At 45.6% G+C, this 72089-nt stretch overlaps 3 protein-coding genes across 3 annotated transcripts; 1 reads left to right on the top strand and 2 right to left on the bottom strand.

Annotated features, from left to right (window-relative positions):
* Window positions 1–28074: 28074 nt before the first annotated feature.
* LOC127327356 (uncharacterized) lies at window positions 28075–30273 on the top strand. Its single transcript, XM_051354131.2, has 2 exons — window positions 28075–28475; window positions 29219–30273. The coding sequence occupies exons 1-2, from the start codon at window positions 28163–28165 to the stop codon at window positions 30013–30015; spliced, it is 1110 nt and encodes a 369-aa protein (XP_051210091.1). The 5' UTR covers window positions 28075–28162; the 3' UTR covers window positions 30016–30273.
* Window positions 30274–30790: 517 nt separating this feature from the next.
* LOC127327354 (phosphoglycerate kinase, chloroplastic) lies at window positions 30791–33861 on the bottom strand. Its single transcript, XM_051354130.1, has 7 exons — window positions 33433–33861; window positions 32838–32915; window positions 32486–32746; window positions 31995–32312; window positions 31704–31862; window positions 31406–31609; window positions 30791–31062 (listed from the first exon to the last, which is right to left on the bottom strand). The coding sequence occupies exons 1-7, from the start codon at window positions 33844–33846 to the stop codon at window positions 31048–31050; spliced, it is 1449 nt and encodes a 482-aa protein (XP_051210090.1). The 5' UTR covers window positions 33847–33861; the 3' UTR covers window positions 30791–31047.
* A 968-nt stretch (window positions 33862–34829) lies between these two features.
* Window positions 34830–36930, bottom strand: LOC127327353 (uncharacterized). Its single transcript, XM_051354129.2, has one exon. It carries the CDS (start codon window positions 36688–36690, stop codon window positions 34894–34896), a length of 1797 nt encoding a protein of 598 aa, XP_051210089.1. The 5' UTR covers window positions 36691–36930; the 3' UTR covers window positions 34830–34893.
* Window positions 36931–72089: the final 35159 nt, after the last annotated feature.

Here is a 72089-nt window from a genome sequence, read left to right on the forward strand (position 1 = left end):
TCTAGTGAAGAGTTGTTGGATCCAATCATGCCCTCTCAACCCGAAATCATGTTTCCAGTGCATCCCAATCCTAGCGCTGCCCAGTAACCTCGTAGACCAACTTCTCTATCCATCCAAATTGCAGCAACAATGAACAAGCTTAGTTTTGGCAATCCAGCTTTCCGTATTCAGCTACTATATATCCTCATTGTTAGAGAGGGAGGGGCGAGGGCTGCTGTTGGACAATATGTCCAGCTACTTAACTCTGCTAGTAGGAGTTGTATTTGAGGCTGGTCTTTGTTGCTTTACTACCTCATCGACCATATGACCAGCTACTTAACTCTGCTAGTACTTGCCAGTGTAATTATCTCTAACCAAAAGGCCAAAAGCCTAAGATATCCAGGAAAATAGCACATTAGGCTCAAAAGAGGCAGAAAGGTGTCACGTTACCCCTTCTTGCACTGAACACGTTGCGCTACCACCCTAGACAGCACTAGAAAGCACAAGTGTACCGATGAAGCGAAGAGGGGTATTGGATTACCTAGCAAAACACAGTTGGACTCCCTTCGCTTCGTGGATGGCGCCTCGCTGCTGGTTAATTTATTCTGCTCTGTGCTTTGTTTTTTTATAAGAGAATATATTAATGCCGTAAATATAAAGATTACACATAATTTCTGCAACAACATAATATCCTAATAGAATGCGCATAACTAAAAAAAAGTCTCGCTATAGTATTTTAGTCCTTGTAGAAGCAGCGCAAACACCACCAAGACAACATTAACAACCCAAATTCTCCAAAAACTGCGTCTCTGAGAAAAAAATCATCGTCCAACCATAGATCTTAGATTTTGACCATTGAAGAAAGTCTCCTCTCTCAAAACAATGTCTCAACAAGGCCATTTCCAGACATAACAAATTAAGACCGAACTATTGATTTTCACCCTGAAAGGTAAGATTTTGAACTTCTCATGTGATGTTGGCCCCAATTGTGTGCCACTGATACGAAGCTCGAACCACCAAGTAGGTTCCTGATCGTCACAAAGACTTGAATCGCCATTACTAGTTCTTAGATCTTGACTTCCATGCCATTCTCCGCCTCTAACTTCACCATGGAATGAAAAAGACATGTCCCATAATAGAAACAAATAGCAGAGCTTCGGGCCGCTTCCTCCTTAAATCCAGTATCTAATTCAGCAATCTCTAGGCATGAGGCATCTAAGGGAGTTCGCCGACGGAGCCTTCTGGAACTCGACACTCCGACAGATCAATGATGAAAAGAATCCAACAGATCTTGGTCTTGGTTCCAGAGGAACCCTAGGACTGTCACCTTTTATTAGGAAAAATGATGCCCCCCACGCCGTCGGCCATCGGTTCCCAACTGCAGGCCAGAGATCTCAGTGGACACCGCCTCCACCACCCCCATCACACATAGATGAGGGGCTTAGCCCCGCCGAGTCCCCCGAACCAGGCACCGTGCCGCCCTCGTGCCCATAGCGGTCGCCAAGGTCGCAGAAAAAACTGGGGCCTCACGTGCACCTAGCTGCCCAGGGCCGCCGATCTACATCAGCCGGAGATCCCACCGTGTGGGGATGAAAGGTCCGCGCCGCCTCCCATCGTGCGAGGAGATGAAGGCCCGCCATCACCGTCAGCCGCGCAGGCTTTGCTCGGTTATTTCCTCCGACAGCGGCGGGGGACGGGGGTGGAGGGGTGGGGGCGGCGGCTGGGATCTGAATTGCCCGAGCCACCCAACGGAAAATGTTGCTTGTTTTGTTACTCCGCTTTGATTGCTCTGTCACGTGTGTTAGGAGTCTATTTCTGGAGTATGAGTTATTTTGTTTTGTGATCAAGCAAGGGAAATCACGAGGCGCAGTTTACCTATGCTCTGTTTGGAGTACGAAAGAGTGCAAAATTAATCTCGGTCCAAGTAGACGTGGCAAGGTCGGCGAAAGCTGCAGCCGAAAATTTATGAGGTTTGATCTTTGGCAATGTCATGTTTGACGATTTTTCTACACACGCGCACACAAATGAGACCGCCACGTTTCTGACTAAACTATTAACACCAGAACATTGTTCTGTCGTAATTTCCACCGGGATAACTGGAATGCCGTGGTGATACTTTGTGTCATGGATGGCTATTATAATTTTTGCCACGATATCATAGTTGCTTTGCCTACACTTTACCTTGTTGCAAAATATCCAGGATCTAGATAGCTTATCGAGGAGGAGGATACTTTGTTTGAATCTTGCCAGACAATTCTGAAGTTCTGTTTAAATACCATTTAAAAAGGAAGAATTCAAGCATGATATGGTGTGGTATCTTGCCTGGAGTTTTCATATCTAGTAGCATATATCATTCAAGGTATGGATGGGATGAACTTTGGCTACTGGCAACAAACTAAGACAGATGTGTTATAGAAACTGCAGGTATGGTGGTGACATTAAGGCATGTGCAATAGGCATATCACTGTAACCAACCAGAACCAGTGTGCTGCAAATCTGCAATCGCCTTCTTCTTGGCGTGTTAAGTGCGACAGCAACTTCTGTTGCCAACGTATGTAATTGGTGTTAGAGCAGCCCTACTGTATTGATCGAGTGACGGTGTGGGCATATCAGACGAGCAGAAGTCCGTGTAGTCGCCATGTATATAGCAGAGAAACTTTCAGACTGAAATCACGTAACAAGGGCCTCTTTGATCGACCGTGTAGGTTCTCTAAACACGAACTCATGTTCCCGGTGCATCTCACTCTCAGAGCTGATCATCGTCTCCGTAGGCCAAGCTAGCTAGCACTACCTTTGTATCCACCCAGTAGCAACAATAAAAAGGATGGGCAAGGTAACATTTTAGCCGTGCAGTCTTGAGCGTTCAGCTTATATATACTCTGTTGAGACTGTTGGGGTGATTCGATCTTGTCTTAATGGCTTACAACCTCACCAACTGTCTGTGAAAATATTGAACTGTCGGTACAGTGTTCGTTTAAGAGCCAACAACCGTAACGACGTCTAGATATATTTTATACCCTTACAAAGAAAAATCATTTTAGATAACCAGATCAACAATGACAGGCTGGTGTTCAGATGGTCATAAAAATGAGTTATGGGATGTGTATTTTTTAAAAAAATTGATGAGCCTACGCTCCTAGGTTCATTTTAATTAAGAAACCGAAAATACAAATGCAGCCTCCTGAAAGGTCCCAGTACACAAAGAAAACAAATACGCATCCAGTGAGCTCGCTTTTGAAAATTTTAAAATGCCACTTTTCGATCTCCAAAAATTCAGCTAAAAAATTCTTTGCTAGATATATACATCGAGATTGCACGCCAGAAATTTTGTTCAAAATTATGTTGTATTTTGGGAAATATAAAAGACAAATTTCCCACAACAGTACTCATATATAATAGCTATATACTATCAGATTTTTTTTTCACAGCCCAAAACATTATGATTTCTCTACCAAAACTTTTCACGCATATACAGACCATATATAAGTATTCCCGAAATAAAATTTGGATGTTTTGAAACACAAAATACAAATTTTTTTTTTTTCACAAGGAAAGCACACTGGTTTTCTACACTGAATTCGCGTCCAATTGTATATGCTATTTTATGAGGAAAAAATGGTCACACATAACCCAAATGTGGTGGGGGTCTTTCCCAGGCCTTCGGTTATGTGCGACGGCCTCAGCACATCAACGGATGTCTGACAGCTAGCCGCAAAGCCTCTTTGCGGTGTGGCGGCATGGAAGGAGGGGCACAACGGAGGTGCATGCATGCTCCTAGACGGATGCATGCCCAATTCGGCTCAGTGTGGCGTGTAATGGTCAGTTCATGCGCGCTGCTGGACGGGGCTCTACCTAATTCCTTCTGTGGAGCGAGAGCGACAGTTTTCGCTTGTAGCCTCACAGAATATTCTGATGTTCCAAGGAAGCCCATCGACGCACAAGCTTCGCCATCCATCTTTTCTAGCGAAGACTTCTTGGATCGAGCCATGTACGCCCTCTTAACACGAAATCATGTTCCCAGTGCATCCCAAGCCTAACGATGCTAAGCAACTCCGTTGAGTAACTTCTCTACCCATCCAATGGGGTTGGGATCCCCTGGAGTTGGACCCAACTGCACCGCGTGAAGTTGGAGAAATCTCATTCATTGTATACTTCCTATGGCCCAGATTTAATTAGCTGTAACAATCTTTTTTTTTCGAAAAGGGGGAAAAATCGTCCCAGCTTCTGCATCCAAAGGATGCACACGGCTTTTTATTAGATTATTCGCAAACCTTACAAGAAGTAATACAAAAAATCAACCTCGAAGCCACCTCACTAGACCTACAGTGGGATGAAGGGGGTGACAATACACCAACTGACATCATGCAAAAACCAAATGCCTTCCCAAACCGCCCAATAGCAGGTGAGAAGCACATCCAGTCAAGCAGACTCTCCGCGCATGCCAACGCACACACCACAGAAGTTGCTACCGCCGTCTTCCTCGACTCCATCTTCAAGAGAGATTATCACATTAACCTTGCAAAACCTGCCGTCGATGCCACCATGACGCCAGACGGCTCCGCCATCCTACACGCATACATCATCCCGCATCTGTCGTCGATACCCTGCAGCACCATGCCACCGAGCCTTAGCGCCAACAATGTGGTAGATGAATACCACTCCACCGACATCCGTCAATATCCAGCAGCTGCTCCAAAAATGATGCCCCAAGAGGTAGAACGACGTAGGGCGCGCCGCCATCGTCCGATCCGGAAGATCCGGACCTAGGGTTTCCCCCGGAGCAACACGAGTGAGAAACCGCAGACTGCGACGACGATGCCTTCAAGAAGGTAGCGGCGCGACACGTCGCCATCGTCCGCCAACCGAGGTCGGAGCACGGTTTTCACCAGCAGCCGTAACAATCTATGATTTATTTTATCTAATTTGGAGGGAGTTATAGTTCCTGGACTCCTGGTGCGGCGGCGACTCCATGGTGGCTGCAAGCTCGCGGGGTGGGTCGAGCTCCTGGTGCCGCGCGGTGATTCCATGGCAGCTTCAAGCTCGCGATGTGGGGAGAGCTCCTTGTGCGGGCGTGCGGCGGGAACGTTGCAAGCTCGCGATTTGGGGCGACCGTGGCTGCTGTAAGCTCACGATTTCTGGCTAGCTCCTGGTGCAGCGGTGACTGGATGGAAGCCGAGGATGCCGGGTTTAAGGCGTCATTCCGGATACTGGAGCTGACGAGTGTCCACGAGTTGATGGAGAGAGACGAGGGGAATCATGGTGTTGTCCTGAAGCTTCACGGTCATATCCAAAACAAGAGGTAGATGACCATAAAAAAAAGAGGTAGGCGATGCACTCAGGGGGATATAGAGACGTGGTTAAATCTAATCCGTGGGAAGTATGCAACGGCTGGGATTTGGCCAACTCCACGCAGTGGAGTTGAGTCCAACTCCAGGGGATCCCGACCCCATCCAATGGCAGCATAGCAAAAAAGACAGACCCTTTTTTCGCAATTCAGATTTTAGTATTCATTTCCTATACTGATGCATATTGTGAGAGAGGAAGTGGCGGCCTGGCGGGGCTCTTTTTTGAGCTTTGTACCCAGCGCATATGTAATAAAAAACAAAAAGGAAAATGAAAAAGGAAAACAACAAAAAATAAATTTAAACTAGTGGTTTATTAAACTTAGCCCTATTTTGGGCAATTTTTACACAAAAGAAAGCCCTATATGGGCTTTAAACTAAAAAAAAATTAAACTCTAGCCAGGGTTTGCGAGCACGGTGGCCGTCGGCAGTACTACTCCCAGTAGTACTCGTCGTCGTCACCGTCGATGAGAACGATGCCCCCCGGAGGCGACGCGCTGTTCCGGCTCGAAACGCCGGAGGGCGCCGGGGACTCCGGCCAGGGCGACCATTGCGCCCTTTCCCAGGCGGAGTGCGGGTTCGGAGGGCTCGCCGGCCTGCGTAGCCGTGCCCTCCGCGCGGACTCCTTCCGGAGCTGCTCCTCCGCTGCGGCCTGCAGCTCCGCCTCTAGCCGGAGCACGGCCCGGCGCTCCTCCTCCGCCAGGAGCGCGGCCCGGCACTCCTCCTCCTCCTGGAGCACCGCCTGGCGCGTGGCATCCTCCTGCCGGCGTGCCATTGATACATCTCCAACGTATCTATAATTTCTGATGTTTCATGCTAGTTTTATGACAATACCTACATGTTTTGCTCACACTTTATAATGATTTTATGCATTTTCCGGCACTAACCTATTAACAAGATGCCGAAGCGCCAGTTCCTGTTTTCTGCTGTTTTTGGTTCCAGAAAAGCTGTTCGGGCAATATTCTCGGAATTTGACGAAACAAAAGCCAAACCTCCTATTTCACCGAGACGGACCCAGAACACCGAAGGAGAGACGGAGAGGAGGCCCACAGCCTCCAGACCATACTGGGGCGCGGCCTAGGAGGGGGTCGCGCCACCAAGTGGTGTGGGCCCCTCGGGACCCCTCCGACGCCGCCCTTTCGCCTATATATTCCTCGCGACGTGAAAACCCTACAACAATCGATCATATTCCAGAAAGACTCCAAGGGCGCCGCCGCCATCGCAAAACTCCGTTTCGGGGGACAGAATCTCTGTTCCGGTACGCCGCCGGGACGGGGAAGTGCCCCCGGAAGCCATCTCCATCGACGCCACCGCCTCCAGCATGCTCCGTGAGTAGTTCCCCCATGGACTACGGGTTCTAGCAGTAGCTAGTTGGTACTCTCTCTCCTATGTACTTCAATACAATGATCTCATGATGAAAGATCGAGATGTCGCCTAGAGGGGGGATGAATAGGCAATTAAAAACTCTTGCGGATTTGTCTTGTAAGAATGCAGAATTAAACTAACTTTTAGTTTACAAGCACAAACCCTAAATATGCTAAGCTCAACTAAGTGTAACAATATCAACTAGAGCTAAGCAAGATAGGCACAAGATATATGTAGCACAAGTGATAGCAACATATATGTACTTCAAGCACGATTTCTATCACAAGGAAAGATAGCTCGGGTATAGAAATAACCGAGGCACGCGGAGACGAGGATGTATTCCCGTGTTCCCTTCCTTTGCAAGAAGGTACGTCACGTTTGGATGAGTGGAGGTCCCACGAAGGATTCCCCGTGCCACGAAGGCTCACCCTATTCTCCGAACCACACCCACGAAGGATAATGGCCCTTTCCTTATGGTTAGCTTTTCCTCCGCTCCGGAGATGGCAAGCTCCACAACCACTTCACAAGCTCCACGAAGGAGAAGCCCGGGCCTCTTCACAATCTTCTTGAAGAGATCACCGGAGCACCAACCGCCAAGCCAACTAGGAGGTCTCCCTCCAAGAGTAACAAGCTCATGGTCTCTCACTCGAACTAATCGTGGTGGAGAGCTCAACACTATGCAATGATGCAAAGCAAGAACACTACAGGTGTTCAAATCCTTCACTCTCAAATTCCACCCAAACAACGAATGCTAGGATGAGATTGGAGAGGAAGAACAATGAGGAAAGTCAACAAAAGACTCCAAGATCTAGATCCCAAGAGTTCCCCTCACTTAGAGAAGAAATGGATTGGTGGAAGTGTAGATCTAGATCTCCTCTCTTAGATCCCTCAAGAATGAGCAAGAATCATGGAGGGGAACAAGAGAGAGAGCAAGTTCTTCAAATGCAACAATGGAGGAGAGAGAATAGGAAGAACTAACTCAGCCCAAGGTGGAAGAAGGGCTATTTATAGCCCAAGAGCAAATATAACCGTTGGGGAAAAGTTGGGCTGAGTCAACCGTCGAGGAGGCCGGTCAACCGGGCCTGGGGCTGGGCCGTCCGGTCCAGGGCCCGGTCAGACCGGGCCACAGACTGGACCAGCCGGTCCAAACCGGGCGGCAGACCGGACCCCGACCGGGGTCACTTTGCGTCTTCCAGGAGGTCATCCGGTTGGCGCCCGGCCGACCGGTCGGCACGCCGGACAGGCCGGTCGCAGCCGGGAGCTGGGCAGGACCCAGATCGGCGGCCTTACAGCAGCCGGCCCGGTTGGCATCAGTGCCATGGCCGGCGCGGACCGGGTGGGCCGGCGGGTGGGCCGGTCAGGCCGGTCGGCCGACCGGCCACTAACTCCCCTTTTTCTTTTCATTTCCTTTTTATTCGTTTCCCTTTTTCTTTAATAACTAATGCTCCCGAACTCCGATTGACATGAAACCAATTTTGTTGGAAAGATAACGACGAATAGAACCCCAACAAATATGGAGACTCCTCCCAGAATATTTTATATGATTTTTAGAGAGGGAGTCTCCCACCGTCAAGAGACGGTGAAGACGTCCAAACTCGAAAACGCAATAGAAGATGCATGCGGATTCCGTTTTCGATGAACTTGGGCTTGTTGTAAAGCTAGCAACAAGCTCAAGAACCTCACACAGAGAAACACCAAGAAGCAATAAGGATATGCAAAGTATGCAAAGGATTGAGCTCCCTAAGACGATGTGATCAAGTTACTCAACCGAAAGTCCCTCTTAATAGTGCGGCTATCTATCCTATAATCCGGTCTCCCAACATCCACCTTGAGACCGGTAAAAGGAAAACCTAGCAAGGCCATACCTTTGCCTTGCGCATCCCACTTGATCTTGATGATAACTCTTCAAGCTTCACTCAAGCCGGAATGCCTCACTTGACCAATGTTGCTTCGTGAAGACTCGCAAATGCTCCCCCAACACTATGATGGGAAAGCTCCATTGATGCACATCTTCACATGACCATTATCACCAAATGGACGGCAAGCTTCAAGCATGTGATCCACTTGAGATGCTCATCTTGAACTTGCCCAACTCGACCTTGTATCTTCTCATACTCACTTAAGATAGAGCATGGCTAATATTGAGTTCCACATAAGAACTCCATCTTCTTTTCTTCTTCTTGATCATATCACATATATGTCTTCAAATCGATGGTCTTGATGCCAATACACAAGATGTATCTTTATTTACATGGCATCCATACTTGAATCCAACACATGGAATACAAGTAGAACCTATGGAATATTCCTTCATATAAACTCAATGAAAACATTAGTCCATAGGGGTTGTCACTAATTACCAAAACCACACATAGGGGCAATGTACCCTTACACATGAGCTGCCTTACATGATTGAGATCCATCTGATGTAATTGGTGTTGTGTTTGTTGGGATCCGATGGATTGTTACATTATGATTAGTCTATCTATAAAGTTTGTGAAGTTATTGTTGCTGCAATCTTGTTGTGTTTAATGCTTGTCACTAGTGCACGAGTGGCATGATCTTAGATTTAAGCTCTATACTTATTGCTTACATTGTATCTACAAGTTGTTTGCACATGTCTATGTCCGGAATCCGAGACCCCAGAGTGACAGCAACTGGGATAACTGGAGGGGAAGACTTAGGTATGAGGATCACATGTTTTCACCAAGTGTTAATGCTTTGCTCCGGTGCTCTATTAAAAGGAGTACCTTAATTGCCAGTAGATTCCCTTGAGGCTCGGCTGCCACCGGCTGGTAGGACAAAAGATGTTATGCAAGTTTCTCATTGCGAGCACGTATGACTATATATGGAAAACATGCCTACATGATTAATAATCTTGATGTTCTGTCTTAATGCTATTTCAATCCTATCAATTGCCCAACTGTAATTTGTTCACCCAACACTTGTCACTTGTTATTGGAGAGTTACCACTAGTGTAGATAGCTGGAACCCCGGTCCATCTCTCATCATCATATACTCGTTCCTATATGCCATTAGAAGTAGTATCAACTATTTTCTGGTGCCATTGCCTCTGTGTTACTGCTACTGCTGCTATGTTACTGTTACTATTGCTCTCATATTACTGCTGCTTTCACATCACCCCTGTTACTAGTGCTTTTCCAGGTGCAGCTGAATTGACAACTCATTTGTTAAGGCTTATAAGTATTCTTTGTCTCCCCTTGTGTCGAATCAATAAATTTGGGTTTTACTTCCCTCGAAGACTGTTGCGATCCCCTATACTTGTGGGTTATCAGCCATCTCGAGGAAGGCCCACGCCTCCGCCTGGCGTCCTCATGGGCCTTCCTGGCCTTCTCCTCCAGTGCGGAGGTTCGAAGCGTCTCGGCGAGGTGCGGCCATTTGGCCAGCTCGTCGAGGTCGCGCTGCTCGCGGGACGCCGCGAGCGCCGCCTGTTGTGGGTATACTTTATGGGTATATCGACGGCATGGCTTAGATCCGGCAAGCCCGGGTGGCCCATAGTTGGTGGTGAGGCATGTGGCCCATCGGGCGGCCCAGTTGCTGTAGATCATGAAGGATGAAGTCCAGCCCAGGAGCGAGGAGCCGGATCCTAACCGACCTACGAAGGAGGCCGGATCCGTGGAGGCCCATGAAGTATCCGGATCCAGCCTGGCCTAGAAGGAAGGCGGATCCTTGACGTACACGGCAAGACATTGTACCGTAGTTAGGCAACTTGTATTCCGGCTAGGACTCTCCGTGTAAACCCTAGATCCGTGCGCCTTTATAAGCCGGATCCCGGGAGCCCTAGAGGCACAACCACAACTCATTGTAACAACGCGAAAGCGCCCAGATAATTCCAGACAAGCAGCAGTAGGCCCTGTCATCGTGCAGGTGTTCCGAAGCTGGGTAACTCGCGTACCATCGTCCCGTGTGCACTCCGCCCTATGGCCCCTACTTCTTCTCCCCCTCGTGAGGATCCCTCCTCCGAGGTACCGTCGAATAGGCAACGACAGTTGGCGCCCACCGTGGGGCCTGTGGCGTCTGGAGGCCGGAACCGGGAGGGTTCCGCCATGGGAAGCTACGACGACACCATCGCTGTGGGGCGCGTCCTCTACAACGGAAATCTGCCGATCGTCCCTCCGGATGAGTGTTGGATTCCGGCTAGAACAAACCCCGTCAAGCTCTCCATCGTCCCAATTGGCGGCATACACATCTTCATCGGGGAAACCGTCGATTCCGACGGAAACCCACTGGTAAGCAACGCAGACGCGACCGCCGCAGAGCTGGACGCTGTCGCGAAGATCAGATCTGAGATGCAGGAGCTTCCTAAGGAAGATTCCGCCTCGGATCTGGAATTTTCAAAGCCCACCCAATCCGCCCCTGTGCAGGAAACAACGGTGGAAGACCAATGCAGATCCGCCTGGGTCTCCCAGGTGTTAGAAAAGCAGAGGTGCCACTTCGTACACTTCTTGGCCCATACCGCCGGAACCGCCCCTCAAGAAGACGGAGCTGGTCCTGAGCAGGTAGAGGCACCGGAAAACGGCGCAGATCCGGATCAGGCTGAGCCTGCCGGAGGAAGCGAAGCTCCGGTTGAAGAGTCGATTTTGGGCAATCTGAGCCCAATTTCGGGAGATACCCCCTCCATGGAGTCTGATGACTTCGTTCGCAAGCTAGGGGAGTACGGTTTCGGTGATCAGCCTGAAGTCGACTCCGCCCAGCCTAAGCGAGGTTCTCGCAACGGTAGCAGCGCTGGGACAAGCGGATCTGAAGAACCAACCAGCCAATCCGACCCTCAACCATCCCACCAAGGATCTCCAATGTCTCGGGAGCGACCCCGCAGGGATTCTTCCTCGGAGGAACTCCTGTCAGCTGAGGAGATGGTGGCGCGAGCAGTTCTTAACAAACCTATAACCCCGGGCGACGCCGCAGATCTGGAGGCTCTAGAGGCCACCAGACAGGAAATGCTGGCCACAGCCAAGAAGCTCGCCGATACCGAAGCCGCATTAAGGGAAGAAAGGGAGCAAGCTGCAGGTTTGGCGGACCAATTTGACAGACAGGATCGCGAAATTACTGCCACACTCGAGCAGGTCAAGAGCATGGCGAGAGAGTGGGAAGTAAAGATGACCTATGCGCAGGCGGAGGCCGATCGAATTGTTAGAGAAGCAATTCCGCCTCGCAGGATCAACTTCGCCACGCCCGCAGAGCACCGGCCTCTGGAAACCCCAAAGGACAACATGCTAAAAGCTGCGGAGCTGTTGAAGAAGAAGGACGAAGAGGTTGATATCAACTACCTCCGCACACTTGTCGCTTCAGCAATGCAGCAGCAAAGCAAGGCGGATACTTTGCGCAGGTTGGAATCCAATCCGGATAACTGTGTATCTACCGCGCAGAAGGACGCCCGCGCCGATCGGCATCCCGATGACGAATCACACACCAGATCCTCGGAGCGCAGAAGAAGAACCAGGGAACACCCAAATCCGATCCCCGTTCCGTCAAAGATGCCTTCGTCAGATCCAAGGAAGGGAAAGGATGCAATGTATCCTGGACGAGACAAATATCGCAACCCCTCTCCTCCGCCCAACGGTTACCCGCGACCCCCTCGCCGCCGTAGTCCAGCCGGAAACACCAGGCCCCCAGGGCATGGTGGAATTCTTATCCGCGACAACGTGCTGCCAAGAAACAGAAACAGGGAGCGCTCGCCGGAACCTCGCCGGAACCAGAACAATGTTCATGAGCCCGAGCCCAGGAGGAGTCGGAATGAGGAGCGCGGCCCAGAACCTCGCCGGAGCCGCGACCCGAGAGCTCGCCGGAGCCGCGACCCGGAACCTCGCCCGAACGACCAGGGCAGCCAGCGCCATGGCGAAGGCAGCCACAGGAGCCGGAGCCAGCACCGAGAAGGCCGAGGAGAATCAGATGGCGGAAGCAAGAAATCGGACTGCCCACCTCGCAGGTCTCCCTCACCACCACCTAGCGGTGGCGGCGGAGGTGGAGGCGGAGGCAACGGTCGGAGATCTCGCTCTCGTTCACAATCTCCTCGCCACGGCCCGCGCGACGCCCGAGAACGCCTCAATGAGTACAGATCTGATTACATTGGCCCAAAATGCTTTGGCAGGATGATTCGAGAGGAACCAAAGCCAAGGATGAATCTCAAGCTACCCGGAAATCTGAAGAATTATGATGGCACGGAAAGGCCGGATACCTGGATTGAGGATTACTATAATGTTGTAACCTTCACGGAGGAACCCCTAACATCGCTTTGCCGCATGCTTCGATTGTACCTTGTAGGTCCAGCCCGGATCTGGCTCAGCGACCTCGAGAAGAATTCCATCTTTTGCTGGTTTGACCTGAAGAACGCTTTCGAGAAACACTTCAGGGGCACCTACAAGAGACCTGCCACAACAAGCGACCTGCAGGCATGTATCCAGAAGAAGGGCGAAACATCGAGGAATTTCCTCACCCGATGGTTGGCATGCAGAAATGAGTGCGAGAACGTCGACAACCGCACAGCAATGCACGCCTTCATTGGGGGCTTGCAGCGAGGAGGATTGCTGCGACACAAGCTAACTTGCTTGGTCAATGCAAACAAACTGACGTTGGACGACATGATCACCATCGCCAGCGATCACACTGCCGCCGATGACGACGCAGGCGGAGATCTAGCAGCAACGGCAATTCCCCTGCATCAACAAAAGAAGAACCGTGACAACGGTAGCAGCAGCAGCCATAAGCGCAAGAACCCTGATGACCAGAAGAGTGGCGGATCCGAGATGGTCGCCATGACGTTTCAACGCGGAGGTTCAGGAGGCGGAAGAGGACGCGGACGTGGAGGCGGAGCCGGCAGGGGTCAGCAGCATACCTCTGAGGTCACAGCTGGCGGATCCCGCGCCCGCAAACCTACGAGGAGTACAGAGACATGCCCTGCCTGGCCCACCTGGATCCGGTTACAGGGAAGTCCACTCACACCAACCGCAACTGCAAGTGGGTCAATGATCTAAAGAACGACCCGGAGGCAGGATACAAGCGCGCCCGGAAGCACCGCCCACGCGGCAAAGGTGGCAAGGGCAAGAACAAGGACAAAGAGGAAGATAGTTCTGAGGCGATGGATGAGGATGATAACTCGCCGGATCCCAAGGCAGGATCCGCAGGTAAATCCAATCCATTCGATAAAAAGAGCGTGGGGGCTTACCACACTTTCCTCGGGACCCCAACAGTACGCGCTTCCAAGTCAGCTACCCGGATCCTGAACACCATAGTTCCGGCTGTGCCGCAGTACGTCAGGTGGTCGGAAATCCCGTGCACATTTGATAGGAAGGATCACCCCGCAATTGTGCCAAAGGAATGCTACGCCTTGGTTGTAAGTCCCCGCATAGATGGGTATGACTTCTCCAAGTGCCTCATGGATGGCGGAGCCAGCCTGAACATCATGTACCTGGAGACTCTAGAGCGGATGAACCTCACCAAGGAACAGCTCAAACACAGCAACACTGAGTTTCATGGCGTGGTTCCGGGTAAGAAGGTGAATTCCCTCGGCAGCATCACACTTCCCGTGGCTTTTGGCGATGTTCATAATTTCCGCGAAGAGAAGATCACGTTTGAAGTTGTGCCCTTCAAGAGCTCCTACCACGTCATCTTCGGCAGGCCCACCTACCACAAGTTCCACGCAAGAGCGTGCTACATCTACAACAAGCTCAAGATTCCGGGTCCTAAAGGTATGATTACCATATCCGGAGACTACAAAAAGGCTCATGAGTGCGAGTTAGGCGAAGCCGCCTTTGCAGAGTCTGTGATATCTGGAGAAGAGCTGAAAGGCTACAGAGCCGCGGTGGATCCGACTGAGATGCAGACCACCAAGAAGCAGATCTTCAAGCAGAAAACCTCCTTCAAGGCCGCGATAGAAACCAAGAAGCACGACCTCATCAAAGGCGACTCTTCCAAACAGGTTTCAGTCGGAGCCAACATGGACCCCAAATAGGAAGACGCGCTCGTCGAGTTCCTCCGCGCTAACATGGATATCTTCGCATGGCAACCTTCTGACATGTCTGGAGTACCTAGGGAACTCGCCGAGCACTACCTCAACATAAATCCGGGGGCTAAACCGGTGAAGCAAGCTATGCGACGCTTTGGAGATAAGAAGCGCCGCGCCATAGGAATGGAACTAGCAAAGTTACTAGAAGCAGGTTTTGTAATAGAAGTTATCCACACCGATTGGGTCGCAAATCCCATCCTTGTACCCAAAAAGAACACTGAAATACTAAGAATGTGCATCGATTACTCTGGCTTGAACAAGCATTGCCCGAAGGATCCGTTCCCCTTGCCGCGCATTGACCAAGTCATTGATTCGACGGCGGGGGCGGAACTTCTGTGTTTTCTTGATGCGTATTCCGGGTATCATCAGATCCGGATGAAGGAATCCGACCAAAAGGCAACTTCGTTCATTACCCCGTTTGGTACTTACTGCTATGTTACTATGTCTTTTGGTTTGAAAAATGCAGGTGCCACCTACCAACGTACGATGCAGCGGTGCCTGAAGGACCAAATTGGCCGGAACGTGCACGCTTACATCGACGACATCGCGGTCATGACCCGGAAAGGATCCGACTTGATCAGCGACCTCACAGAAACCTTTGACAACCTCCGCAGGTACAAGATGATGTTGAATCCGCTGAAGTGCGTCTTTAGCGTGCCAGCCGGAAAACTCCTTGGCTTCATAGTCTCTCACAGAGGCATTGAGGTTAACCCGGAAAAGATCAAGGCAATCCTGTGTATCAAACGGCCAACTTGTCTCAAAGACGTGCAACGACTAACTGGTTGCGTCGCAGCAATCAGTAGGTTTGTTAGCCGTCTTGGCGAGAAGGCGCTACCTCTGTACAAGCTGCTGAAGAAAACAGACAAATTTGTCTGGGACGACGCAGCTGACGCAGCTCTTCGGGGGTTGAAGGAAATACTCACCTCCCCACCTATCTTGGCAGCCCCAGCAGAGTCAGAGCCAATGCTCCTTTATCTGGCAGCTACCAACAAGGTCATCAGCCTCGTCATCGTGGTGGAGCGAAAGGAAGAAGGTCATGAATATGACGTCCAAAGACCTGTCTACTACATTAGCGAGGTGCTGACGGAGTCAAAACAAAGATACCCTCACTTTCAGAAGCTAGCCTATGGTGTAGGATAACGTTGCATAGAAAACAAAAATTTTCCTACCGCGAACACGCAATCCAAGCCAAGATGCAATCTAGAAGACGGTAGCAACGAGGGGGTATCGAGTCTCACCCTTGAAGAGATTCCAAAGCCTACAAGATGAGGCTCTTGTTGCTGCGGTAGATGATCACTTGCCGCTTGCAAAAGCGCGTAGAAGATCTTGATCACGATCGGTTCCGGCGCCACGAACGGGCAGCACCTCCGTACTCGGTCACACGTTCGGTTGTTGATGAAGACGACGTCCACCTCCCCGTTCCAGCGGGCAGCGGAAGTAGTAGCTCCTCTTGAATCCGACAGCACGACGGCGTGGTGTCGGTGGCGGTGTAGAAGTCCGGCGGAGCTTCGCTAAGCTACGCGGGCAATATGAAGTGGAGGAGCAAAGCTAGGGTTTGGGAGGGGGTGGCCGGCCACTCAAGGGGGGCGGCCAAGCTATGGTCTTGGGGTGGCCGGCCCCCTCCCTTGGCTCCTCATTATATAGGTGGATCCCAAGTGTTGGTGTCCAAGTCTTCGAATAAGACCCGAAACCAAAACCTTCCATAGGAGGGGGGAAACCTAGCCCAACTAGGACTCCCACCCAAAGGTGGGATTCCCACCTCCCATGTGGGGGGTGGCCGGCCCCCTATGGTGGAGTCCACTTGGGACTCCACCCCCACTAGGGCTGGCCGGCCATGGAGGTGGAGTCCCTTGTGGACTCCACCTTCCTTGGTGGTTTCTTCCGGACTTTTCTAGAACCTTCTAGAACCTTCCATAGAACCTTCCGCGACATTTTATTTCACATAAAATGACATCCTATATATGAATCTTATTCTCCGGACCATTCCGGAACTCCTCGTGATGTCCGGGATCTCATCCGGGACTCCGAACAAATATTCGAACTCCATTCCATAATTCAAGTGCTACCATTTCAACATCCAACTTTAAGTGTGTCACCCTACGGTTCGAGAACTATGTGGACATGGTTGAGTACTCACTCCGACCAATAACCAATAGCGGGATCTGGAGATCCATAATGGCTCCCACATATTCAACGATGACTTTAGTGATCGAATGAACCATTCACATAAATTACCAATTCCCTTTGTCTCGCGATATTTTACTTGTCCGAGGTTTGATCTTCGGTATCACTCTATACCTTGTTCAACCTCGTCTCCTGACAAGTACTCTTTACTAAATACCGTGGTATGTGGTCTCTTATGAACTCATTCATATGCTTGCAAGACATTAGACGACATTCCACCGAGAGGGCCCAGAGTATATCTATCCGTCATCGGGATGGACAAATCCCACTGTTGATCCATATGCCTCAACTCATACTTTCCGGATACTTAATCCCACCTTTATAGCCACCCATTTACGCAGTGGTGTTTGGTGTAATCAAAGTACCTTTCCGGTATAAGTGATTTACATGATCTCATGGTCATAAGGACTAGGTAACTATGTATCAAAAGCTTATAGCAAGTAACTTAATGACGAGATCTTATGCTACGCTTAATTGGGTGTGTCCATTATATCATTCACACAATGACATAACCTTGTTATTAATAACATCCAATGTTCATGATTATGAAACTAATCATCCATTAATCAACAAGCTAGTTTAAGAGGCATACTAGGGACTTCTTGTTTTCTACATATCACACATGTACTAATGTTTCGGTTAATACAATTATAGCATGATATATAAACATTTATCATAAACATAAAGATATAAATAATAACCACTTTATTATTGCCTCTAGGGCATATCTCCTTCATATGGAGTGTTCCTAGGCAGCCGGAAGCTGAGACACTACTTCCAAGAGCACCCAGTAACAGTTGTGAGCAAGGCTCCGCTGTCAACAATTCTCAACAACGCTGACGCAACAGGACGTACAGCTAAATGGGGCATCGAATTATCCGCCTTCGACATCGCTTACAAGCCTAGGACTGCGGTTAAATCCCAAGTCTTGGCAGATTTCGTCGCAGATTGGACAGAAGCTCCGGATGCAAGTCTGGAGCCGGAACCAGAAACATGGGTCATGCACTTCGATGGATCCAAGCAGCATCAAGGCTCAGGAGCCGGAGTCACCCTGAAGTCCCCTACCGGAGAAGAACCGCGATGTCTCTGCAGATCCACTTCGAAGCTACAAACAACATGGTGGAATACGAGGCTCTACTACACGGTCTGCGCATCGCTAGGGAAATTGGGATCAAGCACATCATATGCTGTGGAGATTCCGACCTAGTGGCACAACAAGTAGCCGGAACCTGGAACGTCAGAAACTCCGTCATGGCGGCCTACAGAGACGAAGTTGATGAGATCGCCAAGTGCTTCCTCGGATACGAAGTCAAGTACGTCAGAAGAGACGATAACACAGCGGCAGACATGCTATCCAAGCTCGGATCCGGCAGGAAGCAAATTCCGCCTGGCATTTTCCTGGAGCATCTCCGGATACCCTCAGTTAAGGGCGCTAACCCGGAAAACCCAGAGGTGGCAGTGTCTCCGGCTAGGGAGGTGATGGCTATCATTCCGGCTTGGACACAGCCTTTCCTGGACTACCTCATCAATCAGAAGTTGCCAGAGGATGAGGTCCTTGCGCGACAGATCGTCAGACGAGCGAGATCCTACACAATTGTTGATGGACAGCTCTACAAACGAAGTGCAGCAGGGGTATTTCTCAAATGCGTCTCCAATCAAGATGGCATTGAAATCCTCAGAGAGATCCACGCAGGGGACTGCGGGCATCATGCCACCCCCCCAGATCGCTCGTTGCAAAAGCTTTTCAGTTAGGTTTCTACTGGCTCACAGCTAAAGAAGATGCTGACAAAATAGTCAAGACCTGCCGAGGTTGTCAGTACTACGCTACTCAACCAAACGCTCCAGCCCAAGAGCGGATGACCAAACCTCTCACCTGGCCATTTGCGATGCAGGGGCTCGATATGGTTGGTAAGTTAAAAAGATCATCTCCTGGCGGTTTTGAATACCTTCTGGTCGCTGTTGACAAATTCAGCAAGTGGATCGAGGCAAAGCCAGTGAGAAAAGCCGATGGTGCTACGGCACTAAAATTCGTCTGCAGCCTCGTGATGAGATTCGGCATCCCACACAGCATAATCACAGATAATGGCACAAACTTCGCTCAAGGAGAATTGAGGGATTATTGCGAGACAGTAGGGATTCGACTGGACCTTGCATCTGTGGCTCATCCACAATCCAACGGTCAGGTTGAAAGGGCTAACGGTCTAATATTATCAGGAATTAAGCCGCGCCTTGAAGAACCGCTGCGACGAGCAGCTGGAGCTTGGGCTGACGAGTTGGAAGCTGTTTTGTGGAGTTTAAGAACTACCCCTAACAGATCAACAGGGTTTACCCCTTTCTTCCTGGTATACGGATCCGAAGCTGTGCTTCCCTCCGACATCATCCACGATTCGCCGCGAGTTTCCGCCTACAATGAAGAAACAGCTGATGAGGCCAGACAGCTATCTGTGGACCTGATCGAGGAAGCTCGGAACTTAGCTGACCAGCGCTCCGCCATCTACCAGCAGAAGCTCCGACGTTATCACAGTCGTCGAGTTCGGAATCGCTCCTTCATGGCAGGAGACCTGGTCCTCCGCCTTCGATAGGTGAAAGACCATAAGTTGTAATCTCCATGGGAAGGACCCTTCGTCGTTAGTAAAGTGCTTCATAACGGGTCGTACTACCTTGCTGATTTCCGCGAGCTGAGGGATAGACCTGCTAATTGGCACCGGAAACGCAAGCGTGAGGATCCGGATGATATCTACGATGAGACAGATCGCCCTTGGAACATCGCACAGCTACGTCCTTTCTACACTTAGCATATTTTTTCCGAGTTACAAACTCTGTAATAGTTATACATGATCAATGAAATAAAGCTTATGGTTCACTCTTTGAGTCTTTTACCTCCTTTACTTGTTCATTTTAGATCGTGTATGTTTTTTCCGACTAAAACCGCAGAGCTGGATGTTTCCGCCTAGGCGTGTATGAAAGTTGTGATTTTTCAAAATCGTCCCTTAGGACGTAAGCTTAAGTTTTCTGGTGGAAATTTTTTTCGTTGCGAACTCGTGGATTCCTGGTAGCGACTTCCGGCACCTAGGCTAGGGGCTTGTTTCCGCGGTTATGGACGGATGCCATTGGGCTTCGTCGCCGCAGGCGAGCGTTTCCGGCCAAAGGTTTTCCGGCTCGTGGAAGGTCAAATGAGTAAGCCGGAAAATTAACAAACCAGCACTTGCTTTCCAACAATAAAACGAAACATGCGCATAATATTAATGGATAGCAGGATAAGTGTTTCCGCCCCATGCATAGTCGTTTCGTTTCCTAGCTACTTAAGAATTTAAAGTTATATTACAAACCCTCGCTGGGGCCAAAATGATGCATTGTTTTTCCCGCAGGAATAAAAGTTTTCACTCCCCCTTGGCCGGAGAAGTCTTGCCCTCTGGATCTTTTTTCTCGGCGTCTTCGGCCGGAGATGACACGTCTTCATCACTTTCTTTTTCTTCATCAGAAGCTGCAGTGCTGGTCTTGGGTTCTTCTTGGGGAGCGTCCTTGGAGCTGGTCCAGGTATATTGGGTTCCGGATTCCGCAGGTCGCGCCTTCGCGTCGAGCTCCTTTTGAAGCTCCGCTTCCAAGGGCTCGTCTGCAGGAAGAACGACCTTGTCGTAGAATTCCTCATGCCGGATCCTGCGCGTGATACGGGTGTCGTAGCCGCTCACTGCATCCAGGAGCGCGTTAACATCCACATCCGTAGGAACGCCCGTGGTCACCTGATCAAGATCAAGATCCGGATTATGTGCTAAGCACATAGTCAAGGCCATTGCAGCTGCGCCTCGAGCTGATGATGCTTGTAGATCCGTCACCAGTTCCGGAAGAACGTCCATCTTTCCAACAAGCTTGCGAACGTTGCAAGTGCGACTCCTCTTGATGGATAAGTTATAGCATATCTTGCGGGAGGCGGAGATGAGATCTTTGCAATCATCGCCTGCAAGTTGAAGAAGGTCATCCCGTGGGAACAAATTCCGGCGCTGTTCCGGATACCCAAGCGGCTCTGCATAAAGATAATCAGGATGTAAGCATGCAATTTGAGCACAAAGTAAAAAGTCGGAGCAAACATTTGGACAAGGTTTCAGCATAGTACCCAAGATGTTCTCGTTGAGCAAGTCCCAGTGATGCTCCGCGGTCTCCATATATTTTCGGAGTCCATTGAGCTCTTTTTGCTGCCTCTTGATGGTCTCGCTGTCGGCATTTTTCTTCAACATCAATTCGCCCTTTTCCCTGATGTGCTCGGAGTTTTTCTCCGCCAGCTGCTTCTCAGCCTGCTCCCTCTTTAGTTCCGCCTCCTTTAGCTTCGTTTCCAAATCTTGGTACGAGGAGCGCAGGTTCTCAAGTTCAGACGAGGCTGTAGCAAGGGAAGAGGATGCGCCTATAATAACATAAGTTAATAGCAAGTTTCAAGTCGGAAAATGAGCTAATGATGAAGAAGGCGGAAACCAACCTTGGGCGTCCGCCAGTTGTTTGTTCAGTTCCGCATTCTCATCCTTCAGAGTCCGGATATTTTCCGCCTGATTCAGAGTAACGCGGCGCTGAAGGGCAATGTTCTTGTACAGCTCATAATGCAGCGCCTGCTGTTCCTGTAAAACATAGACAGAGCAGGAGTAAAAATTCCGCCTGTAACAGTGGTTTCCTCCAAAGCGTTATTGCCGGAACTTTTCCGCCATAATGCTTGGGGGCTACTGATCTAATTTAAAAACCTTCCCGGAAGTAATCTTTCTCTAAGCATCTAAGCGCTAACTATTTTTTGAGTTTCTGCCTACATGCTTGGGGGCTACTGGGGAGTACCTTTTGCTTGCAGATGAGCTTGTCGAAGAACTGGCCGACATTCTTCTTGAAGTCCTGGATTTCCGATGTCGCGGAATCAGGTTTCCCCCAGGCGTTGTTCAGCATGGCGTTGAGTAGATCTTGTTCAAGCTCCCATTTCTCCGCCTCGGACAGCTTGTTGAAAAACTTGGTAGCATATGCCTTGGGGGTGGAAGTGGTGTCAGCTGGATCTCCAAAGTTCTTCGGAAAAACAACGATGTCGCCAGCGCCGTCTCCAGCCTTCTCAGAAGAAGTGACTTCAGCCTCTCCTTGGCCTTGTTCTTCCGCGTCTTCTTGGGCAGGGCCTTTGGCCTTAGGATCTTCTCCGCCCACCTTCTCGCTGCTAACCGGAATTATTTCCGGTGGAGTGTTTGCGGCAGGAGGGGGAGATGGATCAGCCTGAGGAGGAGACGGCCGAGGAGTAGGGTGGGAGGTACTTGGCGGAACTGGAGTAGAAGGACCAATTGCCGGAGACTTTTTCATATATTTTGTGATAGGTTCTTGGCCGGTGGTCCGCGTGGCAGTGGTGCTCGGATTCCTGCAAACAAGTAAAAGGGATCGAATAAGAAATATTTTCGTCAAGATAAAATTGCACCATATTCGGAAACTTACGGGGCGCCGGGGATGATGGGGCGCGTGCGTTGGCCAGCTGTTGAAAGCATCCTCAGGCGCGCACGCTCCGCTTTCCTCGAGTCTAGTGGAGGTGGCTTTGTGGTCTTGGGCTTCTTGGCGGAGGCCTCGCCGCTAGCTCCGGCTTCAGAGCCGGAAGCCTTGGCGCGGGGACGCTTCGTAGGACGAGGGGCCGCCTTGCGGGGTGCCTGTTCCTCTTCCTCCTCATCGTCTTCCGGAACCTCCTCCGCCGCGTCGCCGCTGACAGGGACACGAAGAATGGTGCGGAAGTTTTCCTCCGCCAAAGTGTTGAGCTGGAAGGAATATGAATAAAAGTTAGGGTTAACATCCAAATACTTGTGAAGTTTGAAGCAACGAAAAGAACAAAGCTTACCGGAGGACACTGGTCGTTTGTGTAGATGTCCTTGATCAGTTCCGGGACCTGTTGGCCCCTGGGAATCTTCACCAAAGTCTTGAACCTTCTCTTCAGGGAGTCGGCCGGAAGATCGTGGCGGGTAACCCGGAGGAGATCGTCCGCCCCGGTATAAGCGCACATCAAGCGTGCGTTGTAGCGCAGTGGCTGGATTCTCCGGGAAAACCAGCTAAGGGTGAGCTGGGCTCCGGTCAGTCCATCGTGGACTAGCCAGGAGATTCTCCGCGCTGCCTTCTCCAAGATAGGGGTTTGGGCGAGCGAAGGAACGAAGCTCCAGCTTGCGAGCTCTTCCGGAGGCTCGTTGATGAACTGGGGCAAGCCTTCGTGGACGTCCGGAACTGAAGCGTTCTTCTCATAGAACCATCCGGCGTTCCAGTACCGGACGGATTCGTGCGAGTCGTGGGGAGGATACATGCGGCTAGGGCGGAGCATAAACGTCATACTCCCACAGTTCACCATTGCTTTGTCCTTGGTTTCCTTCTTCACCCGGAAAAAAAACTGCCATAACTTGACATCTGGCCGGATCCCAAGGTGCCCTTCGCAAAGAGTTACGAAGTTGGACAGGAGGAGATATGAGTTTGGGCAGATGTTGTGGGGCTGGAGCCCGTATGTGTTGAGGACGGAGAGAAAAAACTCCGAGCAGGGAAGTGAAAGTCCGCGTTCCACCCAAGCCTTGGTCATAACGATTTCTCCGGCTTCGGGCTTGGGGACGTCGGAATCACGTGTGAAGCTCCAGTGAGTGGAGATCATGCCCTCGTTCTGGAGCTCTCTAAGCTCCACATCAGTAGTTGCGCAGGGCCACCACTGACCCCGCTCTCCTTCCCGGATCCGGGCCTTGGACGTCCTCTTGTTTTCCACTTCCTGAACCTTGGCTGCCATCCTAGCTTGCCCCTCGAGTTCTTCTTGAAGCTCTTGGAGGGAGGGGATCCGGCCTGGAGCGGTGCTGGAAGATGCGGAAAACGGTTGAGCTAGTCTAATGTCGGAAACATATGGTGGCAGGAATGATATGGGATCCGGGCATATTGGTTCTATTGGATTGGGATCCAGGCTACTCGGAGAGCTACCAGTACAATGCGATGAATCGAGTGGCATGCTTCCGGCTGCGCCCATACAAATTGTTTGAGTACCCGGATCACTTAGTCTATCTTCTACACTAAGTCTATCTTCTACGAGGCCGGCGCACTTACCGCTAATGGCGCGGTGGCTCGACGGAGCTCCGGTGAAGACGAGGTCGCCGGACTTGAAGTAAACCGCCCCGCGTGACCACGAATCGGTGGCGGGGAGAAATTCCCGTTCAACCGAAGGGATCTTGGCACGAGGGGAGGCTTGGATTGGCGGCGCGCGGAGCTCACCGTGGCGAAGTTCGCCGGAGTCGAGATCTATCGGGCGGCGCGGCGCGAGGAGGAAGACGAAGTGGTGAGAAGAGGTGAAAGAATGAAAATTTACCGAGCCGCGGGGTATTTATAGGCCGCACGCGGAGATTCGGGATTCGGATCCGACGGTGGAAACGGAACGGTCACACCGTTGGATGGATGACACGTGTTTTAGGTCAACTGCGGTAAAACGACGTGGAGGTAACTTAACCATGCACTCCCGAAAATTCCGGCTAAAGATTTGCATCTGCGAAAATTTAGCGCGGGAAATGAGGAGGTTGTGCGCGGGAAAATCGGAGCTTCCGTTGTTCTGCGTGATCTGAAGATGAAGGATTTCCGAGTGAATGAACCCGGAACCAAGTAAGAAGTTTTGAAGCTCTTCAAGATTCTCTTCGTTTCCGAGCTGTATGAAGTCGGAGGAATGATGAATCTCGGAGAACTTCGGGGGCTACTGTTGTGGGTATACTTTATGGGTATATCGACGGCATGGCTTAGATCCGGCAAGCCCGGGTGGCCCATAGTTGGTGGTGAGGCATGTGGCCCATCGGGCGGCCCAGTTGCTGTAGATCATGAAGGATGAAGTCCAGCCCAGGAGCGAGGAGCCGGATCCTAACCGACCTACGAAGGAGGCCGGATCCGTGGAGGCCCATGAAGTATCCGGATCCAGCCTGGCCTAGAAGGAAGGCGGATCCTTGACGTACACGGCAAGACATTGTACCGTAGTTAGGCAACTTGTATTCCGGCTAGGACTCTCCGTGTAAACCCTAGATCCGTGCGCCTTTATAAGCCGGATCCCGGGAGCCCTAGAGGCACAACCACAACTCATTGTAACAACGCGAAAGCGCCCAGATAATTCCAGACAAGCAGCAGTAGGCCCTGTCATCGTGCAGGTGTTCCGAAGCTGGGTAACTCGCGTACCATCGTCCCGTGTGCACTCCGCCCTATGGCCCCTACTTCTTCTCCCCCTCGTGAGGATCCCTCCTCCGAGGTACCGTCGAATAGGCAACGACACCGCCTGCAGCTCCGGGTCGTCCTCCTCCTCCTGGTGTTGGGGCTGCGGCTGGGGCTGGTGCTGGGGCTGGGGCTCGTTGGTGTAGAGGCCGTCGGGGCGGCTGCCAGCCTGCCTTGCAGGTGTGCGCGGCTGCGCGCGAGGCCGCGCCGTCGCGGACGTGAAGCACGTGTGCCGGCGCGCATCGTGCTCCACCTCGAACCACAAGTCCCAGTTGGGACTTGCGTCGCCGTACGCGAGGTCCTCCTGGAGGTCTGCCGGCAGCTGCGCGCGGCGCCTCCGGATCTCCGCGACGCGGGCGCGGCCGAAGCCCGGGATGGGCGGCACCGGATCCCGATCTGGGCTCAGGTGCCAGCCGTGGGGGAGGTGCACGTCCCCCCACGGCATTCGGACACCGGCGTCCCAGAACATCTGCGCCACCGCAACGGTGACGTAGATCCGGTCGCGTCTGGGAGGAGCCGGCGGCCCCATGGCGAACGCCGCTGGGGCGACTGGCCGGCTGCTGCCGGCCTCGTGGTCGTTCGCGGACGGGCGGAACTTGCGCTTCGGGGCCATGGCGGCACGGAAGCTCTAGCCCGCGCGTGCGTGTTGCCGGAGTGGAGAGTGGGGACTGGTTAGGGACAGTTCCCCTCCCCCAGTCCATATTTAATAGGACTGGGGCACCGACAGCTGGGCCAGCCACGCGGACCAGGCGGACACGCGAGGACGCCGCGTGCCATCCGCGGCCACGCAAACCCGGCCCAGATTTGGGCCGGTTTGCGTCGTTCCGGACGCCGCGGCCGTCCTCTTATGCGGTGCATCCTCGCGTTGAGCCGCATTTTTGTCCGGCAGGACCCATCCGGATATGCGGACACGGGATGGGTCGCCGCGTTGAAGATGTTGGAGATGCCCTAAGAGCGGCAATCGTGGAGGTCCGAGTCGGACCGGTCCGCGTTGAAGATGTTGGAGATGCCCTAAGAGCGGCAATCGTGGAGGTCCGAGTCGGACTGGTCAATCCTGAAGGACTGCCACGTCGCCTGCCTCACCAACATTTCTCTCGTTGACCCGATGAGCGCTCGCGGCCCAGGCGTCGTGGTCACCCATACTTTGTTATTTCCTCAGGTACATGTAACCCCTCAAACGTTATGATAATTCATGATAATGACAGCCAATTTCATTGGGTTATATGTGAAAAAAACCCTTTAGTGATGCATAAAGAATATTGGATGGATTGAGTATTAGTACCATGCATCAATGTAAACATATTCATTGCGATATTAGTAATTCATGAAAATTTCTATGTACTCATGGTTTCATCTAGCTATATATGAAGAAAATGTTTGATGCTTGAAGCATATTGGATGGATTAATTTGGGATAAATTCCATATCATCAAAATATGTTTTGAGATCATTGACCTCAAAAGATGAATATATTGTGATTGAGAAGAACCAAGTGATGGGAACTTTGAGGCATCAAATTGATTTCAACGAGTAAATAAAAAATGTGGCCGAGATAAAGTTTATGTGAAGATCAAAATATGACCATGTTTACTTCATCGATGTCATTAAAAAGTGATTGTTATTGGGCTTATGAGTTGAGCCGTGAGGTCAACATCTTGGGAGTACATGAGAAGATAGAGTTCAATATATGGGTTCAAGATCTCGAGGGATTATCATTGATCACTTGTCGTAAAGGGATTATGAGGTGGTTCGTTGTCTAGGTGTGTATAGCTTGTTGTTAGCTTCAAAATGAGCCTAATTGTTTTTATGAAAAAGATACTTCCTCTAATTCATAATAAGTGTTGAAGATTTAGTTCTAAGCTAGTACAACTTGTGTACTAAGTTTTTGACACATATTATGGATCGGATAGAGTAGTTTATATAAGAAAATTATATTTTTGTAACCATTGTTATGTAGTTATAGAGCTCCGACTTAGGAGTTAGCCCGTAAGTTGTCCTCCGAATCACTCAGAAATGCACCTTGTCCAGATTTATCTCGGGGGCTATCGATTTTACCGAGAAAATGTCACTAATAGGCACAACGACTAATTTTTTAAGCTTAGATATAAGTATCCATCTTGGTAACTTGGAGGAGGGTTACAGGGTGCTATAGGAGTCATTTTTTACCCTCCTCCATTGCTAACACCCCACCCAGAAAAAAAAACCCATCTCTAATTGATCTATTGTATGAGTTGCATCTTGTGTGAGATGCGAGAGAAGAATTTGAGCAAAATGTATTTTTTGGTTGCGTTGGTCTCAGCACTCCACATGGATTGGTTTGGGTACTATATGACCACCACCTTCTAAAGGGTTTGGTGTTGTTGGGTTGGTGATTTATTAAAGGAGCTTGTGCGGGCAATTTTTGATGTAGTTTGTGGAGATTGCACTTTCCAGGTGGAGGAAGAAGATCCACAGGAGGGAGATGCGAGAGAGAGAGAGAGAGGGAGAGATTAGTAATTTAATGATACATATGTTTACTGTTTTCTGTAAAAATCTAAATAAATTTAAAATGTTTGATTTTTAGAAAAGAAAAATGTACACTTGTCCACGGACCAAGGAAGTATAGTTTAAGAATTAGCAAATCCTCTTTTCTGAACTCTTTTTTTAGATGCTTTTCTTAACTCTCTGAAGGCACATGACCAAGTAATTCCCTGAAATTGAAAATACGCAGGGATTTTTTTTTTCGGAAGTCTAAATCTGAACTCTGAAGAGAACCAACCTGAGGTTGGGTTTGGCATATGTGTCTTATAAAGACGGAATATTCATTCAGTGAAAGGTGACGTTTTTTTCATCGACAGCGAGCCGCCTGTGATGACTTCATCAATTTTAAGATGCAATCCACCGGCTCAGTTTTCTAAAGATGCTCATAGAGGTAGAGCGTGGTGTGTATCATAGTGGTGAGTGGCTCGTGTTTGTGAGCTTCTACCGTTTGTACTGTGTTAAAAAAAAATCTGAACCCTGAAACATAGCAGCAAAGCGTATCAGCCAGACGCGCCGCGAAATCGCGCACGAGCGCCGCAATACTAATCTCCTAGATGGACACCGGCGAGCAAGCGGCGGAGGAGTCATCGGCAAATCGCCGGGAGCGCCTCCTCGCCCTTCGCTCCGCCGCCGCCGCCGCCGGTTCCTCCTCCTCCTCCTCGCCATCTGCCGCGCCGCCTCCCCTGCAGCCGCCGGCCTGGGATCTCCCGGAGCCCGACCTGACGCCCTCCTCCGCCCCGCGCCCGCCCGCGCGGTTCGGCTTCTACACCAACCCCGGCGCGGCCTTCTCCTCCGCCGCCGCCCCGAACAAGCGCAAGAGTCCCGACACCCTGCTGGGTCCCTCTCCCGCTCCAGCTCCGCCTCACGGTCGGTACCTTACCCTACTAGGGTATATTCCTCCTCTTTCTTCTCTTCCTGATGCTTATTTGCATATGGTGCTTCTAGGTTAAACCTAGATGTTCTAGACTTCTAGGTTAGTTGCTTGTGTAAGATTCGCATTTGTAGGATTTGGATATAGTTCTCATAATTTTAACACTTCCATTGATCTATACAACTGAGTTTTTCCTGGGATTTGCCTAACTGCAACAAAATCATGGTACGAAAATTGAATTCTATTCGATAAACAAGCCTTCTAGGAAGTATGTGGATGCTAACTCTAATGGATAATGGGAATATTGGTGAACTGAAGAATCTTAGATGATCCTTTTAGGTTGGAGAGAATAGTTCTGAACAATTTACATCACCAATCATAGCATCAAAGAGGGGTCATCGTCAACTATTGTACACTCTAAATATTGGGGTGAAAACTGGCTAGTAAAAGAGTTGGGCTGTTTAGTGCTTACTTCTGACTATATTGGTGCTGCAATAAACCCCATTTCCTGTTTTGGCGTTTTGCATATCCTGCAAAATGTGAAAATTAGTATCAGGTTTTCACACTTTATTTTATTGGGTTGATCATAGCTGAATGGCCTGGATAGACGGATACCGGCTTGAAATTGTACATTGAGCTGGGTCTCTTCTTGAAATTTTCAGTTTACTTGCAGGATGCCATGAATAAATAATGTTACAAAATTTGCATCCTGATCATCGGTCTCACTTTGCTTATCTAGGTAGATCTGGTAACTATGGTAACAACTATCCTCCACACCAGCACCATATGGCCCCATCCCAGATGGAACCGGCTCCACCAGGGACTGGTCCATGGAGAAGTCCTATGCAGTTCCAGACTCCAATGTCAGAATATGGAGCACCTCCTGGTCCTCCACCTCACTGGAACCCACATTCTACTTCTCCAGCTCAAGATTATTATCCACGTTCGCCCAACTTTGGGTTCAGAGGCTCTAATGTTGGCCGAGGGGGCAACCCGATGAATTATGGACCAAGAGGTAGCCCGGTGAATTATGGACCAAGAGGTAGCCCGATGAACTATACACCAAGAGGTAGCCCAATGAATGAACCAAGAGGTAGCCCGATGAATTATGGACCAAGAGGTGGCCCGATGAATTATGGACCAAGAGGTAGCCCATGCTCATCTTCCGGACAAGGCAGGGGCGAGAACTACTACAGCGGCCCAGGCTCAAGAGGAAGAGGGGGAAGGGGTGGCTCGGGTTTTCAGAACCATTCTGGAGGGCAAGGGCAGATGAACTACTACTACAAGTCCATGGTTGATGATCCTTGGAAGAACTTGCGACCTATTGTTGGCAGCATACTACCTACTGGTGGTGGTGGTGCCAAGCCCTGGCATCAAGAACCATTTCGTACAAAGATAGATAATAAACCTGATCAAGGTCCAGTTATATCAACGAATAAACCTGATCAATGCCAAGTTATATCAACGTCAACATCAGAATTGAGTCTGGCAGAATACCTTGACTTGTCTTTCAATGAGGTTTCTAATGAGACGTGAGCTCATGTTCTGGGGTTCTTTTTAGCATAAACTATTTTATGATTAGGATTGCTGTTGTTCACAGCATATATTTGTCTCTTTCTAATTTATTTTTCCTATGTAATACTGCTTTCTTTGGACTAGATGCATGTCAAGCGCAATATTTGTTGTACTGTGTATGAACTTATATGGCCATGTTGTACCTTGATTTAGGATTATGTAAGGCACTACAAATGGGAAATCATTTGGACGCACCATTTTAGCTTGTGTTATCTACCATTCACGGTGTATTTTCATATCAGCAAAAGGTAAACTTTTGATATCATGGAGACAGGTGCTAAGTTGCACGCTCCAAAACCATTTGCAAATGTACGTAAATTATAACTCGAAAATTCATGTGTCTGGGAAATAGACAGCTGCAACGAGGGAAGTAACAAAACGAAGACGAAGTTTAGTACTGTAGCATATACGGGGTTTGTATTGTGCATCATGGCCTTGTCAGTCTTTTGTCCATCTTTGATAGTACAAAATCAGCAGCTGAGTGCTTTTATGAGAAGGTTTTGCTGAGGAATTGATGTTTTGTCTACTGATATTTTTTTTTTTTTGGTTTATCCTAAATTATGGCTACCTGATGTTGCTTCCCTCTTCATGAATTGGTTGCATGTTGTGCAGTTTTGGCTAACATGTATTGCTCATTACGGCAGCATGTGAATATCTAATGCAGCCGGCATGTTGAAAATCTGTTAAAATTGCTGAACTGCTGGTTGAGAATCTAATGAAGGCTAACATGTCCAAATTCCAAACTGAACAATGATCCTTCGATGAAATATTTTACGACAGCACACATGTGGTTATGTTTTCAGTAAGAAAAAAAATGTAGTATGTTTACAGTGATCAGCTCACTCAGCTGATACATAAGTTTTGTGCTGACTCAGTAGTGCTGGCAGGAGGGGACATTCAGATTGAGAAGTGAACATGTGCCAGATTGTTCCACAACTCAACTTCGACAATTGCTTACTCTAATGCACATCTACTTCACAACAGTCAGCACCTCTAGAGTTTGCTTCCCTGGAATAGAAAAGAAAACGAGAATCAAACATTCTTAACCTAGCAGAGTAACAAAGTTGGTGCAAACACAGGAGGTTCGGAGGGAACACCACAGGTCTCAGTCCTATAGTCCATCTTTGGCATTTAATCACTTCAGGTGTTAATTATGTTAACTGAGAAAAGATAACAATGAGTGAACACAAATGGTGAGGGGTGTTATTCAAACATCTCCCAGTATTTCTCTATAAAACATTGGTCTCTTACATTTCGAGTGGTCGAAGAGGTGCAAACGAGGAGACAATAGCACGTTTAGAACAGTACAATGAAAAATGAAGATGCAACAGGGTGAAGCTTAGCCTCATACGGTGACTGTGACAGCTTCGTCCAATGCGACGACTCCAGGGAGTTGCTTTCCTTCCAACAACTCCAAGCTAGCACCACCTCCCGTTGAGATGTGGCTCATAACATCAGCCACTCCCACCTTCTCAACAGCCGCAACGGAGTCTCCACCTCCAATAATAGTTGTGACACCCTTTTTGCTAAGCTCGGCCAACTTCTTTGCAACAGCCTACATGAAAGATATCACAGATTCACAGTCAAGTTTCTTTCTGTGCAAATTGTTCCACAGTAAAGCTGGATGAATGTACTGCACAGGGCATTACCTCAGTTCCAACTGCAAACTTGTCAAATTCAAAAACACCCATTGGTCCATTCCAAATGATTGTCTGTGTTGTGTCCAGGGCATCATTGAATGTTTTGACTGAATCTGGGCCAATGTCCAGCCCCATCCAACCATCAGGAATTGCAGATGCTGCAACAGTCTACAGAAAAGAATCATGTTAAGTACTGATAAAGTGATAATTATCTTCACGGATCCGTGAACTGCTTCAACTTGACTAGGAAAGGTCTACAGATAATTATCTCCAGTGAAGGGCAAAAAAAGTGCAACATACCTGGCTGTTAGCATCAGGAGCAAACTTATCAGCAATGACAACATCAGATGGCAACAAAAGGGAGACACCCTTCGCTTTTGCCTTTGCCAGGAGAGTTGTTGCCAGCTCAAGTTTATCTTCCTCAACCAAGGAAGAACCCACAGAGAGTCCCTGTGCCTTGTAAAATGTGAAGATCATACCACCACCCAAAAGAAGGATATCACACTTCTCCAACAGGGATTCAATAACCCCAATCTTGGATGACACCTTTGAACCACCCACGATGGCAGCAAATGGGCGCTTAGGGTTTGAAACAGCTCCATCAAGGTAGTCAAGTTCCTGCAATTAAAATACCGGTCTATAACTTAGGACACAGTTTGGAAGCAACGGAAGGACAAAATAAGACTTTAAATCTTCTGTTGTAGGCCTTTTTTTTTTTCTTTTGTTGTGTGGTGCACTGTGTTAATAGAATTCAAGTATCAAACTTCTAATGTAAAAATAAAAGTAGTAACCTTCTGCAAAAGGAATCCTGCAACAGAAGGCTTCAAGAACTTGGTAACTCCCTCAGTGGATGCATGTGCTCTGTGGGCTGTTCCGAATGCATCGTTCACGTAAAGATCTGCTAGTGCAGCGAGCTTCTTTGCAAACTCGGGCTCATTCTTCTCCTCTTCCTTGTAGAACCTGACGTTCTCGAGGAGCAAAACAGCACCGTTTGGCAGGGCAGCCACCAATTTCTCAACCTCCGGGCCAATAACATCATCTGCTTTTGTCACCTAAATCATGAATAACAAGGTGTTTAATCAAAACAATCACCTCAGCACATATGCTCAATTAGAAGTATTGATGGTGTAAGATAAAGCTTACCGTAATGCCAAGAAGCTCGGATAATCTTGGCACAAGGGGAGCCAAGCTAAACTTAGGAGTAACACCCTTAGGGCGACCCTGCAAATCCATGGAGAAACAAGGTTAATGGCATGAGCAATCATAAACAGCTACGTGTGAAACTAGTATTGAATTATCCTTTATAAAAGAGTTGCTAGGAAAAAAAAATGGATTTCAATGTGTCACACTTGATAATCAAAAGAAAATTCAGTGCTAGAGTAGTGATGCAGAATAATGATTTGGCTCAGCAGCTAAAAACATTCTATGGTTATTAGTTATAAACGAGGATGGCTTAATAGATTAGACAAAGATTTGTATTCAGATTGGTTTCATTATCAAGTAATGGAACCGGGGATCACCCCCTGTTTTTCAAAAAAAATACTCTGTATTTAGTAATTCTCTGGCAACGATGATCAGTTATTTTAGGACAGGTTAATAAAGAGCTAGCGTTTAGTGCTTATATATCATACAGTAAATCTTGACAACACTAACATTTTGCAGGTCCTGGATTCCTACATTGCATACATGAGGCCGAGATGGCCGATTTCTGGTAAAGGGACAGAGATGGGAGGCTTACCAAGTGGCTGGAGAGGATGACCTTGGCGCCCTTCTCGAGGAGGTACTTGATGGTGGGGATGGCGGCGCGGATACGGGTGTCGTCGGTGATGTTCTGGCTGTCGTCGAGCGGCACGTTGAGGTCGGCCCGCACGAGCACGCGCTTCCCCTCGAGCTCGGCGGCGCCGAGGTCGCCCACGCTCTTCTTGGCCATGGTGGCGACGGCGCGGGTCCCGCGCGCGGACGACGCTGCGCGGCAGCGCGAGGCGACGTGGATCGCGAGGCGCGGGTCGGCGCCGGCGGCGCCGCTGGCCGCGAACGCCAGCGACCGCGCCGGCTGGCACCCGGCCGCGAGCCCCGCGCGTCGGAGCGGCGCCGCGGTGGACGCGGCGCGGCGGGCGACGAGGGCGGCGGGCGGCGCGGCAGTGGACGCCATTGGGGCTGGGATTGGGGAGGAGACTGGGGTGCTGGAGAGGAGGTGGGAGAGGGGGTGGGGGTGGTAAAGAAAGGGTCTTTGTGGACGGGAGGGAGGGGGGCGGGATTTGCTTATCGCTGGCGAGAGGTCGGGACGGCGGCTGGGGCGGGTGTGTGGCGGAGGAGGCGCCGGCGATCACGGCGATGGGGACGTCTGCGGGGATCGGCGCCTCGTGTGTCCCCCCTTGGCCCCTGTTCCTTGCGTGATCTGGGCTTGGAATCTTCGCATCCCGGTGGAGAACATTGTGTGACACAGTGTGACTGTTATTTTGTTAGAAAACCAGCCGCACTGGACAAACCATCTGGCTGTCAAAAAAAACAATCTGAATTGAACGCACACAACGAACAGATCAAGACAAGCAAACTTTCACCAACCATGAATTTCAACGACAGACTTTGTACTCTAGTAGGATTCACCCCGTCTTCGTTCGCCTTGTATATAGACGCAAAACGGGCATTCTACTTAATCTGTCCACGAAGCCCAATCAAATTTCTGCATAGCAGGTAGACTGTTCAGGAGGAAGCTAGTCAAGCAGCTAACTACTTAATTTGTACCAAGAATTTCCTTACTAAAAATATCATTTTCTTACTCCTAATTTCTGAAGGTTTACATCAAGTAAGAAAAAACCGAATACACTAGAAACATCCACCTCACATGTGCTAATTGGATAAAACTCAATGTGACTCCAAAATGAGAAAAGTGATGACACACCTAGATTTTATAATCTGCTTGTGTTGAGAGCATGTGGTACTATCAAAGAGGGTAGTTAAGAAAACTAAAATTCTTGCAAACATCTCAAAGTACGACCAACACCACAGGCAGCAAATTAGTCATTCTTAGTACAATCATGTAACTTGAACTACCACTGCATGCTACACAACATAGCACAGAATGATTCCAAGATACAAACGCAGCACATACTAAGACTTCATCAAGCCAGAGGAATTATGCCATCTCAAACAAGCAATGATATGAAGATTGTGTGGCCAATCAAGGGTGTGACTGCATCTAAAAGAGCATGACTTTCTTTCCCTTAAAGTAACCGTATCTCGGCCGCACGCGGCCAGTTTCGGGATCAAAGCCCAACCCATCATCATCATCATCAGATTTATCCTCGTCCACAGAGTCAGGATTGCACCAGTGAGGCATGGGCACAGGCCAACTGTTTAACTTAGTTTTGTCATCATCGTCCATTTTCCATAAAGGCACTCCAGAGGGATCACTGTCATTGCCAACTTCACCAGGTTTACTTTTTGTCTCAAACGATGCTAGAACGTTGTAAATGTCCTCCAAATACATGAAAGGGGTTCCTATTTTCTTATCATAGAAGTTCATGCCAATAACATCCCCATCAAGACTAACGAGAGGGCCTCCAATACCAGCCTTAGTGATTTTGCATGTGGAAGTTGAGAGGTAATCGCAATCAAGTGTGCCTGTCCAGGAAACCTCATCCCCAATAGTAGCCATTAACGCGCCTGATTTGAAGCAACGCCCTATTGCTGCTACTTTAAAAGCCTTGTGCCAATGAAGCAGAGTATTTAATGGACGAACAGCACGGTAATCCTTGACACTGACTAGAGCAACGTTGTAATGTAGACTATAATTCTGTAACTTCCCTTCTCTGCATTGGCCATTAAGCAACACTTCAATCCTCAAGTTTTCAGCAATCTTGTTCTCATCACCTGAATTTCTAACCAAGCTTGCTGATGTCAAAATTATCGTAGATCCATTCCATTCAATAAAAAAACCCGTGCATCCGAAAAACCTTTTTTCACCATTGAATGAAGCCAGTGCGACAACATTGCGATTTATGTTAGAAGCTCTTTTACTAAATTTTTGCCAGACACCTTCACCATATATGTCGCCAAAAGTCTCTTCAAAAGTATTAACCAAAATCATGCCAGCTCCAACCATGGAGGATGGTAACTTCGGGTAACCCATGGAGTCTAGATCTAACTGCTCCTGGTTAAGAAAATCTCCATGTACTTCTGTAAGGCTGTTAGATTTCTCACCAGCGGGTCTTGCTCCAAACCAGTAAACTTCCCAAGTTTTTGAGCATGCAAGACCAGTCTTCTCTTGCAGGGATGTCCAGTAATGCTCCAGATTCTTGAGAATCGTGCCCCATGGTAGGAAAACGGATCTTGTAGTAGTCAGAAAAATGTTCATGCCAACAACCTTCCCATCAACAGAAACAAGTGGCCCACCTTCCCAAGCATCCGAAATTTTACCATCAAGATCTTCATCATCCTCAGATACCCTTGAATCACCATCAAATTCCACATTCTTGGCTACTATTTCACCAGAGACGCCACGCCCTATAACTACTAATATCTCACCATGGGGCAGAACATGCAGTGCATCTTGGAAAGATCCAACCTGAACATCAAGGAACCCATGGACATTGACAACAGCAAAGTTGCGATCTAAATCATAATGAGACATCGTCCCCATATACACTTCATTGCCTTCATGGCGCACATCAATCTTCAAGTCATCATGGTCTTCATTTGTACCATTGAGAGCTCTAACCAAACTTGCAGAAGTCAGAAACCTTGTAAGGTGACACCCCCGACGTTCAATAGCTATGCCCGAGCATGAAAATAAGACTGTGTCTCCATTGTACAAAGCAATAGAGGCGACACTTTTCGACAAACATGCTATTGTCCTATCGCTGAGGCCAGGCCGAACACCTTGATCAGAGTCCCCAAGGAAGCGACCTGAAACCAATGATTCATTCTTGGAATCTCTTCTGCTCTTACGAGAGCTTCTAGTGAGATGATCACCACCCCTCTTAGCTTTCCGCATCTTTTGCAAGACTTGCAGGAGGTCGGCCGGGGAGGAGTGGGCGGAGTCCAGCTCGACCGAAGAGGTCGTCTGCCGGAGGGGACGGGCCGGCTGGGAGGTTGTTGGCGCCGTCGACCTTGCGGGAGGGGGCCGAGAGTCGGGCGAGGACGGTGGGATCCGGACGGAGACTGAGGGAAGACGGTGGGAGACGGTGGAGGCGGAGGGTCGCCGGCGGGCGTGGCGGCGCGGGCAAGTTGAACCCTAGCGTCGCTCCTATCTTGGCTCCTGTCACGCGATGGGGAAAATTGAGATATTTAGGGCCGGGTATTAAAAGTAACCCAACTCAAATCTCTCTATCGATCTCTACCAATATCAGAAATCCCGGAATTATCATCTCAAAAAGAAAAGAGAGACGTCCAATTTACTTTCCTAAACTCGTCTCAAAGTTTAGATTATAACCCTTAACTTTACTTTGGTTCAATCTTCAACCCTAAATTCTACAAATCGTTCGGAATTGGATTTTCTACCCTTTTTGACATGTTTTCAACCAGTTTTTCTCGTCAGTTAGTGGGTTTTATTCCTATATGATGTGCCAATTCATGAACATACAACATACACGATACACGAAAAACCATCTTAATACAATGCAATGGGTGATTCTGAATCATTTTTAGAGTTTAGGATTGAAAGTTGAATCAAAGTAAAGTTAAGAGTTGCAAGCTGAAAAACTTTTTCCCTCTAGTTAGGGTTTCTCTTTTCTCTCGGTGGCCACGCTTCCGTAGAGTTTCCCCCGCCGATCCATCTTCGTGCGAAGGATTTCGAGTAGCCATGGAGAAGGATAAGGGTACGTTTGGTGCCTCGTCCTCGTCAGGAGTTTCGACCCAGGCTGATGTCGAAGCCATGATGGCAAAACTTGGCCTGAAAGAGGATGACCTAGATGACGTCATTTTTGAGGAAGAGGTGAAGCAACCGGAGGAAGACGCGGCGGTTCGCATCGGAAACGACGCCGGCCAATTTTCGAGCCCAATAGAATTGCCGGCAACCCCGTGCCGGCCCCTTCGCCAAGAGCGCGAATCGGGTGCCCCGGCGCCTCGCGGAATGACGGTTTTCGCGGGTGGGGGCCCCTTGTCAGCGAGGAGACGCGGCGGTTCGCATCGGAAACGACGCGGGGAGGTTGGTCATCGGTGTTGACCTCTCGCGCGGAAACCAAAACGGCGAGGGCGGCGACTAGCCACGCGGCGTCCACCTACCTTACCCACGCAGCGTCCACCTACCTTACCCACGCGCCGTCCTCCCTTAAAACCCCACCGGCGCGCACTCCTCTCTTTTTCCCGCCGTCCAACCCTAGCCGCCGCCGCCCTCAACCTCTGCGCGAACCACTACCCACACGCACCCCGCCGACGCAATGGCGCACAACGACCAGGCCGGCGGCGGCGGCATGCTTCGATCGACGCAACTGACGTTCGACGAGTGATACGTCCAAAACGTATCTACTTTCCCGAACACTTTTGCTATTGTTTTGCCTCTAATTTGTGTATTTTGGATGCAACTAACACGGACTAACGCTGTTTTCAGCAGAACTGTTCTGGTGTCTCGTTTTTGTGCAGAAATCCAACTTTCGGGAAAATCCTCGGAATTTATGCAGAAGGCCCTATTTTCCCAGAATACTGACGGAGCCAGAAGGACAAGTTGGGTGGAGGCCCGAGGGCCCCACACCATAGGGCGGCGCGGCCCAGGGGGGGCCCGCGCGGCCATGTGGTGTGGCCCCCTCGGCCGGCCTCCGACGCCCTCCTTCGGACTATTTATCGGCCTCGGCCTAAAAACGCACGGGGAGAAGTCGAAGTCGCCAGAAACCCTCCAGAACGCCGCCACATCGCGAAACTCCGTCGCGGGAGCCAGAAGTCTCCGTTCTGGCACTCCGCGGGACGGGGAATTGGAGGAGATCATCGCCGCCATCACCACCGACGCCTCTCCATCAACCAGCAATGTTTCCCCCATCCATGTGTGAGTAATTCCCCCGCTGTAGGCCGAAGGGGATGGTAGGGATTGGATGAGATTGGTCATGTAATAGCATAAGATTGTTAGGGCATAGTGCCTAGTGTCCGTAATTGGTACTTTGATGATATTGTTGCAACTTGTTATGCTTAATGCTTGTCACTAGGGCCCGAGTGCCATGATCTCAGATCTGAACATGTTATTGTTTCATCAAGATATTCATTGTTTATGGTCTTACCTATAAGTTGTATACACATGTCGCTGTCCGGAACCAATGGCCCCGAAGTGACAGAAATCGGGACAACCGGAGGGAATGGTAGTGATGTGAGGATCACATGTGTTCACGGAGTGTTAATGCTTTGCTCCGGTGCTCTATTAAAAGGAGTACCTTAATATCCAGTAGATTCCCTTGAGGCCCGGCTACCACCGGCTGGTAGGACAAAAGATGTTGTGCAAGTTTCTCATTGCGAGCACGCACGACTATATATGGAACACATGCCTATTGATTGCTTTGTACTTGGACACCGTTTTATTATTATCTGCAAATGCCCTGCTATGATTGTTACATGAGTTTCTCTCATCCATGCAACGCCCGTCATCCGTCCCCGTGCCTACGGTATTTTAATCCTGCTGTTTACTATAATCACTACTGTATGCGTGTTACTCTGCTGCTGTTATTTCACTCGCTCTTTGCTATAAAACTGTTACCTCTTGATAAACTCTTGCGAGCAAGTCTGTTTCCTGTGTGCAGCTGAATTGACCACTCCGCTGTTAAGGCTTCCAAGTGTTCTTTGTCTCCCCTTGTGTCGAATCAATAAATTGGGTTTTACTTCCCTCGAAGACTGTTGCGACCCCCTATACTTGTGGGTCATCAAGACTATTTTCTGGCGCCGTTGCCGGGGAGCATAGCTTTATTTGGAAGTTCACTTGGATTAATATTGTTCGCTGCAAATTCTCCATCATGGGTAAACCTCGCGATACTAAGATCGCCATATTACCATCCACTACAAGAAAAGGTACAATTACGAATACCTCTGCTGCTCTTGATTCACCATCTCGTGATTGATAAACTTGTTTCACCGCCGCATGCTTCACATGCGGGTACTCTATTTGAATCTGAAAACTCTCATAATATTGATAATATTTCTACTGTGCTTGATGATAGTGGTTCATTGGGATCTTTTCTAGATGCTACGATTGCTAGGTCTAGACTAATTGAAAATACTGAAACTCCTAATGCTACTACACCTGTTAGTTCACCTGAACTTGATTATTTTAGTGATGATCCTGATGAAGATTATGTGGAGCTTAATGATGATTTTATTGAAAAATGCAATGCTACTACTGATGCAAGAAAAATTAAAAAGTTGCTTGCAGAACATGCTGTTAGATATAAACTGTCTCCTGATCCTAAGTTTGCCACATCTCCTATAAACATTAAGGATAAAGATTATGATTTTTCTCTTGATCTATCTCATATAGCTATCGTTGAGAAAACGCCCTTTTGTGGTACTGAAAAAGAAAGTGTTGTTGAACACATGACTGAGTTATCTACTCTAAGTAGCTTGTTTTCTGATGATGTCAAGATGCGTACTTACTTTGTTGCTAAAATCTTTCCATTCTCATTAAAGGATGACGCTAAAACTTGGTATAATAGTTTGCCACCTAATTCTATTAAAAATCCAAAAGAATTGCTTGATGTTTTCTTCCGTAAATACTTTCCTGCTAGTGCTCAACATATAGCTTTGTAGAGAATTTATAATTTCAACCAGGGAGATGGAGAGAAATTGCCTGAGGCTTGGGCGAGATTTTGCTCTCTTATTAGAGCTCAGCCTGATCATGATTTGGAAAAGCATGATTTACTTGATATATTTTATAGTGGACTAACCATTGAGTATAGGGCATACCTGGATAGTTGTGCTGGTTGTGTTTTCAGGAAAAGAACTCCAGACGACGCTGAAGAATTATTGGCTAAAATAGGCCGGAATCATGATGATTGGACTACGCCCGAACCAACTCCAACGCCAATATTGAAGAAGAGGGGTTTAATTAAATTGAATGATGAAGATATGAGGGAAGCCAAGAAGTCTCTCAAGGAGAAAGGTATTAAATTTGAAGATGTGAAGAACCTTCCTCCCATAGAAGATATATGTGAGATAATTCCCCCTTCATCCATGATTGAGGTAAACTCCCTTCAACGCTTTACTAGGGAGGATATTCCGTATTCGAAACCTCCTGCACAATGCTTAGATGAGTTTGATAATTATATTGTTAAGCAAGAAAATTTTAATATGAGAGTAGAGAATCATTTAATGGAAAATTCTCGAGCTATTAGTGAATTGCATGATATTGTAGAGAGAACCTCCAACGATGTTAAGATGCTTGTTAAACATTTTCATATGATTCAAACTCAAATTGATCAACTCACTAAAGTGCAAAATGACTTGTTAGGGAATAATTCTAAAGAGAAACATGCTTATGAAGTAACAACTAGAGGTGGTGTCTCTACCCAGGATCCTCTATATCTTGAAGGGCATCCCAAAAGAATTGAACAAGATTCTCAACGCATTGAACCTAGTGCTCATTCTAAGAAGAAAAAGAAGAAGAAGCATAAAAATGTTGTAGAATCCTCTGAACCTGTTAATGATCCTAATAGTATTTCTATTTACGATATCGAAACCGAAAGTGGTAATGAACATGATAAAGATAATGATAAGAATGATACTCCTGATAAAGAAGAGGTTGAAGAAGAACACGAAAAGCATGCTAAAAATAAAAAGTACACTAAAGAAGATTTTATTGCTGAGAAACATGGTAATGAAAGAGAACCTTGGGTGCAAAAGCAAATGCCTTTTCCTGCTAAGAAACTAAAATCAAAGGAAGAAGAACACTATAATAAATTTTGTGATTGGATGAAACCTTTATTCTTGCAAATCCCTTTGACTGATGCTATTAAATTGCCACCTTATTCAAAGTATATGAAAGATATTGTTACTAACAAGAGGAAAATCCCCAATGAGGAAATTTCCACCATGCTTGCTAATTACTCTTTCAATGGCAAAGTTCCAAAAAAGTTGGGCGACCCAGGTATACCTACTATTCCTTGTTCTATTAAGAATAATTATGTTAAAACTGCTCTATGTGACTTGGGAGCCGGTGTTAGTGTTATGCCTTTTTCTCTTTATAAGAGACTTTACTTAGATAAGTTGATACCTACTGATATATCTTTGCAAATGGCTGATAAATCTACTGCTATTCCTGTTGGTATATGTGAGGATGTTCCTGTTCAAGTTACTACTAACTGTTTGATATTAACTGATTTTGTTGTGTTGGAAATGCCTGAAGATGATAATATGTCTATTATTCTTGGGAGACCTTTTCTGAACACCGCAGGGGCTGTTATTGATTGCAATAAAGGAAAGGTTACCTTCAATGTTGATGATAAGGAGCATACCATCTATTTCCCCAAGAAGATTGATAAAATATGTGGAGTTAACACTATTACTAATGTGAGAACTATTAAAGTTGGAACTATTGATTGTCCTATATATGAGCCTAAAGAAGAATATCAAACTCTCGTGATTGGATCCATATCAATACAATTCAAGGTAACATGATTGATTTGAGGTTTATTTCTTCTTATGCTATGTAAAATTTATTTGGTGGCAAGACTTGATCAACCTTGTTAACAAATACTTTTTATATGCATAGAGGAGGTAAACAACATCTCTTTCTCCCTCCATTTGCTCTAGTTGCTGTAGCATTTTTAATTTGCAAAGTTCCTTAGTTAATTGGAGATTTCAAAATTTTTCCTGACCAGTAATAATAAACCGAATACCCAGAAATCTGCATTTTTCAAAGTTTTCAAAATTTCACAAAAATTATACCGTTGGTCCTATTTTTCGACGAGGCACCTGGGAGCACCCAGAGGATGACCTGTGGGGCACCAGAGGGTGCCACACCACAGGCCGGCGTGGCCAAGGAGGTGGGCGCGCCACCCTGTGGTGTGGGCCCCTCCTTGCCCCACTTTGCCATCTCTTTCTCCCAGCACCTTCTCTCTCCCGAAAAAACTCGTACCAGGTTCCTCTCACTCGCGTTTTTGCTCCAGAGCTCCAGATTTCTCGATCTCTTTGCTCAGCCCAGATTTCTGTCTGAAATTTGGCACGTTTGCTCTTCGGTATGTGACTCCTCCACCCATCCAAGTAGAATTTTGTTTGGTTGAGTATATCTTGAATATTTTGCTGCTGTAGGTAACATGTTTAGTGAGCTTGCATGCTTGTTCTAAGTGGTAGAAACTAGTTTTGATGCATGATTAGTACTCTAGCAAGTTCCTATGGTAGTTTCCCTCAATTATATGTCACCAAATCAAATTTTTATATTGTTTGTTGAAATTTCAAAAAATGGAGTGGAATAGATATCACTTGAACCAACAAGAATTGGAAGTCCAACAAGTTATGCGAGTCAATCGTGAAGAGGGAGTATACCTGATACGTCTCCAACGTATCTATAATTTCCGATGTTCCATGCTTGTTTTATGACAATACCAACATGTTTTGTTCACACTTTATATCATTTTTATGCGTTTTCCGGAACTAACCTATTGACGAGATGCCGAAAGGCCAGTTGTTGTTTTCTGCTGTTTTTGGTTTCAGAAATCCTAGTAAGGAAATATTTTCGGAATCGGACGAAATCAATTCCGGGGATCTTATAATTTCGCGAAGCTTCCAGAGCACCGGAGGAAGGCCAGAGGGGTGCCAGGGGGCCCCACACCCTAGGGCGGCGCGGCCCAAGGGGGGGCGCGCCCCCCTATGGTTTGGGCAGCCCGTGGCCCCTCCGACTCCGACTCTTCGCCTATTTAAGCCGTTGATACGTCTCCGACGTATCGATAATTTCTTATGTTCCATGCCACATTATTGATGTTATCTACATGTTTTATGCACACTTTATGTCATATTCGTGCATTTTCTGGAACTAACCTATTAACAAGATGCCGAAGTGCCGATTCTTGTTTTCTGCTGTTTTTGGTTTCAGAAATCCTAGTAAGGAAATATTCTCGGAATTGGACGAAATCAAAGCCCAGGGGCCTATTTTCTCACGAAGCTTCCAGAAGTCCGAAGGAGAGACGAAGAGGGGCCACGGAGGGGCCACACCATAGGGCGGCGCGGCCCCCCCTTGGCCGCGCCGGCCTGTAGTGTGGGGCCTCCGTGCCGCCTCTTGACCTGCCCTTCCGCCTATAAAAAGTCTCCGTGACGAAACCCCCAGTACCGAGAGCCACGATACGGAAAACCTTCCAGAGACGCCGCCGCCGCCGATCCCATCTCGGGGGATCCAGGAGATCGCCTCCGGCACCCTGCCGGAGAGGGGAATCATCTCCCGGAGGACTCTACGCCGCCATGGTCGCCTCCGGTGTGATGTGTGAGTAGTCTACCCCTGGACTATGGGTCCATAGCAGTAGCTAGATGGTTGTCTTCTCCCCATTGTGCTATCATTGTTGGATCTTGTGAGCTGCCTAACATGATCAAGATCATCTATCTGTAATTCTATATGTTGCGTTTGTTGGGATCCGATGAATAGAGAATACTTGTTATGTTGATTATCAAAGTTATGCTATGTGTTGTTTATGATCTTGCATGCTCTCCGTTATTAGTAGATGCTCTGGCCAAGTTGATGCTAGTAACTCCAAGAGGGAGTATTTATGCTCGATAGTGGGTTCATGTCTCCGTGAATCTGGAGGAGTGACAAGAACCACTAAGGTTACGGATGTGCTGTTGCCGCTAGGGATAAAACATTAGTGCTATGTTCAAGGATGTAGTCACTAGTTACATTACGCACCATACTTAATGCAATTGTCTGTTGTTAGCAACTTAATACTGGAGGGGGTTCGGATGATAACCTGAAGGTGGACTTTTTAGGCATAGATGCAGTTGGATGACGGTCTATGTACTTTGTCGTAATGCCCAATTAAATCTCACAATACTCATCATGATATGTATGTGCATGGTCATGCCCTCTTTATTTGTCAATTGCCCAACTGTAATTTGTTCACCCAACATGCTGTTTATCTTATGGGAGAGACACCTCTAGTGAACTGTGGACCCCGGTCCAATTCTCTTTACTGAAATACAATCTACTGCAATACTTGTTCTACTGTTTTCTGCAAGCAATCATCTTCCACACAATACGGTTAACTATTTGTTACAGCAAGCCGGTGAGATTGACAACCTCACTGTTTCGTTGGGGCAAAGTACTTTGGTTGTGTTGTGCAGGTTCCACGTTGGCGCCGGAATCCCTGGTGTTGCGCCGCACTACATCCCGCCGCCATCAACCTTCAACGTGCTTCTTGGCTCCTCCTGGTTCGATAAACCTTGGTTTCTTTCTGAGGGAAAACTTGCTGCTGTGTGCATCATACCTTCCTCTTGGGGTTGCCCAACGAACGTGTGAAATACACGCCATCAAGCTCTTTTTCTGGCGCCGTTGCCGGGGAGATCAAGACACGCTGCAAGGGGAGTCTCCACTTCTCAATCTCTTTACTTTGTTTTTGTCTTGCTTAGTTTTATTTACTACTTTGTTTGCTGCACTAAATCAAAATACAAAAAAATTAGTTGCTAGTTTTACTTTATTTGCTATCTTGTTTGCTATATCAAAAACACAAAAAAAATTAGTTTACTTGCATTTACTTTATTCATCATGTTTCCTTTTAATTTTACCACAAAAAACATACCGGTAGGACGTGGGTCTATAGTTGGGAGAAATAATATAGAAGAATTTTTCAATCATGTTAGTACTATTGAAAATTTTGAAGATAGACACTTGGTAGACCTTGCGCCTACTTATGAAATTGCTGCTGCGCATTTAGTTCGCCTGTTGGAAACTAAATTTGTTAATCTTAATCCTATAATCCAACACATGTTTTTCACACTTGGTGATATGGAAGAGGGGGAAAAGAAAGATTTTGTATTAGAAACCCTTCTTAGAGAATTTGGTGGTCTAGCAAGAGAAGCTAGAAAGGTGTTTGCTAAATTTAATATGCTTGGTTCTCCTACTAATTTTTTTAGTCTCCTTGAAAGGATGGATATGGATAGAATAAGATACACTAATAATATTGATGATGGAGGGGAGATCAAAGCACCAATACCATGTAAGCTCTTAGCTATGAATGATGCATTAGAAAATAACTATGCTTGGCTAGTTCCTGAAAATTTGTTTGATGAGAGTAGCACGCCTAAGACTAATGAAAAGGGAGATGCTGAAACTTATGTATCCAATATACTATGCCTAGTTGAGAAAACTCCACACCCCGCTGAGAATGCATCACCCTTCGATAATACTTGATGCACACTTTCTGCGCCTAGCTGAAAGGCGTTAAAGAAAAGCGCTTATGGGAGACAACCCATGTTTTTACCTACAGTACTTTGTTTTCATTTTGTGTCTTGGAAGTTGTTTACTACTGTAGCAACCTCTCCTTATCTTAGTTTTGTGTTTTGTTGTGCCAAGTTAAGCCGTTGATAGAAAAGTAAGTACTAGATTTGGATTACTGCACAGTTCCAGATTTCTTTGCTGTCACGAATCTGGGTCCACCTCCCTGTAGGTAGCTCAGAAAATTAAGCCAATTTACGTGCATGATCCTCAGATATGTACGCAACTTTCATTCAATTTGAGCATTTTCATTTGAGCAAGTCTGGTGCCATTTTAAAATTCGTCAATACGAACTGTTCTGTTTTGACAGATTCTGCCTTTTATTTCGCATTGCCTCTTTCGCTATGTTGGATGAATTTCTTTGATCCATTAATGTCCAGTAGCATTATGCAATGTCCAGAAGTGTTAAGAATGATTGTGTCACCTCTGAATATGTCAATTTATATTGTGCACTAACCCTCTAATGAGTTGTTTCGAGTTTGGTGTGGAGGAAGTTTTCAAGGATCAAGAGAGGAGTATGATGCAACATGATCAAGGAGAGTGAAAGCTCTAAGCTTGGGGATGCACCCGGTGGTTCACCCCTGCATATATCAAGAAGACTCAAGCGTCTAAGCTTGGGGATGCCCAAGGCATCCCCTTCTTCATCGACAACATTATCAGGTTCCTCCTGAAACTATATTTTTATTCCATCACATCTTATGTGCTTTTTCTTGGAGCGTCGGTTTGTTTTTGTTTTTTGTTTTGTTTGAATAAAATGGATCCTAGCATTCACTTTATGGGAGAGAGACACGCTCCGCTGTAGCATATGGACAAGTATGTCCTTGGTTTCTACTCATAGTATTCATGGCGAAGTTTCTCCTTCGTTAAATTGTTATATGGTTGGAATTGGAAAATGATACATGTAGTAATTGCTATAAATGTCTTGGGTAATGTGATACTTGGCAATTGTTGTGCTCATGATTAAGCTCTTGCATCATATGCTTTGCACCCATTAATGAAGAAATACATAGAGCATGCTAAAATTTGGTTTGCATATTTGGTTTCTCTAAGGTCTAGATAATTTCTAGTTTTGAGTTTGAACAACAAGGAAGACAGTGTAGAGTCTTATAATGTTTTCAATATGTCTTTTATGTGAGTTTTGCTGCACCGGTTCATCCTTGTGTTTGTTTCAAATAAGCCTTGCTAGCCTAAACCTTGTATCGAGAGGGAATACTTCTCATGCATCCAAAATACTTGAGCCAACCACTATGCCATTTGTGTCCACCATACCTACCTATACTACATGGTATTTTTCCGCCATTCCAAAGTAAATTGCTTGAGTGATACCTTTAAAATTCCATCATTCACCTTTGCAATATATAGCTCATGGGACAAATAGCTTAAAAACTATTGTGGTATTGAATATGTAATTATGCACTTTATCTCTTATTAAGTTGCTTGTTGTGCGATAACCATGTTCACTGGGGACGCCATCAACTATTCATTGTTGAATATCATGTGAGTTGCTATGCATGTCCGTCTTGTTTGAAGTAAGAGCGATCTACCACCTTATGGTTAAGCATGCATATTGTTAGAGAAGAACATTGGGCCGCTAACTAAAGCCATGATCCATGGTGGAAGTTTCAGTTTTGGACATATACCCTCAATCTCATATGAGAAAATTAATTGTTGCCACATGCTTATGCATAAAAGAGGAGTCCATTATCTGTTGTCTATGTTGTCCCGGTATGGATGTCTAAGTTGAGAATAATCAATAGCGAGAAATCCAATGCGAGCTTTCTCCTTAGACCTTTGTACAGGCGGCATAGAGGTACCCCTTTGTGACACTTGGTTAAAACATGTGCATTGTGATGATCCGGTAGTCCAAGCTAATTAGGACAAGGTGTGGGCACTATTAGTACACTATGCATGAGGCTTGCAACTTATAAGATATAATTTACATGATGCATATGCTTTATTACTACCGTTGACAAAATTGTTTCATGTTTTCAAAATCAAAGCTCTAGCACAAATATAGCAATCGATGCTTTTCCTCTATGGAGGACCATTCTTTTACTTTCAATGTTGAGTCAGTTCACCTATTTCTCTCCACCTCAGGAAGCAAACACTTGTGTGAACTGTGCATTGATTCCTACATATTTGCTTATTGCACTTATTATATTACTCTATGTTGACAATATCCATGAGATATACATGTTACAAGTTGAAAGCAACCGCTGAAACTTAATCTTCTTTTGTGTTGCTTCAATATCTCTACTTTGAATTATTGCTTTATGAGTTAACTCTTATGCAAGACTTATTGATGCTTGTCTTGAAGTGCTATTCATGAAAAGTCTTTGCTATATGATTCACTTGTTTACTCATGTCATATACATTGTTTCGATCGCTGCATTCATTACATATGCTTTACAAATAGTATGATCAAGATTATGATGGAATGTCACTCCAGAAATTATCTGTGTTATCGTTTTACCTGCTCGGGACGAGCAGAACTAAGCTTGGGGATGCTGATACGTCTCCGACGTATCGATAATTTCTTATGTTCCATGCCACATTATTGATGTTATCTACATGTTTTATGCACACTTTATGTCATATTCGTGCATTTTCTGGAACTAACCTATTAACAAGATGCCGAAGTGCCAGTTGCTGTTTTCTGCTGTTTTTGGTTTCAGAAATCCTAGTAAGGAAATATTCTCGGAATTGGACGAAATCAAAGCCCAGGGGCCTATTTTCTCACGAAGCTTCCAGAAGTCCGAAGGAGAGACGAAGAGGGGCCACGGAGGGGCCACACCATAGGGCGGTGCGGCCGCCCCCTTGGCCACGCCGGCCTGTAGTGTGGGGCCTCCGTGCCGCCTCTTGACCTGCCCTTCCGCCTATAAAAAGTCTCCATGACGAAACCCCCAGTACCGAGAGCCACGATACGGAAAACCTTCCAGAGACGCCGCCGCCGCCGATCCCATCTCGGGGGATCCAGGAGATCGCCTCCGGCACCCTGCCGGAGAGGGGAATCATCTCCCGGAGGACTCTACGCCGCCATGGTCGCCTCCGGTGTGATGTGTGAGTAGTCTACCCCTGGACTATGGGTCCATAGCAGTAGCTAGATGGTTGTCTTCTCCCCATTGTGCTATCATTGTCGGATCTTGTGAGCTGCCTAACATGATCAAGATCATCTATCTGTAATTCTATATGTTGCGTTTGTTGGGATCCGATGAATAGAGAATACTTGTTATGTTGATTATCAAAGTTATGCTATGTGTTGTTTATGATCTTGCATGCTCTCCGTTATTAGTAGATGCTCTGGCCAAGTTGATGCTAGTAACTCCAAGAGGGAGTATTTATGCTCGATAGTGGGTTCATGTCTCCGTGAATCTGGAGGAGTGACAAGAACCACTAAGGTTACGGATGTGCTGTTGCCGCTAGGGATAAAACATTAGTGCTATGTTCAAGGATGTAGTCACTAGTTACATTACGCACCATACTTAATGCAATTGTCTGTTGTTAGCAACTTAATACTGGAGGGGGTTCGGATGATAACCTGAAGGTGGACTTTTTAGGCATAGATGCAGTTGGATGACGGTCTATGTACTTTGTCGTAATGCCCAATTAAATCTCACAATACTCATCATGATATGTATGTGCATGGTCATGCCCTCTTTATTTGTCAATTGCCCAACTGTAATTTGTTCACCCAACATGCTGTTTATCTTATGGGAGAGACACCTCTAGTGAACTGTGGACCCCGGTCCAATTCTCTTACTGAAATACAATCCCATCGCAATACTTGTTCTAATTGTTTTCGCAAGCAATCATCTTCCACACAATACGGTTAACTCTTTGTTACAGCAAGCCGGTGAGATTGACAACCTCACTGTTTCGTTGGGGCAAAGTACTTTGGTTGTGTTGTGCAGGTTCCACGTTGGCGCCGGAATCCCTGGTGTTGCGCCGCACTACATCCCGCCGCCATCAACCTTCAACGTGCTTCTTGGCTCCTCCTGGTTCGATAAACCTTGGTTTCTTTCTGAGGGAAAACTTGCTGCTGTGCGCATCATACCTTCCTCTTGGGGTTGCCCAACGAACATGTGAAATACACGCCATCAGCCGTCATGACCTAAAACTTCGACACCAATTGATGAAACTCCAGAAAAGTTACTGTGGCGCCGCCGCCATCGCGAAACTCCAATTCGGGGGACAGAACTCTCTGTTCCGGCACCCTGCCGGACGGGGAATTGCCCCCGGAGCCATCTCCACCGCCGTCTTCACCGCCATCTTCACCGCCATCGCTGCCTCCATGATGAGGAGGGAGTAATCCACCCCCGAGGCTGAGGGCTTCGCTGTAGCTATGTGGTTCATCTCTCTCCCATGTACCTCAATACAATAATCTCATGAGCTGCTTTACATGATTGAGATTCATATGAGTTTTGTATCACAATTTATCTATGTGCTACTCTAGCAATGTTATTAAAGTAGTTTTATTCCTCCTGCACGTGTGTAAAGGTGACAGTGTGTGCACCGTGTTAGTACTTGGTTTATGCTATGATCATGATCTCTTGTAGATTGCGACGTTAACTATTGCTATGATAATATTGATGTGATCTATTCCTCCTACATATGCATGAAGGTGACAGTGTGCATGCTATGTTAGTACTTGGTTTAATCTGTTGATCTATCTTACACTACAAGGTTACTAAAATATGAACAGTAATTGTGGAGCTTGTTAACTCCGGCATTGAGGGTTCGTGTAATCCTACGCAATGTGTTCATCATCCAACAAAAGTGTAGAGTATGCATTTATCTATTCTGTTATGTGATCAATGTTGAGAGTGTCCACTAGTGAAAGTGTAATCCCTAGGCCTTGTTCCTAAATACTGCTATCGCTGCTTGTTTACTTGTTTCTTTACCGTTACCTCTGCTGCAATACTACCACCATCAACTACACGCCAGCAAGCTATTTACTGGCACCGTTGCTACTGCTCATACTTATTCATACCACCTGTATTTCACTATCTCTTCGCCGAACTAGTGCACCTATTTGGTGTGTTGGGGACACAAGAGACTTCTTTCTTTGTGGTTGCAGGGTTGCATGAGAGGGATATCTTTGACCTCTTCCTCCCTGAGTTCGATAAACCTTGGGTGATCCACTTAAGGGAAAACTTGCTGCTGTTCTACAAACCTCTGCTCTTGGAGGCCCAACACTGTCTACAGGAAAGGAGGGGGAACGTAGACATCAAGCTATTTTCTGGCGCCGTTGCCGGGGAGGAAAGGTAAAAGGTACTCACACTCCGGATCTCGGCTACTAAGCTATTTTCCGCCTTGTAAGTACTCGAAGCTATTTCCTTTAGATCCTGCAATTGCAACTTTTTGTTTCTTGTTTACACTAGTTAGGCATAATGGAAAACAACAAAAAAATTGGTGAGCTTTTTAATCTTTTTCCTGATTTAGAATTGTTTGATGCGAAAATTAAAAAACCTATGGAACCTTATTTACATGCTAGTAGCGATGTTATTAGTATGAATGCAATTACTGCTAATGCTATGAAGAAGTCTAAGCTTGGGGAAGCTAGTTTTTGTGATATTTTTAGCTTCCCATCTTTAGGGGAGAAAATTTGCTCTGATAATACTTTATCTCCCGTATGCGATAACTCTAATGATGCTTGTGATATTTTAAATGCACCTACTGAAAGTATTCCATATAAAATACCTATGAAAATTATTGAACGTGTTATGGACAACCACTATAAAGGGGATGGAACTGTCCATCCTAGAGATCATTTACTGTTTTTGCACGAATTATGCGGGTTATTCAAGTGTGCAGGTATCTCTATGGATGAAGTGAGGAAGAAGCTATTCTCTGTTTCGCTGTCTGGTAAAGCGGCGCATTGGTATAAATTGTTGGAGAATAGACATTATCTTGGTTGGGAGGAAATTGCATCTCTCTTTTATTCTAAATTTTATCCTCCTCATGAAGTGCATATTGATAGGAATTATATTTATAACTTTTATCCTCGTGATGGAGAGAGTATTTCTCAAGCGTGGGGGAGATTGAAATCACTAATGCTCAAATGTCCCACTCATGAGCTCCCCCGTAATGTTATTGTTAATAATTTTTATGCGAGGCTTTCAGGACAACACAAGGACTATCTGGACGCGTGTTCGGAGGGATCCTTCACAAGCAAGGAGGTTGAAGCTAGGTGGGATCTTCTTGATCGGATTGAGGACAACGCTGAAGGATGGGAGAACGACAAAGGTAAAGAGTCAGGTATAAATTATCATTATGAATGCATTGAAGCTTTTATGGATACCGATAAATTTCGAAATATGAGTGCTACTTATGGTCTTGACTCTCAAGTTGCTGCAAATCTTTATAAAGCCTTTGCTTCTCATTTTGAATTGCCTAAAAATAATTTTGATAAGTATCATGAACCTTTTAAAGAGGCTTGCATGAAGAATGAAATTGTTGTTAATTATTGCAATAAGCATGCTCAAACTCCTAAAAATGCTATTTCCTATAAGCATGTTAATTTTTGTGGAATACATAGACCTTGTGGAATTAATCAAGCCAAAGATGAATATTACATCCATCACACTAATGAAAAAACTAGAAAGTGGGCTAGGACTCTAGATGATCTTGGTAAAAAAGTTTGTGCCCTCTATCCTTTTATTTGTGAAGTTTGCCATGAAGTGCGTCATTTTAATTTTCAATGCTCCTCCAATGATAATTTGAACCCAATGAGTGCTGCAAATTTGTATTGTGATGATGAAATTACTCCTAATCAGCATGATGAACTCACTTTATTTGTGTGGTGTGAAGAGTTATCAAGGAAAATTTCTTTGTTAAATATTAATGATCTTGATATTGATGATGTCCTGCATGGGTGTTTTTCTTATTGCATTGATAATAGCCATACAAATACTTACATACAAAATATTTTAGAAGATGACACCTTGCCAAAATATGATAGGACCGCTGTGTGTTTTCAACTAATTAATGAAAAGGAGGGATCCTCCCAAGTTTCTTCTATTGTTTCTGAAAGTAAATCAGGTTATGCGGACAAGCCACCCTTCAAGCCTCTTCCTCCTAAAGAAGGGAACGAGGAGAAGGAAGAGAAGAAGAAGAAGAAGAAGAAGGGAACAAAGAAGAAGAAGAAGAAAAAGAAAGAGGTAACGGCGTATCCCCGCGTGAATGAGATAACGCTAGGTAACCGTAAGTATGTTGATCCTAATGATTATTGTGATAATGAATCTGAATATGATGATCTTCCTATGCCCTTTACATACATTAGCGATCATGATTTGAATGAGCACACTACTTTTGATATTACAAATCTCTGGGAAACTAATTCTGAAGATGATAATAATTGCCATAGTGTCAGTGCTATCCATGCTTCCTCCCATAATGATATAGAAAGCTCTAAGCTTGGGGAAGAGGTGTTTGAAAATCCTTTTGCTACTGGTCATTATGTTCTTGCTACATCTCCTTCTAATAACAATGATGGTATGGTCATAGATAAACCGACTGTGAAAGATAACTATTCTATTTCTTATGATGACACTGTGCCTCCGATCTTTGATGATTATTATAAAGAATGTTATGATATAGGTTATAACTATCCTTATGAAACTTGTCATAGTCATGATTGGGTTACCAAAAACAATTCCCTTAATATGCAACTTGTTTACCATATTCAAATTCTTGATAATAATCCTGCTCCAATTACTATTAATGAAAAGAACTCTCCTTATGCCAAAATTAATGATACTTCTATGCATATGAACCATGATAAGAATGTTTTAAGTGATGGGTATATTGTGAATTTCATCAATGATGCTACTGAAAGTTATTATGAGAGAGGGAAATATGGTTATATGCATCTTAATAATATTAAGTTTCCCCTCATTATGTTGAGAATCTTGAAGTTACTCGTGTTTTATCCTCTTATGCTTGTCACTTTGTTCTTCATGAATTCATTTGTGTACAAGATTCCTCTTCATAGGAAGCATGTTAGACTTAAATGTGTTTTGAATTTGCCTCTTGAAGCTCTCTTTTGCTTCAAATACTATCTCTTGCAAGTGCACCATTAAAACTGCTGAGCCCATCTTAATGGCTATAAAGAAAGAACTTCTTGGGAGATAACCCATGTGTTATTTTGCTACAGTACTTTGTTTTATATTTGTGTCTTGGAAGTTGTTTACTACTGTAGCAACCTCTCCTTATCTTAGTTTTGTGTTTTGTTGTGCCAAGTAAAGTCTTTGATAGTAAAGTCAATACTAGATTTGGATTACTGCGCAGAAACTGTTTTCTTTGCTGTCACGAATCTGGGCAAAATTCTCTGTAGGTAACTCAGAAAATTATGCCAATTTACGTGAGTGATCCTCAGATATGTACGCAACTTTCATTCAATTTGAGCATTTTCATCTGAGCAAGTCTGGTGCCATTTTAAAATTCGTCTTTACGGACTGTTCTGTTTTGACAGATTCTGCCTTTTATTTCGCATTGCTTCTTTCGCTGTGTTGGGTGGATTTCTTTGTTCCATTACCTTCCAGTAGCTTTGAGCAATGTCCAGAAGTGTTAAGAATGATTGTGTCACCTCTGAACATGTGAGTTTTTGATTATGCACTAACCCTCTAATGAGTTTGTTTCGAGTTTGGTGTGAAGGAAGTTTTCAAGGGTCAAGAGAGGAGGATGATATACTATGATCAAGGAGAGTGAAAGCTCTAAGCTTGGGGATGCCCCGGTGGTTCACCCCTGCATATATCAAGAAGACTCAAGCGTCTAAGCTTGGGGATGCCCAAGGCATCCCCTTCTTCATCGACAACATTATCAGGTTCCTCCCCTGAAACTATATTTTTATTCGGTCACATCTTATGTGCTTTGCTTGGAGCTTCTGTATGTTTCTTATTTTTGTTTGTGTTTGAATAAATTGGATTACATCATGCTTGTGTGGGAGAGAGACACGCTCCGCTGTTGCATATGAACACATGTGTTCTTAGCTCATAATATTCATGGCGAAGGTTGAAACTTCTTCGTTAATTATTATATGGTTGGAATTGGAAAATGCTACATGTAGTAATTGGTATGATGTCTTGAATAACTTGATACTTGGCAATTGTTGTGCTCTTGTTTAAGCTCTTGCATCATATACTTTGCACCTATTAGTGAAGAAATACATAGAGCTTGTTAAAATTTGGTTTGCATGAGTGGTTTCTCTAGAGTCTAGATATTTTCTAGTAAGATGTTTGAACAACAAGGAAGACGATGTATAGTTTTATAATGGTTGTAATATGTCTTTTATGTGAGTTTTGCTGTACTAGTTCATGCTTGTGTTTGCTTCAAACAACCTTGCTAGCCTAAACCTTGTATCGAGAGGGAATACTTCTCATGCATCCAAATCCTTGAGCCAAACAACACTATGCCATTTGTGTCCACCATACCTACCTACTACATGGTATTTTCCGCCATTCCAAAGTAAATTGCTTGAGTGCTACCTTTAAAATTCCATCATTCACCCTTGCAATATATAGCTCATGGGACAAATAGCTTAAAAACTATTGTGGTATTGAATATGTAATTATGCACTTTATCTCTTATTAAGTTGCTTGTTGTGCGATAACCATGTTCACTGGGGACGCCATCAACTACTCTTTGTTGAATTTCATGTGAGTTGCTATGCATGTCCGTCTTGTCTGAAGTAAGAGAGATCTACCACCTTATGGTTAAGCATGCATATTGTTAGAGAAGAACATTGGGCCGCTAACTAAAGCCATGATCCATGGTGGAAGTTTCAGTTTTGGACATATATCCTCAATCTCAAATGAGAAAATTATTAATTGTTGTTACATGCTTAAGCATAAAAGAGGAGTCCATTATCTGTTGTCTATGTTGTCCCGGTATGGATGTCTAAGTTGAAGAATAATCAATAGCGAGAAATCCAATGCGAGCTTTCTCCTTAGACCTTTGTACAGGCGGCATAGAGGTACCCCTTTGTGACACTTGGTCAAAACATGTGCATTGTGATGATCCGGTAGTCCAAGCTAATTAGGACAAGGTGCGGGCACTATTAGTACACTATGCATGAGGCTTGCAACTTGTAAGATATAATTTACATGATACATATGCTTTATTACTACCGTTGACAAAATTGTTTCATGTTTTCAAAATCAAAGCTCTAGCACAAATATAGCAATCGATGCTTTCCTCTTTGAAGGACCATTCTTTTACTTTTATTGTTGAGTCAGTTCACCTATCTCTCTCCACCTCAAGAAGCAAACATTTCTGTGAACTGTGCATTGATTCTTATATACTTGCTTATTGCACTTGTTATATTGCTTTGCATTGACAACTATCCCTGAGATATACATGTTACGAGTTGAAAGCAACCGCTGAAACTTAATCTTCCATTATGTTGCTTCAATACCTTTACTAAGAATTTATTGATTTATGAGTAACTCTTATGCAAGACTTGTTGATGCTTGTCTTGAAAGTACTATTCATGAAAAGTCTTTGCTATATGATTCAATTGTTTACTCATTGCATTTACATTGTTTCGAATCGCTGCATTCATCTCATATGCTTTACAATGGTATGATTAAGATTATGTTGGTAGCATGTCACCTCAGAAATTATATTTTATCGTTTACCTACTCGAGGACGAGTAGGAACTAAGCTTGGGGATGCTGATACGTCTCCAACGTATCTATAATTTCCGATGTTCCATGCTTGTTTTATGACAATACCAACATGTTTTGTTCACACTTTATATCATTTTTATGCGTTTTCCGGAACTAACCTATTGACGAGATGCCGAAAGGCCAGTTGCTGTTTTCTGCTGTTTTTGGTTTCAGAAATCCTAGTAAGGAAATATTTTCGGAATCAGACGAAATCAATTCCGGGGATCTTATAATTTCGCGAAGCTTCCAGAGCACCGGAGGAAGGCCAGAGGGGTGCCAGGGGGGCCCCACACCCTAGGGCGGCGCGGCCCAAGGGGGGGCGCGCCCCCCTATGGTTTGGGCAGCCCGTGGCCCCTCCGACTCCGACTCTTCGCCTATTTAAGCCGTCATGACCTAAAACTTCGACACCAATTGACGAAATTCCAGAAAAGTTACTGTGGCGCCGCCGCCATCGCGAAACTCCAATTCGGGGGACAGAACTCTCTGTTCCGGCACCCTGCCGGACGGGGAATTGCCCCCGGAGCCATCTCCACCGCCGTCTTCACCGCCATCTTCACCGCCATCGCTGCCTCCATGATGAGGAGGGAGTAATCCACCCCCGAGGCTGAGGGCTTCGCTGTAGCTATGTGGTTCATCTCTCTCCCATGTACCTCAATACAATAATCTCATGAGCTGCTTTACATGATTGAGATTCATATGAGTTTTGTATCACAATTTATCTATGTGCTACTCTAGCAATGTTATTAAAGTAGTTTTATTCCTCCTGCACGTGTGTAAAGGTGACAGTGTGTGCACCGTGTTAGTACTTGGTTTATGCTATGATCATGATCTCTTGTAGATTGCGAAGTTAACTATTGCTATGATAATATTGATGTGATCTATTCCTCCTACATATGCATGAAGGTGACAGTGTGCATGCTATGTTAGTACTTGGTTTAATCTGTTGATCTATCTTACACTACAAGGTTACTAAAATATGAACAGTAATTGTGGAGCTTGTTAACTCCGGCATTGAGGGTTCGTGTAATCCTACGCAATGTGTTCATCATCCAACAAAAGTGTAGAGTATGCATTTATCTATTCTGTTATGTGATCAATGTTGAGAGTGTCCACTAGTGAAAGTGTAATCCCTAGGCCTTGTTCCTAAATACTGCTATCGCTGCTTGTTTATCGTTTCTTTACTGCATTACTCGCTGCAATACTACCACCATCAACTACACGCCAGCAAGCTATTTACTGGCACCGTTGCTACTGCTCATACTTATTCATACCACCTGTATTTCACTATCTCTTCGCCGAACTAGTGCACCTATTTGGTGTGTTGGGGACACAAGAGACTTCTTTCTTTGTGGTTGCAGGGTTGCATGAGAGGGATATCTTTGACCTCTTCCTCCCTGAGTTCGATAAACCTTGGGTGATCCACTTAAGGGAAAACTTGCTGCTGTTCTACAAACCTCTGCTCTTGGAGGCCCAACACTGTCTACAGGAAAGGAGGGGGAACGTAGATATCAATACCCCTCTTACTACCCATGCCTGGACTTTATGAGAAGTGCGGGGATTTTACAAGATGTTCAAACTCTAATCTCTCGTGCAGGGCTGAGTGATTTTGTTGAAGGAGAGCCAAGACAATATGCAAAATTAACTATGTCTGTTGTGCAGGACTTTAAATTCAATTGGTCGCGATCTAACCCCACGGTTCAGTATAAGATTTATAATAAAGCTGTCAACTTGCCATTTAGTGATTTTTGTACAGCAATTAGAGTACCACAATGGGGATCGCGCGAGAAGATAAGGGGATCGCCTCAAGAACTCTTAAACCTCTTCAAGATGATTTGCTATGGAAGGAGTTTCTCAGAGGATAGTGGTAAAATCACTAGCATTCAGCTCCCGGCTATCCGCTACTTTGCCTATTTTATTACTAAATGCGTTCTTGCTAAAAAGATTGGAGGTAAACTATCTATCCCGGATTTAGCTTTTCTAGCTGCGGCACTGCAAGGTAGTAGGACTTATAATTTGGGGGCATTGATAGCTTATAGGCTTACTACTAACCGTGAGAAAGGTGGAATTTATGGAGGTCTCATCGCCTCTCGTTTACTAGCTTTTCATAATGTAGAACCTCATCATTTTGATATTCCATTCCCCATTGAAAAACTTGACATAGCCTCTATGATTAAACATGAATTCGTTTCTGATTCCTCCAACTTGGGTAACCTGTTTTACAAGATGACATTTTATAAGAAACTTGGAGATTAACTAAGAAAACTGAAAAACTAGTAAAATTGCCTGCGCCTGTTCTATTTAACCTTGATTCCAGGAATGATTGGTCAGTCACCGAAGGCGCGCTGAGTGCACACATAGAAGGAGGAGGCCATCATGCAAGAGACGACATGGAGGTCGAGGAACACCTTGACTCATCATCCGATGCAGCAAGTTCCTCGCATCAACATGTTGGGCATATGGAGCCTCCACGCTTTTCTTCTGCATCGGTACCTTATTATGACTATTCCATGTATGATTCATCGGCATGGAACCCAGACCCTCGATGGGGTTGATCTCCACTTAGGCCAAAAGCCTAAGCTTGGGGGGAGGTATACCGGCATCACTCATTCTTTGCATATTATGATTGCTGGATACTTGTACATATTTGTTTTGTTCGTTTGAGTGGTTTTCTAATGAGAGGGAGATGATATTTGGGGAAGTGCTGCCTGAAAACAGATTCTGGACTGTTATTAGAAAAATTCGTGCGCACAGCCAGAGCGTTATTTTGAGCTGCCAATTTTTGTGCAGGTTCCCCAGGTTGTTATCTAACTTTCATTAGTTGAACACTTTTCGATCTGAGCAACGTAAGATTTTTGTAAAAATCGATTTCTGTACTGCTGTCAGGTTTTGGCAGATTTCTGCCATCTCGCTTTTCTGTGTTTCATTTAGTTTGCTATTTCTTGTTCTTGCTTTGTTTCTTTCTTAAAACACAAAAAGATCAAAAATATTTCTGTTGTTTCTCTTCACCATTTGTTTGCTTTGGTTTCTTGCATTTGTTTCGCTTTATTTGCTATTGCTAGTTTGCTATAAGAAAACCCAAAAAGATTTTGCTTTGTTTGTTTGTTTCCTCTTGTTCTTGTTCTCAAATTCGAAAACACCAAAAATATTTGCTGTTCTTCTTTGGTTTTGTAAAGTTCTTTATGAGTTCAATGGTCTTCGGTGACTGGAGCGTGGTTTTCATTTCATATTATCCAAGCTACACAAGTGAAGGGCAATAATGACGATCTACGACAATCTGATTGTGGTGAGAGGCTGGTATGAACTCTATTTGTTTTCATTTTTGTACATATACTCATCCATGTGAGCATGCTTAGTTGGTTCATGTGAGGTATATGTTATTTGGGAAAGTCTAGTAGTTTATGATCTCTCATGTTTAGCTCCAATCTATTAATATGAGTAGCATGTCATGGATGTTTGCTTGCATTGTTTTATTCATAAGTAAGTATGGCATTGTGGTATCCTCCTCTGAATAATTCATTTATATCGACTTGGCACATGCTCACGCATGCATATGACTGAACAAAAAGTCAATTAAGCCTCGATGATCTATATTGCTTCAGAATTCTTGTATCATTTTTATGCCTCCGTTAATTTATTTTGCCGCAAGCATGATTATGACAGTTACTGCTCTCTTGATTTGTCGCTCTCTAGTCTATTGCTAGCCTCCACCTGTACTGAGCGGGAACGCTGCTCGTGCTTCCAAATACCTGAAAACCAAGTTGTTCCAAAAGTGTCCACCATAAATACCTATGCATGGCATTTTCAAACCATTCCAAGTAAATTCTCATGCGCTACCTTTAAAACCTTCAAAATGCTTCTCAATATGTGTTTATGTTTCATAGCTCATGAAGAAGTATATGGTGTTTAGCTTTCAACCTTGTCATTTACTTTTGACGGACTCTCATATGGACTAGTGGCACATCCGCTTATCCAATAATTTTGCAAAAAGAGCTGGCAATGGGATTCCCAGTCCCAAATTAATTAACTTAAATAGACACTCCTCCATGGTTTGTGATTGTTGGACGGCACCCGAAGGATTCGGTTAGCCATGGCTTGTGTAAGCAAAGGTTGGGGGGAGTGTCATCATCATAATAAAATTAAAATAAAAAGGGCACTCCTTCATGGTATGTGATTGTTGGCAGGCACCCGAGGATTCGGTTAGCCATGGTTTGTGAAAGAAAGGTTGGAAGGAGTGCCACCCAAAAATAAAAATTCATGGGAGCCGCTCTTGAAAGTCCGGTTGGCGAGGTAGTTAGTGTACCCATTACCATTCGTTGACAACAACAAACACCTCTCAAAATAATTTTACTCCTGATTTCAAAAATGAAAAGCTCTAGCGCATGTTAATCCCTGCTTCCCTCTGCGAAGGGTCAATCTTTTACTTTTATGTTGTGTCTCCATTATTTCTTTAAGCACTATCTTGAGAGCACAACTGTCATTCTTAGTATAATATGCTTGTCTCAAAATATGATTGATTGTGGTATAACTTTGATGCTTTTATCTTTGACAATCACTACTTCTAGTCTTTCTATGAACTCCAGAGGTGCCCGGGCATTTATGTTTTGCCAATCAAATACAGGCAAGCGAGATACCACTTTATCATACTCTCTTATGAACATTGCAATCTTTCTTATATACATGATTCATGATGCTTCTTATTAATTGTTGGTACCTCTCCATGATTGACATAGCTGTTAGATGATCTTATTTGCATGTACTTCATTATGAACTGTTTAAGTATTAGCCATAGCATGAGAATATATACATCATATGAGCAAATGTGTTCGTGAAAGTTCTTTTATCGCTCAGTTGTTAACTGAATTGCTTGAGGACAAGCAATAAGCTAAGCTTGGGGGGAGTTGATACGTCCAAAACGTATCTACTTTCCCGAACACTTTTGCTATTGTTTTGCCTCTAATTTGTGTATTTTGGATGCAACTAACACGGACTAACGCTGTTTTCAGCAGAACTGTTCTGGTGTCTCGTTTTTGTGCAGAAATCCAACTTTCGGGAAAATCCTCGGAGTTTATGCAGAAGGCCCTATTTTCCCAGAATACTGACGGAGCCAGAAGGACAAGTTGGGTGGAGGCCCGAGGGCCCCACACCATAGGGCGGTGCAGCCCAGGGGGGCCCGCGCGGCCATGTGGTGTGGCCCCCTCGGCCGGCCTCTGATGACCCACAAGTATAGGGGATCGCAACAGTCTTCGAGGGAAGTAAAACCCAATTTATTGATTCGACACAAGGGGAGACAAAGAACACTTGGAAGCCTTAACAACGGAGTTGTCAATTCAGTTGCACCTGGAAACAGACTTGCTCGCAAGGGTTTTATCGAGTAATGTGTTTTATAGCAAAGCGATAGTGAAATAACGACGTGAGTAACAGAGACAGCAGTAGTGATTTTAGTAAACAGCAGGATTAAAATACTGTAGGCACGGGGACGGATGACGGGCGTTGCATGGATGAGAGAAACTCATGTAACAATCATAGCAGGGCATTTGCAGATAATAATAAAACGGTGTCCAACTACAAAGCAATCAATAGGCATGTGTTCCATATATAGTCGTGCGTGCTCGCAATGAGAAACTTGCACAACATCTTTTGTCCTACCAGCCGGTGGCAGCCGGGCCTCAAGGGAAACTACTGGATATTAAGGTACTCCTTTTAATAGAGTACCGGAGCAAAGCATTAACACTTCGTGAACACATGTGATCCTCACATCGCTACCATTCCCTCCGGTTGTCCCGATTTCTGTCACTTCGGGGCCATCGGTTCCGGACAGCGACATGTGTATACAACTTATAGGTAAGACCATAAACAATGAATATCTTGATGAAGCAATAACATGTTCAGATCTGAGATCATGGCACTCGGGCCCTAGTGACAAGCATTAAGCATAACAAGTTGCAACAATATCATCAAAGTACCAATAACGGACACTAGGCACTATGCCCTAACAATCTTATGCTATTACATGACCAATCTCATCCAATCCCTACCATCCCCTTCGGCCTACAGCGGGGGAATTACTCACACATGGATGGGGGAAACATGGCTGGTTGATGTAGAGGCGTTGGCGGTGATGGCGGTGATGATCTCCTCCAATTCCCCGTCCCGGCGGAGTGCCGGAACGGAGACTTCCTCGGCTCCCGCGACGGAGTTTCGCGATGTGGCGGCGTTACGGAGGGTTTACGGCGACTTCGACTTCTCCCCTGGCGTTTTTAGGTCGAGGCCGATAAATAGTCCGAAGGAGGGCGTCGGAGGCCGGCCGAGGGGGCCACACCACAGGGCCGCGCGGGCCCCCCCTGGGCCGCGCCGCCCTATGGTGTGGGGCCCTCGGGCCTCCACTTCAATTGTCCTTCTGGCTCCGTCATTATTCTGGGAAAATAGGGCCTTCTGCATAAATTCTGAGGATTTTCCCGAAAGTTGGATTTCTGCACAAAAACGAGACACCAGAGCAGTTCTGCTGAAAACAGCGTTAGTCCGTGTTAGTTGTATCCAAAATACACAAATTAGAGGCAAAACAATAGCAAAAGTGTTCGGGAAAGTAGATACGTTTTGGACGTATCAACTCCCCCCAAGCTTAGCTTATTGCTTGTCCTCAAGCAATTCAGTTAACAACTGAGCGATAAAAGAACTTTCACGAACACATTTGCTCATATGATGTATATATTCTCATGCTATGGCTAATACTCGAGCAGTTCATAATGAGATATATGCAAATAAGATCATCTAACAGCTATGTCAATCATGGAGAGGTACCAACAATTAATAAGAAGCATCATGAATCATGTATATAAGCAGAATTGTAATGTTCATAAGAGAGCATGATAAAGTGGTATCTCGCTTGCCTGTATTTGGTTGGCAAAACATAAATGCCCGGGCACCTTTGGAGTTCATAGAAAGACTAGAAGTAGTGATTGTCAAAAGATAAATGCATCAAAGTTATACCACAATCAATCATATTTTGAGACAAGCATATTATACTAAGAATGACAGTTGTGCTCTCAAGATAGTGCTCAAAGAAATAATGGAGACACAACATAAAAGTAAAAGATTGACCCTTCGCAAAGGGAAGCAGGGATTAACATGCGCTAGAGCTTTTCATTTTTATAAAGACAGGAGTAAAATTATTTTGAGAGGTGTTTGTTGTTGTCAACGAATGGTAATGGGTACACTAACTACCTCGCCAACCGGACTTTCAAGAGCGGCTCCCATGAATTATTGCATATTTATTTGGCACTCCTTCCAACCTTTCTTTCACAAACCATGGCTAACCGAATCCTCGGGTGCCTGCCGACAATCTCATACCATGAAGGAGTGCCTTTTTATTTAGTTTTATTATGATGATGACACTCCCCCCAACCTTTGCTTACACAAGCCATGGCTAACCGAGTCCTTCGGGTGCCGTCCAACAATCACAAACCATGGAGGAGTGTCTATTTAAGTTAATTAATTCGGGACTGGGAATCCCATTGCCAGCTCTTTTTGCAAAATTATTGGATAAGCGGATGTGCCACTAGTCCATATGAGAGTCCGTCAAAAGTAAATGACAAGGTTGAAAGCTAAACACCACATACTTCCTCATGAGCTATGAAACATAAACACAAATTGAGAAGCATTTTGAAAGTTTTAAAGGTAGCGCATGAGAATTTACTTGGAATGGTTTGAAATGCCATGCATAGGTATTTATGGTGGACACTTTGGAATAACTTGGTTTTCAGGTGTTTGGAAGCACGAGCAGCGTTCCCGCTCAGTACAAGTGAAGGCTAGCAATAGACTAGGGAGCGACAAATCAAGAGAGCAAGAATCGTCATAATCATGCTTGCGGCAAAATAAATTAACGGAGGCATAAAAGTGATACAAGAACTCTGAAGCAATATAGATCATCGAGGCTTAATTGACCTTTTTGTTCAGTCATATGCATGCGTGAGCATGTGCCAAGTCGATATAAATGAATTATTCAGAGGAGGATACCACAATGCCATACTTACTTATGAATAAAACAATGCAAACAAACATACATGACATGCTACTCATATTAATAAATTGGAGCTAAACATGAGAGATCATGAACTACTAGACTTTCTCAAATAACATATACCTCACACGAACCAACTAAGCATGCTCACATGGATGAGTATATGTGCAAAAATGAAAGCAAATAGAGTTCATACCAGCCTCTCACCACAATCAGATTGTCGTAGATCGTCATTATTGCCTTTTCACTTGTGTAGCTTGGATAATATGAAATGAAAACCACGCTCCAGCCACCGAAGACCATTGAACTCATAAAGAACTTTACAAAACAAAGAAGAACAGCAAATATTTTTGGTGTTTTCGAATTGCAAATAAGAACAAGAGGAAACAAACAAACAAAGTAAAATCTTTTTGGGTTTTCTTATAGCAAACTAGAAATAGCAAATAAAGTGAAACAAATGCAAGAAACCAAAGCAAACAAATGGTGAAGAGAAATAACAGAAATAATTTTGGTCTTTTTGTGTTTTGGGAAGGAAACAAAGCGAAATCAAGAAATAGCAAACTAAAAGAAACACAGAAAAGCGAAATGGCAGAAATCTGCCAAAACCTGACAGCAGTACAGAAATCGATTTTAACAAAAATCTTATGTTGCTCAGATCGAAAAGTGTTCAACTAATGAAAGTTAGATAACAACCTGGGGAACCTACACAAAAATTTGCAGCTCAAAATGACGCTCTGGCTATTTTTGACGATTTTTACAGTAACGTTCCAGAATCTGTTTTCAGGCAGCATTTCCCCAAATATCATCTTCCTCTCATTAGAAAACCACTCAAACGAACAAAACAAGTATGTGCGAGTATCCAGCAACCATAATATGCAAAGAATGAGTGATGCCGGTATACCTCCCCCCAAGCTTAGGCTTTTGGCCTAAGTGGAGTTCAATCCCATCGATCCCATGAGGTAGTGTCTCCGTAATATGAAGATGGGTCGTATTCCGGGTATGTGCTAGAAGAAGCACCCGGATATGTGACGGTGTGGTCGTAGGAGGTCCCGACGTCCTCGGAGTCATGTTGCTGGTGGAAGTCTTTTATCTTCAAATGTTCATCCACCTCCTCCTTAGTGCACGACCATGACTGCCTGTCAATACTAAGCAAACCAGGTTGGGGAAGAGGGATTTCCTTCTCCTCCCCGTCAGAAAACAACATTCTATACACCATACTATCTAAAGTAGAGTCAGTAGTAACAAAATGATGACTCTTCATAGCAGTAATATCGAGTCTCCTAGGGGCCAATGGCACATCATTAGGATCAATAGGAAGATTAAGAAATGTTAAAACACGCAATGCGATAGTTCCTCCAAAAATAGGCCCCCTGGTAGTCAGGCGGCGAGCAATAAGAGATCGAAAAATCCGGAGCTCTGGAGCAAAAACGCGAGTGAGAGGAACTTGGTACGAGTTTTTTCGGGAGAGAGACTGTTCTGGGCGAAAGAGATGACAAAGTGGGGCAGAGGGGGACCCACACCATATGGTGGCGCGGCCACCTCCTTGGCCGCGCCGGCCTGTGGTCTGCCCCCTCTGGTGCCCCACAGGTCATCCTCTGGTGCTCCCAGGTGCCTCGTCGAAAAATAGGACCAACGGTATAATTTTTGTGAATTTTTGAAAACTTTGAAAAACGCACATTTCTGGGTATTTAGTTTATTATTACTGGCCAGGAAAAATTTTGAAATCTTCAAATAACTAAAGAACTTTGCAAATTAAAAGTGCTACAGCAACTAGAGCAAGTGGAGGAAGAAAGAGATGTTGTTTACCCTCTCTATGCATACAAAAAGTATTTGTTAACAAGGTTGATCAAGTCTTGCCACCAAATAAATTTTACATAGCATAAGAAGAAATAAACCTCAAATCAATCATGTTACCTTGAATTGTATTGATATGGATCCAATCACGAGAGTTTGATATTCTTCCTTAGGCTCATATATAGGACAATCAATAGTTCCCACTTTGATAGTTCTCACATTAGAAATAGTATTGACTCCACATACTTTATCAATCTTCTTGGGGAAATAAACGGTATGCTCCCTATCATCAACATTGAAAGTAACCTTTCCTTTATTGCAATCAATAACAGCCCCTGCGGTGTTAAGAAAAGGTCTCCCAAGAATAATAGACATATTATCATCTTCAGGCATTTCCAACACAACAAAATCAGTTAATATCAAGCAGTTAGTAGTAACTTGAACAGGAACATTCTCACATATACCAACAGGAATAGCAATAGATTTATCAGCCATTTGCAAAGATATATCAGTAGGTATCAGCTTATCTAAGTAAAGTCTCTTATAAAGAGAAAAAGGCATAACACTAACACCAGCTCCCAAATCACATAGAGCAGTTTTAACATAATTATTCTTAATAGAACAAGGAATAGTAGGTATACCTGGGTCGCCCAACTTCTTTGGAATTTTGCCATTGAAAGAGTAATTAGCAAGCATAGTGGAAATTTCCTCATTGGGGATTTTCCTTTTGTTAGTAACAATATCTTTCATATACTTTGAATAAGGAGGCAATTTAATAGCATCAGTCAAAGGGATTTGCAAGAATAAAGGTTTCATCCAATCACAGAATTTATTATAGTGTTCTTCTTCCTTTGATTTTAGTTTCTTAGCAGAAAGGCATTTGCTTTTGCACCCAAGGTTCTCTTTCATTACCATGTTTCTCAGCAATAAAATCTTCTTTAGTGTACTTTTTATTTTTAGCATGCTTTTCAGGTTCTTCTTCAACCTCTTCTTTATCAGGAGTATCATTCTTATCATTATCATTATCATTATCATGTTCATTACCACTTTCAGTTTCAGCATCAGAAATAGAAATACTATTAGGATCATTAACAGGTTCAGAGGATTCTACAACATTTTTATGTTTCTTCTTCTTTTTCTTCCTAGAATGAGCACTAGGTTCAATGCGTTGAGAATCTTGTTCAACTCTTTTGGGATGCCCTTCAGGATATAGAGGATCCTGGGTAGAGACACCTCCTCTAGTTGTTACTTCATAAGCATGTTTCTCTTTAGAATTATTCCCTAACAAGTCATTTTGCACTTTAGTGAGTTGATCAATTTGAGTTTGAATCATTTGAAAATGTTTAACAAGCATCTTAACATCATTGGAGGTTCTCTCCACAATATCATGCAATTCACTAATAGCTTGAGAATTTTCCATTAAATGATTCTCTACTCTCATATTAAAATTTTCTTGCTTAACAATATAATTATCAAACTCATCTAAGCATTGTGCAGGAGGTTTCGAATACGGAATATCTTCCCTAGTAAAGCGTTGAAGGGAGTTTACCTCAATCATGGATGAAGGGGGAATTATCTCACATATATCTTCAATAGGAGGTAGATTCTTCACATCTTCAGATTTAATACCTTTCTCCTTGAGAGACTTCTTGGCTTCCCTCATATCTTCATCATTCAATTCAATTAAACCCCTCTTCTTCAATATTGGAGTTGGAGTCGGTTCATGTGTAGTCCATTCTTCATGATTCCGTATTATTTTAGCCAATAATTCTTCAGCGTCGTCTGGAGTTCTTTTCCTGAAAACACAACCAGCACAACTATCCAAGTATGCCCTAGACTCAATGGTTAGTCCACTATAAAATATATCAAGTAAATCATGCTTTTCCAGATCATGCTCAGGTCGAGCTCTAATAAGAGAGCAAAATCTCGCCCAAGCCTCAGGCAATTTCTCTTCATCTCCCTGGTCAAAATTATAAATTCTCTGCAAGGCAATATGTTGAGCACTAGCAGGAAAGTATTTGCGGAAGAAAACATCAAGCAATTCTTTCGGACTTTTAATAGAATTTGGTGGCAAATTATTATACCAAGTTTTAGCGTCATCCTTTAATGAGAATGGAAAGATTTTAGCAACAAAGTAAGTACGCATCTTGACATCATCAGAAAACAAGCTACTTAGAGTAGATAGCTCGGTCATGTGTTCAACAAGACTTTCTTTTTCAGTACCACAAAAGGGTGTTTTCTCAACAATAGCTATATGAGATAGATCAAGAGAAAAATCATAATCTTTATCCCTAATGTTTATAGGAGATGTGGCAAACTTAGGATCAGGAGACGGTTTATATCTAACGGCATGTTCTGCAAGCAAATTTTTAATTTTTCTTGCATCAGTAGTAGCATTGCATTTTTCAATAAAATCATCATTAAGCTCCACATAATCTTCCTCAGGATCATCACTAAAATAACCAAGTTCAGGTGAACTAACAGGTGTAGTAGCATTAGGAGTTTCAGTATTTTCAATTTGTCTAGACCTAGCAATTGTAGCATCTAGAAAAGATCCCAATGAACCACTATCATCAAGCACAGCAGAAACATTATCAATATTATGAGAGTGTTCAGATTCAGCAGATGTACCCGCATGCGAAGCATGCGGCGGTGAAACAAGTTTATCAATCACGAGATGGTGAATCAAGAGCAAAGCAGAGGTATTCAGAATTGTACATTTTCTTGTAGTGGATGGTAATATGGCGATCTTAGTATCGCGAGGTTTACCCATGATGGAGAATTTGCAGCGAACAATAATAATCCAAGTGAACTTCCAAATAAAGCTATGCTCCCCGGCAACGGCGCCAGAAAATAGTCTTGATGACCCACAAGTATAGGGGATCGCAACAGTCTTCGAGGGAAGTAAAACCCAATTTATTGATTCGACACAAGGGGAGACAAAGAACACTTGGAAGCCTTAACAACGGAGTTGTCAATTCAGTTGCACCTGGAAACAGACTTGCTCGCAAGGGTTTATCAGTAGTAACAGGTTTATAGCGATGCTTGATAGTGAAATAACAGCAGCGAGTAACGAGACAGCGGTAGTGATTTTAGTAAACAGCAGGATTAAAATAATTGTAGGCACGGGGACGGATGACGGGCGTTGCATGGATGAGAGAAACTCATGTAACAATCATAGCAGGGCATTTGCGAGATAATAATAAAACGGTGTCCAAGTACAAAGCAATCAATAGGCATGTGTTCCATATATAGTCGTGCGTGCTCGCAATGAGAAACTTGCACAACATCTTTTGTCCTACCAGCCGGTGGCAGCCGGGCCTCAAGGGAAACTACTGGATATTAAGGTACTCCTTTTAATAGAGTACCGGAGCAAAGCATTAACACTTCATGAACACATGTGATCCTCACATCGCTACCATTCCCTCCGGTTGTCCCGATTTCTGTCACTTCGGGGCCATCGGTTCCGGACAGCGACATATGTATACAACTTATAGGTAAGACCATAAACAATGAATATCTTGATGAAGCAATAACATGTTCAGATCTGAGATCATGGCACTTGGGCCCTAGTGACAAGCATTAAGCATAACAAGTTGCAACAATATCATCAAAGTACCAATAACGGACACTAGGCACTATGCCCTAACAATCTTATGCTATTACATGACCAATCTCATCCAATCCCTACCATCCCCTTCGGCCTACAGCGGGGGAATTACTCACACATGGATGGGGGAAACATGGCTGGTTGATGTAGAGGCGTTGGCGGTGATGGCGGTGATGATCTCCTCCAATTCCCCGTCCGGCGGAGTGCCGAACGGAGACTTCGGCTCCCGCGACGGAGTTTCGCGATGTGGCGGCGTTACGGAGGGTTTCGGCGACTTCGACTTCTCCACAGCGTTTTTAGGTCGAGGCCGATAAATAGTCCGAAGGAGGGCGTCGGAGGCCGGCCGAGGGGGCCACACCACAGGGCCGCGCGGGCCCCCTCTGGGCCGCGCCGCCCTATGGTGTGGGGCCCTCGGGCCTCCACTTCAATTGTCCTTCTGGCTCCGTCATTATTCTGGGAAAATAGGGCCTTCTGCATAAATTCCGAGGATTTTCCCGAAAATTGGATTTCTGCACAAAAACGAGACACCAGAGCAGTTCTGCTGAAAACAGCGTTAGTCCGTGTTAGTTGTATCCAAAATACACAAATTAGAGGCAAAACAATAGCAAAAGTGTTCGGGAAAGTAGATACGTTTTGGACGTATCAGCCTCCGACGCCCTCCTTCGGACTATTTATCGGCCTCGACCTAAAAACGCACGGGGAGAAGTCGAAGTCGCCAGAAACCCTCCAGAACGCCGCCACATCGCGAAACTCCGTCGCGGGAGCCAGAAGTCTCCGTTCTGGCACTCCGCCGGGACGGGGAATTGGAGGAGATCATCGCCGCCATCACCACCGACGCCTCTCCATCAACCAGCAATGTTTCCCCCATCCATGTGTGAGTAATTCCCCCGCTGTAGGCCGAAGGGGATGGTAGGGATTGGATGAGATTGGTCATGTAATAGCATAAGATTGTTAGGGCATAGTGCCTAGTGTCCGTAATTGGTACTTTGATGATATTGTTGCAACTTGTTATGCTTAATGCTTGTCACTAGGGCCCGAGTGCCATGATCTCAGATCTGAACATGTTATTGTTTCATCAAGATATTCATTGTTTATGGTCTTACCTATAAGTTGTATACACATGTCGCTGTCCGGAACCAATGGCCCCGAAGTGACAGAAATCGGGACAACCGGAGGGAATGGTAGTGATGTGAGGATCACATGTGTTCACGGAGTGTTAATGCTTTGCTCCGGTGCTCTATTAAAAGGAGTACCTTAATATCCAGTAGATTCCCTTGAGGCCCGGCTGCCACCGGCTGGTAGGACAAAAGATGTTGTGCAAGTTTCTCATTGCGAGCACGCACGACTATATATGGAACACATGCCTATTGATTGCTTTGTACTTGGACACCGTTTTATTATTATCTGCAAATGCCCTGCTATGATTGTTACATGAGTTTCTCTCATCCATGCAACGCCCGTCATCCGTCCCCGTGCCTACAGTATTTTAATCCTGCTGTTTACTAAAATCACTACTGCTGTCTCTGTTACTCTGCTGCTGTTATTTCACTTGCTCTTTGCTATAAACTGTTACTCTTGATAAACCCTTGCGAGCAAGTCTGTTTCCAGGTGCAACTGAATTGACAACTCCGTTGTTAAGGCTTCCAAGTGTTCTTTGTCTCCCCTTGTGTCGAATCAATAAATTGGGTTTTACTTCCCTCGAAGACTGTTGCGATCCCCTATACTTGTGGGTCATCAACGAGGTCGACGTGTTGTACTGGCACCGCATCCCCGTGCCAGTATAGTACAAGTTACCGCACGGTTGGCACGTCTCCAACGGCGGCTTCGCCGTGCCGCTGCCGCCACCGCGAGGACCACAAACACGGGCCCTCGCCAGGGAATGGCGGGCCGAGATGATGCCGGAGGAGAGGAGCCTGTCGGA

The sequence above is a fragment of the Lolium perenne genome, chromosome 1, assembly GCF_019359855.2.
Source record: "Lolium perenne isolate Kyuss_39 chromosome 1, Kyuss_2.0, whole genome shotgun sequence".
Taxonomy (NCBI): Eukaryota; Viridiplantae; Streptophyta; class Magnoliopsida; order Poales; family Poaceae; genus Lolium; species Lolium perenne.

What these genes read in the sequence shown, in the direction of transcription:
- LOC127327353 (XM_051354129.2), bottom strand. Translation starts at nt 36,690, where the DNA reads ATGCGGAAAGCTAAGAGGGGTGGTGATCATCTCACTAGAAGCTCTCGT.
- LOC127327354 (XM_051354130.1), bottom strand. Translation starts at nt 33,846, where the DNA reads ATGGCGTCCACTGCCGCGCCGCCCGCCGCCCTCGTCGCCCGCCGCGCC. An exon ending in TCATCCTCTCCAGCCACTTG is followed by an intron (nt 32,916 to 33,432) that starts GTAAGCCTCCCA and finishes ATGGATTTGCAG; the next exon opens with GGTCGCCCTAAGGGTGTTAC. An exon ending in CAGGATTCCTTTTGCAGAAG is followed by an intron (nt 32,313 to 32,485) that starts GTTACTACTTTT and finishes TTTTAATTGCAG; the next exon opens with GAACTTGACTACCTTGATGG.
- LOC127327356 (XM_051354131.2), top strand. Translation starts at nt 28,163, where the DNA reads ATGGACACCGGCGAGCAAGCGGCGGAGGAGTCATCGGCAAATCGCCGG. An exon ending in CGCTCCAGCTCCGCCTCACG is followed by an intron (nt 28,476 to 29,218) that starts GTCGGTACCTTA and finishes TTGCTTATCTAG; the next exon opens with GTAGATCTGGTAACTATGGT.